A 72,089-nucleotide genomic window follows, 5' to 3' on the forward strand; every position below is an offset into this window, starting at 1 on the left:
GGATACTGGTCTGTAGTTGTTGATATCGGAGGGATCGAGTGTAGGTTTTTTCAGAAGGGGTGCAACTCTCGCTCTTTGAAGACGGAAGGGACGTAGCCAGCGGTCAGGGATGAGTTGATGAGCGAGGTGAGGTAAGGGAGAAGGTCTCCGGAAATGGTCTGGAGAAGAGAGGAGGGGATAGGGTCAAGCGGGCAGGTTGTTGGGCGGCCGGCCTTCACAAGAAGCGAGATTTCATCTGGAGAGAGAGGGGAGAAAGAGGTCAGAGCACAGGGTAGGGCAGTGTGAGCAGAACCAGCGGTGTCGTTTGACTTAGCAAACGAGGATCGGATGTCGTCGACCTTCTTTTCAAAATGGTTAACGAAGTCATCTGCAGAGAGGGAGGAGGGGGGAGGGGGAGGAGGATTCAGGAGGGAGGAGAAGGTGGCAAAGAGCTTCCTAGGGTTAGAGGCAGATGCTTGGAATTTAGAGTGGTAGAAAGTGGCTTTAGCAGCAGAGACAGAGGAGGAAAATGTAGAGAGGAGGGAGTGAAAGGATGCCAGGTCCGCAGGGAGGTGAGTTTTCCTCCATTTCCGCTCGGCTGCCCGGAGCCCTGTTCTGTGAGCTCGCAATGAGTCGTCGAGCCACGAAGCGGGAGGGGAGGACCGAGCCGGCCTGGAGGATAGGGGACATAGAGAGTCAAAGGATGCAGAAAGGGAAGAGAGGAGGGTTGAGGAGGCAGAGTCGGGAGATAGGTTGGAGAAGGTATGAGCAGAGGGAAGAGATGATAGGATGGAAGAGGAGAGAGTAGCGGAGGAGAGAGTAGCGGGGGAGAGAGAGCGAAGTTTGGGACGGCGCGATACCATCCGAGTAGGGGCAGTGTGGGAAGTGTTGGATGAGAGCGAGAGGGAAAAGGATACAAGGTAGTGGTCGGAGACTTGGAGGGGAGTTGCAATGAGGTTAGTGGAAGAACAGCATCTAGTAAAGATGAGGTCGAGCGTATTGCCTGCCTTGTGAGTAGGGGGGAAGGTGAGAGGGTGAGGTCAAAAGAGGAGAGGAGTGGAAAGAAGGAGGCAGAGAGGAATGAGTCAAAGGTAGACGTGGGGAGGTTAAAGTCGTTGACGAATTGACGAATACGCTGATTCGGTGAGCGAGTTCATTAGAAGGTGCGTTGAAGATGTCGTTCCCATAGCAACGATTAAAACATTCCCAAACCAGAAACAGTGGATTGATGGCTGCATTCGCGTGAAACTGAAAGCGCGAACAACTGCTTTTAATCAGGGCAAGGTGACCGGAAACATGACCGAATACAAACAGTGTAGCTATTCCCTCCGCAAGGCAATCAAACAAGCTAAGCCTCAGTATAGAGACAAAGTAGAATCTCAATTCAACGGCTCAGACACAAGAGGTATGTGGCAGGGTCTACAGTCAATCACGGATTACAAAAAGAAAACCAGCCCCGTCACGGACCAGGATGTCTTGCTCCCAGGCAGACTAAATAACTTTTTGCCCGCTTTGAGGACAATACAGTGCCAAAGACACGGCCTGCAATGAAAACATGCGGACTCTCCTTCACTGCAGCCGACATGAGGAAAACATTTAAACGTGTTAACCCTCGCAAGGCTGCAGGCCCAGACGGCATTCCCATCCGCGCCCCCAGAGCATGCGCAGGCCAGCTGGCTGGTGTGTTTACGGACATATTCAATCAATCCCTACCCCAGTCTGTTGTTCCCACATGCTTCAAGAGGGCCACCATTGTTCCTGTTCCCAAGAAAGCTAAGGTAACTGAGCTAAACGACTACCGCCCCGTAGCACTCACTTCCGTCATCATGAAGTGCTTTGAGAGACTAGTCAAGGACCATATCACCTCCACCCTACCTGACACCCTAGACCCACTCCAATTTGCTTACTGCCCAAATAGGTCCACAGACGACGATGAAATCTCAACCACACTGCACACTGCCCTAACCCATCTGGACAAGAGGAATACCTATGTGAGAATGCTGTTCATCGACTACAGCTCGGCATTTAACACCATAGTACCCTCCAAGCTCGTCATCAAGCTCGAGACCCTGGGTCTCGACCCCGCCCTGTGCAACTGGGTACTGGACTTCCTGACAGGCCGCCCCCAGGTGGTGAGGGTAGGCAACAACATCTCCACCCCGCTGATCCTCAACACTGGGGCCCCACAAGGGTGCGTTCTGAGCCCTCTCCTGTACTCCCTGTTCACCCACGACTGCGTGGCCACGCACGACTCCAACTCAATCATCAAGTTTGCGGACGACACTACAGTGGTAGGCTTGATATACCAACAACGTCGAGTCGGCCTACAGGGAGGAGGTGAGGGCCCTCGGAGTGTGGTGTCAGGAAAATAACCTCACACTCAACGTCAACAAAACTAAGGAGATGATTGTGGACTTCAGGAAACAGCAGAGGGAACACCCCCCTATCCACATCGATGGAACAGTAGTCGAGAGGGTAGTAAGTTTTAAGTTCCTCGGCGTACACATCACAGACAAACTGAATTGGTCCACCCACACAGACAGCATCGTGAAGAAGGTGCAGCAGCGCCTCTTCAACCTCAGGAGGTTGAAGAAATTTGGCTTGTCACCAAAAGCACTCACAAACTTCTACAGATGCACAATCGAGAGCATCCTGGCGGGCTGTATCACCGCCTGGTACGGCAACTGCTCCGCCCACAACCGTAAGGCTCTCCAGAGGGTAGTGAGGTCTGCACAACGCATCACCGGGGGCAAACTAACTGCCCTCCAGGACACCTACACCACCCGATGTCACAGGAAGGCCATAAAGATCATCAAGGACAACAACCACCCGAACCACTGCCTGTTCACCCCGCTATCATCCGGAAGGCGAGGTCAGTACAGGTGCATCAAAGCTGGGACCGAGAGACTGAAAAACAGCTTCTATCTCAAGGCCATCAGACTGTTAAACAGCCACCACTAACATTGAGTGGCTGCTGCCAACACACTGACTCAACTCCAGCCACTTTAATAATGGGAATTGATGGGAAATGATGTAAAATATATCACTAGCCACTATAAACAATGCTACCTAATATAATGTTGACATACCCTACATTATTGATCTCATATGTATACATATATACTGTACTCTACATCATCTACTGCATCTTTATCTAATACATGTATCACTAGCCACTTTAACTATGCCACTTTGTTTACATACTCATCTCATATGTACAGTGCCTTGCGAAAGTATTCGGCCCCCTTGAACTTTGCGACCTTTTGCCACATTTCAGGCTTCAAACATAAAGATATAAAACTGTATTTTTTTGTGAAGAATCAACAACAAGTGGGACACAATCATGAAGTGGAACGACATTTATTGGATATTTCAAACTTTTTTAACAAATCAAAAACTGAAAAATTGGGCGTGCAAAATTATTCAGCCCCCTTAAGTTAATACTTTGTAGCGCCACCTTTTGCTGCGATTACAGCTGTAAGTCGCTTGGGGTATGTCTCTATCAGTTTTGCACATTGAGAGACTGAAATGTTTTCCCATTCCTCCTTGCAAAACAGCTCGAGCTCAGTGAGGTTGGATGGAGAGCATTTGTGAACAGCAGTTTTCAGTTCTTTCCACAGATTCTCAATTGGATTCAGGTCTGGACTTTGACTTGGCCATTCTAACACCTGGATATGTTTTTTTTAACCATTCCATTTAACCATTCCAGAGAGCATCAGCTGCATGGTCTCCAAATACTGGGACAGAGGGGCGCTGTTTGGCTCGATCGAATGCTTTATCAGAGAATGATGCATCTTTCTGTCGGTCGGCAACTCGGTCAAATTAATTATAAATATTTTATTTGGACGGGCAAGGAGGTACGGTAGGGCAGGCAGGCCCCCTGATGCCATCCGTAACACCGTCCCTGGTCATCTTCCAGAGCAGTTATTCATTGGCCTACATATGTTTTCCAGCATATAAACTCAATTAGGCTCTGGGGAACCAAGCTAGAGATGGTATCCTTTAAGAAAGTTGGCATGATGCAAATTTAATTCATGACCAAGTGACCTCAACTTGCATTTTGAATAAGAAACAGACATGTTTCAGAGTAGAAGTCTGTTGCCTATGCAAAAATGTGTTTGATATGCACAATGTCTCACTGATTAAATTAAGACAAACATTTTTGTCATTATCATTTTGGGATCTCAGTGCAGGAAAAAACTAAATGGACGAGAGGCTCATTTAAAAAATACCCAGAATTTCATTGATTTAATTAAGTTATGCGTCTTGTGAACACATTTTTACTACATAAATCAAATAATTATATTACCCAACTGCGTGCTTATTAAAATTTGGACTTATTTTCCCTCCTTCCGTACACTGCCTCCTATTCATGTAATCCAACTGTCGTGAAAAGATCATCGGTTCCATGTACAGATTTCAAGCATGACTGGATTCCACGTGCAGTTAGGCTAAAAAAACAACAACAACAGTCATTTGTCATAATTACAACCTCATCCTCCCTGAGGATCAGGTGTCTTCTAATGGTGGAGTGAGAATGTCAGAGGGCCCATCCTCAACATAAGGATGATTTCACTTCAGGATAAAAAGGAAAGAGAGAGAGTAGGTAGAGAACAGGGGGAGGGGATGTCTGAAGAAGAATAGGGATACCTAAGGAATGGAAGCTGAGAGAGAGGTCACCATAGGTTCACATATTAACACTCAATAACATATAAAGGGATGAGAAAGAGAGAGAGAGAGAGAGAGAGAGAGAGAGAGAGAGAGAGGAGAGAGAGAGAGAGAGAGAGAGAAAGAGAGTGAGAGCAGGCAACACACTCCTTTGGCCTAATCACGTCACTCAGCCTGACGTGTCATAACTAGATTTATCTGTGATGGTGTGTGTACAAAATGCCTACAGAAAACCCATTGCAAGTACAGCTTAGGCAGACCATCAAAGCATATTCATATTTCAATATTGCTTCTGTCTATTTTTAGGCATTGTATTAAAGTTCCATTAATTAATCATCTGAAAATCTTCCCTCTGCCAACTATGCTCGACCACATCTCGTTTTCATTCCATTTTTTCTGAAAAATAACATGTTGAAGTTATAAGCCTGCCTCTTCCTTCTGAGAGGGGATGCTGCCCGCAATGCATTCTGGGATATCACATCCTTTAACGTTATCAGAGTTGGTCCTGTCAATCAGGAGAGACAATGGTTACAGTGAGGAGGACAAGTCTGCAGACAGAGGCCCATTCATATAGTGGTGAAAATCAACTCTGCAGTCATACAGAGGAGACAGGAGAGAGGCCAGGGCTCAGGTCTACCGCTCCACTGCAAGACAAGACCTGAGAGCATTTTCTGGATGTCCGATATTGGCCTTTACACCCATTATTTATCAGTATATCAGATACAAGAGCTGGGCTCATCCCATCTCACAAGCCTGTTTGAAGTGCACTTTGGAAACGGCTGCATGATGAAGCAAAACTGAAACTTTTCCTCTAGAACTCTGGTATTTGTCATGTGGAAATACAGTGAGCAAAATCTGAACACAAATATAGCTGGGATTAAAACCCTGGATAGCAGAAATGATAAACACTGTACTGTATCTATTTGTGACATTGTCTTTAAAGGGGAATGGAAACACTTTAGGAAGTACATGTAAATCTCTCTCCAGCCAGTGATGCAACCACACCAACATGGCGATTTACAGTTCTAGTTTTCTGGCGTTGTAAATCCTAGTGTTTCCATTCCCCGTTTAAAGAGCCATTGAAGTGACTTTCACTGTACCTTCTGTTTGATTTTTCACAGCTTTCTAATACATTTAAACCCAACTAAATCTCCTTCAGCCCAGAGGGGTGTGTTACTGTGTGCATGTCGAGTCTAAGTGTTTTGTCCACACATCAGAGCAGAGCTGTAGAGACAAGGCCCTGGGCAAGGGAAGCTACTGACAACACCCTTGGCCTCCTCTGTTAGCACCTCAGACAGGGTAGCATGTTTGGACTAAATGCAACCATCTGTATCCTAAACAGGGTTGGGGAGTAACTGATTACATGTAATCTTATTACAAAAAAACAACCTGTAATCAGTTACAGATACTTTAAAAAAAACTAGATTAATCTTTTACTTTTAGATTTGTGTGTATTGTTGTGAATTGTTAGATATTCCTGCATTGTCGGAGCTAGGAACACAAGCATTTTGCTACACCTGCAATAACATCAGCTAAATATGTGTATGTAACCAATAACATTAGATTTGATTACTTATTGGAATACTTTTAAATTCAGGAAGAATGTTACCGATAAAGTATCTAATATCTTGACACCTCCTGATTCAGTATGTCTGACATGCCATCAACAATCTACAGAATCTCATTAAAATAACATTAGATTAATTATTTTAGGAAACCGTTATCAACAATCTAATCTGTATATAGAGATTCCAGATATTTATGTCTGTGAAATAAAGGATATATCCTTCAGACACCCTAGAAAAGTTGCTGGTACAAATACCTGAGCTGACAAGGTGAAAACTGACGATGTGCCCTTGAGCAAGGCACTTAACCCTCATTTTCTCCAGGGGCATCGTACTACTATGGCTGACCCTGTAAAACAACATATGTTTCACTGCACCTATCTGGTGTATGTGACAATGAAACATAATTTATTTTATCTATGCAAACAAGTCACCCTCTCTGTGAATGATAGGAGCCACCTGTCCTGTGACCCGGGTCAGAGGCAGAGTCATTCCATCCCATGGTCCCTACAAGGGGACCTTAGTCTGTGGCCAACACCTGACACCCTGTTCATGGCCATCAAATGACATCTCCTAAAACGTAGGGGAGATGGACAGAGACAGAAATACGACGTGAGACAGGACATCTCCTAAAACACAGGGGAGATGGACAGAGACAGAAATACGACGTGAGACAGGACATCTCCTAAAACACAGGGGAGATGGACAGAGACAGAAAGATGACGTGAGACAGGACATCTCCTAAAACACAGGGGAGATGGACAGAGACAGAAAGATGACGTGAGACAGGACATCTCCTAAAACACAGGGGAGATGGACAGAGACAGAAAAAACACAGGGGAGATGACAGTGAGACAGAGACATCTCCTAAAACACAGGGGAGATGGACAGAGACAGAAATACGACGTGGGGAGATGGACAGAGACAGAAAGATGACGTGAGACAGGACATCTCCTAAAACACAGGGGAGATGGACAGAGACAGAAAGATGACGTGAGACAGGACATCTCCTAAAACACAGGGGAGATGGACAGAGACAGAAAGATGACGTGAGACAGGACATCTCCTAAAACCTGGGAGAGATAGAGACAGAAAGATGATGTGAGACAGAGTTACTGTTTCAGTCACAATGCTTGTTGCTGGTTATCAACATAAAAATTATAATTAATAATAAATACGTCATAATAACAGACAATACATTTTATTGAATTAATTGAAAATTTCCCAAACTGCACAGGGACAAGAGGCTGAGAACAACTAGCGAGAGTATCGCCATCTCTGACGTGAGACCAATAAGCAATCTCTGACTGTTCATAATTGGATATCTCAGCTCAGTCAACCTGAAAGACTAAATACAGGTCTTCAAGTAACTGCTCTGACAGGTTTCAGCTTACGTTCTGTGGAGGCTTGACAGCACGTTGAGGAGTTTCCCTCTGTAGCGTCTTAGTTATTGCACCTGGACATTCCCGGACTCTCAACTGTCCTTTAGACTTAGAACGTAAATCATAGACCACAGACGCCGAGATGCGATAGTCCGTCTTTCCATCGTGACATAGCTTCGTGGCTCTGAGGCCAGCCCAGAACACACCCCTTACCACAATTTCCAACCAACTGTGGCTCCAGTACGCGCCCTCTATTAATTTGAATGTGTTGACAGTTGGAGAAATAGCTTGAGCTGCGCCCTCAAACTCAAAAAGTATGAATGCCAATCGTCCGATATTTTCGAACACGGCTGTGTGTACACATACACATTTGGTACTCTCATAGACGGTTAACAGACTCCTATGGGTTAACAGCTTCTCTGTACAATACACATTGAGAGAGTAAACAGGCCAGGAGTCTCTTTAAGATTAATTAAAGGGTTGGCTTTGAGGGGATATTATGAGGAAGACAAGAAAAGGTTGGCCGCCTCAAGATATGATCTATCCATCAACACATTTCTTCAAAAAAGATGCAGGCCACATTTGGAACCTCATTCATACCATATAAAAATTTGACTGCCAAGACCATCTGAATACAGCAGTCAGCTGATAGCAACTAATCTTTTCTCGTTTTTCAGTTTACCACCTTTCTTTTCAATCATCAACTCCTCCTCCTGTTTTGCACCTCTTCCCCTTTAGAAGGTTGAAAAGGTTTGGCATGGGTCCTCAAATCCTCAAAAAGTCCTACAGCTGCACCACTGAGAGCATCTTGACTGGCTGCATTACTGCTTGGTATGGCAACAGCACCGCCTTCGATCGCATGGCGCTACAGAGGATGGTGCGGACAGCCCAGTACATCAATGGGGCAGAGCTTCCTGCCATCCAGGACCTCTATACCAGGAGGTGTCAGAGGAAAGCCTGGAAGACTCCAGCCACCCAAGCCATAGACTGTTCTCTCTGATTTCATACCGCAAGCGGTACCAGTACATCTAGCTAAATAGATAACAAAATGGCTACACAGACGATCTGAGTTGTATTTTATTTTGCATTGTCTCTATGCACACTCACAGGACTCTACACACTCTCACACACACACACTCACAGGACTCTACACACTCTCACACACACACTCACAGGACTCTACACACTCTCACACACACACTCACAGGACTCTACACACACACACACTCACAGGACTCTACACACTCTCACACACACACTCACAGGACTCTACACACTCTCACACACACACTCACAGGACTCTACACACTCTCACACACACACTCACAGGACTCTACACACACACACACACGACTCTACACACACACACACACACACACACACACACGACTCTACACACACACACACACACACACTGACGCTACTCTCTATCATATATATCATGATGCCTAGTCACCTTACACCTATACATATCTACCTCTATCGCTCCAGTATCTCTGCACATTGTGAATATGGTAAATGCTCTTCTCATTTCTATTTCTCATGTGTTTCTGCTCTACTTATAAGGGCACAAGGCGAGACCCAGATGCAGACACGGGAGGCAGATGTTTGAGTCTTTCATATTATATCCAAAAGGGGTAGGCAAGAGAATGGTCGTGGTCAGGCAAAAAGTCAAAATCAGTTCAAAGTCCAGGAAGTACAGAGTGGCAGACAGGCTCGAGGTCTGGGCAGGCAGAGTGGGCAGGCAGGTGGGTACAGAGTCCAGAAAACAGGCAAGGGTCAAAACCAGGTGGCCTCGTAAAAGAGAACGGAAAAGGCAGGCACACTGGAAAACCACACTGGTTGACTTGGAACGTACAAGACCTACTGGCACAGAGGGACAGGAAACACAGGGATATATACACCAGGCATAACAAGCGACACCTGGAGGGGGTGGAGATAATAACAGGAGGTGACATTGATCAGGGTGTGATTACTTGATTTTATAGTACTACTGATATTGATTACTGCATTGTTGGGTTTAGAGTTGGCAAAAAAGGCCTTTCACTGTACTTGTGCACGTGGCATTAAAACTTTAAACTTGTTTCAACCTCTATCTTAGTCTTTAAAAGTCACCCTTATTAAGAGAGAGAGAGAGAGAGAGAGAGAGAGAGAGAGAGAGAGAGAGAGAAAGACTGATGTATGGCTGAGTTGCTACTGTCTCTCTTTTCAACACCTAAAGCCACAGCCACCTACTCAGCTCTGACTAGATCCCCAGTAGCATAACCAGTCTTTGTGTAAACAGGAGGAGTGAGATCCCAGCAGGGTCTCTGGCATCATACAGGAGGAGTGAGATCCCAGCAGAGTCTCTGGCATCATACAGGACGAGTGAGATCCCAGTAGGGTTTGTGACATCATACTGGAGGAGTGAGATACCAGTAGGGTTTCTGGCATCATACAGGATGAGTGAGATCCTAGCAGGGTCTCTGGCATCATAGGGCCTCTCCTTCTGGGACAGAGTGATGGGATGTGGAAAGCAGGTCACAGGGCTGGTCTGAGGAGCCTTGAGTTCTGTGTTTTCACTACACTAAAGGCAAGGGCCTGACCTGCCATTAAAACTCCAGACGTGAAGGGGTGTCTGTAGGGTGGGCTGGAGGGCCGGGACTCTCTCTGCAGGATCCTCTAAGCCCTGGGCCTCAAGTCTGAAAGGGCATAATGACTAACCCAGACAACATGTGTTGACACCTGGCAGGGGATGAGGCTGGTGACACATGATGAGAAGACCTGTAGAACCAAATCAAAAATGCTGATGTTGAGAGCCAAATCATTGACAAAATGGTGGCTCCAATTCTTGCCATAAGTATGTATACACAGTGCCTCCGGAAAGTATTCAGACACCTTGACTTTTTCCACATTTTGTTACGTTACAGCCTTCTTCTAAAATCAACTTATTTACATAAGTATTCAGACCCTTTGCTATGAGAGTCGAACTTGAGCTCAGGTGTATCCTGTTTCCATTGATCATCCTTGGAGATGTTTCTACAACTTGATTGGAGTCCACCTGTGCTAAATTCAACTGATTGGACATTAGTTGGAAAGGCACACACCTGTCTATATATGGTCCCACAGTTGACAGTGCAGGTCAGAGAAAAAACCAAGCCATGAGGTCGAAGGAATTGTTTGTAGAACTCAGAGACAGGATTGTGTCGAGGCACAGATCTGGGGAAAGGTACCAAAACATTTCTGCAGCATTGAAAGTCCCCAAGAACACTGTGGCCTCCATCATTCTTAAATGGAAGAAGTTTGGAACCACCAAGACTCTTCCTAGAGCTGGCCGACCGGCCAAACTGAGCAATCGGGGGAGAAGGGCCTTGGTCAAGGTGGTGACCAAGAACCCGATGGTCAGTCTGACAGAGCTCTAGAGCGCCTCTGGGGAGATGGGATAACCTTCCAGAAGGACAACTATCTCTGCAGCACTCCACCAATCAGGCCTTTTTGGTAGAGTGGCCAGACGGAAGCCACTCCTCAATAAAAGGCACATGATCGCCCTCTTGGAGTTTGCCAAAAGGCACCTAGAGACTCTAAGACCATGAGAAACAAGATTCTCTGATGAAACCAAGATTGAACTCTTTGGCATAAATGCCATGCGTCACGTCTGAAGGAAACCTGGCACCATCCCTACGGTGAAGTATGGTGGTGGCAGCATCATGCTGTGGGGATGTTTTTTAGCAGCAGGGACTGGGAGACTAGTCAGGATCGAGGCAAAAATGAAAGGAGTAAAGTACAGGGAGATCCTTGATGAAAACCTGCTCCAGAGGGCTCAGGACAGACTGGGGACGAAGGTTCACCTTCCAACAGGACAATGACCCTAAGCACACAGCCAAGACAATGCAGTAGTGGCTTCAGAACAAGCCTCTGAATGTCCTTGATTGGCCCAGCCAGAGCCTGGACGTGAATCCGATAGAACATCTCTGGAGAGACCTGAAAATAGCTGTGCAGCGATGCTCCCCATCCAACCTGACAGATCTTGAGAGGATCTGCAGAGAAGAATGGGAGGAACTCCCCAAATACAGGTGTGCCAAGCTTGTAGCGTCATACACAAGAAGACTTGAGGCTCTAATTGCTGCCAAAGGTGCTTCAACAAAGTACTGAGTAAAGGGTCTGAATACTTATGTAAATGTAATATTTCCATTTGAATATTTTTATAAATTAGCAAACATTTCTAAAAACCTGTTTTTCTTTGTCATTATGGGGTATAGTGTGTAGATGAGGAAAAACATACAATTTAATCTATTCTAGAATAAGGCTGTAACGTAACAAAATATGGAGAAAGTGAAGGGATCTGAATACTTTCCGAAGGTACTGAATAAAAAATATAGGATAAAGTCAAGGAGTCTCTAATCTCTTTTACACTGACACAAAATATAAACACAACAAGCCTCCCGGGTGGCGCAGTGGTTAAGGGCGCTGTACTGCAGCGCCAGCTGTGCCATCAGAGACTCTGGGTTCGCGCCCGTACGGAAGTTGTAGCGATGAGACACGATAGTAGCTACAAAAAAATTGGATACCATGAAATTTGGGAGAAAAAGGTGTGAAATTCAACAACAACAAAAAAGAAAAAAAATATAAACACAACAAAGATATTACTGAGTTACAGTTCATATAAGGAAATACATTCATTATACCCTCATCTATGGATTTCACATGATTGGGAATACAGCTATGCACCTGTTGGTCACATGCTTTAAAATGACATCGATTAAAATGCAATTGTGTTCATAGTCTGTAGTTTATGCCTGCCCATACCATAACCCCACCGCCACCACTCTGTTCACAACGTTGACATCAGCAAACCACTCGCCCACATGACACCATACACGTGGTCTGCAGTTGTGAGGCCGGTTGGACATACTGCCAAATTTTACTGCCAGATTTATGGTAGAGAAATGAACATGAAATTCTCTGGCAACAGCTCTAGTTGACATTCCTGCAGTCAGCATGCCAATTGCATACTCCTTCAAAACTCGAGACATATGTGGCATTGTGTTATGTGACGAAACTGCACATTTTAGAGTGACCTTTTATTGTCCCCAGCACAAGGTGTACCTGTGTAATGATCATGCTGTTTAATCAGCTTCTTGATATGCCACACCTGTCAGGTGGATGGATTATCTTGGCTAAGGAGAAATGGTCACTAACAGTGGTGTAAACAAATTTGTGAACACAATTTGATAGACATTTCAGCTCATGAAACGTGGGACCAACACTATATGTTGCGTTTATATTTTTGTTCATTTTACATTTATAACCTGAGACATTTCTAAGACTGAAGAGACTGAACTTTTAACCTCATCCACACACCCTGATCAAATACTTATGAGGGAGAATTGTTCCAAAAAAAGGAGCCCTGACCCTCACTGCACCATGGCTATGAATAATACATTCTGGGTATGGAATATTAAAATACTACTGGCCCAGTTTAACTTTATACGAGTCTGCTTTGGTAAGAATCTCTCTGGGGTCTGGCTAGGCCTGTAAGAGTTTGTCTGGGGTCAGGCCACGCCTTTCGTAAGAGTCTGTGTGGTCTGGCCACGCTTTTGTAAGAGTCTGTGTGGTCTGGCCAGGCCTTTCGTAAGAGTCTATCTGGGGTCAGGCCATTTGGAAGAGTCTCTCTGGGGTCAGGCCTTTTGTAAGAGTCTCTCTGGGGTCTGGCCTTTGCTCCTCACCTTAACCCTGTATCAAGGGGCTAAGATCTCCATATCAAGGGGCTAAGATCCCTGTAGCAGAACAAAGTGCTGGGATCTCTCCCTCTGAAACCCTGTCAGCCAATTAGCACAGTGAACTCTGCCCTCAAATCGGAATGCTAATCCCTGATTGGCCGTCACCGTGTAAACATACAGTAGCAGGACAAATAATTATGTTAAGTAACCTAAACCTGCCAATACTGTCACTAAGACTAAGATCAGGCCAACTAGGGGCCTGGGGATCAAACAAACATATTGTCCACAGAGGGTAAATGATCAGATTTGCTATTAAACATGAAAAAGAGGTAAGTGATATCTCCTTTTAGAGTCCTACCCTCCAACACCAGAGGGAGAGTATCCTGCTAAGAGAGGACTTGGGGGGGGGGGGGGGGGATCAAGAGGTGAGTGGATTGATGTGTATACCACTGGGAAACAAAGCACAGCAGGATGTCTTGACCGTGCTTAGTTGATTATTGGCATCTTGGCTCAACCATTTCATTATAGTAGCATTATGGGATAAGCTTAACTGTAGTTATAAATGTGGTTTGGTTTCCTAAATAATTGCCCAGACCACTTCAAATGGGCCTTCAATCATTACGGCGCCAACAAAGAGAAACACTATTGATAGAAGTCATATAACCCAATACCAAACAAATGCTTTTACATTTTCAATCCATCAATTTGTTTTTTTAATAACTTAAAAGTATAATCTAAAAAGGTCAAATAGTGTGTGGTGTGAAATGGACATGTTTTTTTTTTTCTTCCATAGGCCACTCCCCTTGAGGCACCCTCAGAGTGGGGTCCCGGCCAGGGATCAGCCACTTGCTCAAGGGCAGATTGACAGCTGTTTCACCTAGTCGGCTCAGGGATTCAAACTAGCAACCTTTCGGTTACCGACCCAATTTAAAAAAAAAATGTTTTACCTTCATTTAACTAGGCAAGTCAGTTAAGAACAAATTCTTATTTTCAATGACGGCCTAGGAACAAATGTGTCCATGGTTAACTGCCTGTTCAGGGGCAGAATGACAGATTTGTACCTTGTCAGCTCGGGGGTTTGAACTTGCAACCTTCTGGTTACTCATCCAACGCTCTAACCACTAGGCTACCCTGCCTCCCCACTTAACATCTCTCTGTCAATAGCATTCACTTAAGATGTATTCCAGTACCTCAGAATGGCTTGATCAAGCGATTTGTTTTAAATCGGAGCAAGCAATACATTTAGGCAACCTCCTATAACCGCTGACAGTAAATGACTGAGTCACGAAGCAGCCACCGGGGACCAGTTTGAGGGGGGTTGTATGGGCGGGGGGAGGTAGCAGGAGAGTGCCAGTGGGTCATTGTTAGACTGATGACTCCGTGAGGGCGGAAAGTGACAGGCTCTACGCCTAATAAAGCCAGAACAAAGAGAGCAGCGGCCAGAGCACACACACACACAATCAACGGCTGTCCAATGGGGCGTCTTCTGTGAAGCCAAAACGCCCGGACAGTGACACACACACACACACACACACACACACACACACACACACACACACTTTCACTGGTCTCGGACAACAGAAACCCATCCCCCACATATCACACCACACATTCTCTCTCACTGACTGTTTACCTGTATCATTCTTAGATCAATAGTTATGTAAACCAATGGTTTGTTATGTAAACGTTTGGCTTGAAGAAGAAACATCAGACGAGGGTAAAAATGAGAAGGTAGCCCGAGGGCCAAATTTTAGGAAGTGAATGTCTTGTTTTGACTTTCCCTTCAACACCCTCCTTCATGGTACACGCAAGGCCAGGGTGCAGGTGGTGCCCCTACTGGCTATACTCTCACTGGATATGGATGTTATAGGAGCTGTGATGTGAGACGGGCCGATCCATCACAACCAACCATGCTAATCAATCAGCAACAACTTCGCTGCCGAGCTGAGCGCCACTCCTGAGAAAAGAAAGCAGAAGAGCTTCTGATAACGTCCCTCCAGTTCCCATTAACGCTATCACAACAAATACAGATCGCCTCTCCGAAATATGGGGTCATTGTACCATATGAACCTTACACCCAGCTAGCACTTAGTGTTCTGAGAACCATATGTTTCTTAGAGTGTGGTTGTCCTATGGTTATTTTGCATACAACCTTCACACAACTTCCTGGGAATTGTGCAAGGATAGTTTCTTGGCTTTGGACCATTCTCAGCACATTTAAGAAATTGACAATAAAAAATCTTAATACTTCATTACTTTAACAGAATGTTTGCTAAAAGTTCAAACATGGTTACATTTCATTAAAATGTTGGTAATGTTCTAGGAATGTTCTCCAATTGGTTTGACTGAGGAACGGCCTCAAAGAGTTCAGAGAACGTTAAGAAACAAAAATGTTCTGTTGGAATTTCATTACTTCAGCACAACGTTTCTTACAGGTGTCCTCATGGTTCTATTTAAAGTCAAGTTCTCAAATTTTTTTGAGGATGTTAAAGGGATACCTCAGGATTTTGACAATGAAGCTCAATATCTACTTCCCCAGCCAGATTAACTTGTGGAAACCATTTTAATGTTTCTATGTCCAGTATGAATGAAGTTAGAGGTAGTTTTGCGAGCCAAAGCTAACTAGCTTTAACTGGAAGTCTATGATAACTGCTAGCATGTTACTAGTTATTATAGACTTCCAGTCATTGCACAAATACTTGTTAGCTAAAGCTAGTTAGCAATTTCCTTCAAACTGCATGCAGATACATATAAACGGGTATCCACAAGTTCACCTGCCTCTGGGGAAATTGATAAAGGGCCTCATTGGCAAAATCCCGAAGTATCCCTTTAAGTGTGTTCAGGTGTTTTTGGCCGCACTCACTAATTATCCACAAATGATCTTAATGAGTGCGTATTTCCTTTGAAAGGGGGTCTGTTTGAATAGATTAAAATGAACAGCTTTGTATCAGTTAAGAAAACATGGCGTGCTAGCTCCATCCTGGTGTCACAGTGGACTCATTCCATAGATAGAGAACAGAAGATTGTTGGTTTGAATCTCACTGACGCTCTGCCACAATAAAAAATAAATGTGTTTGCATGATTAATGCCCAAACAAATGAATTTACATTTGTGCTTGGAGTTCAAAACAGCTACGGTAAGCTACAAGTATTTATAAAAAGTGTTATTGAAACATGTTCTCAGAACGTTATTTAATTACCTTCGAAACAACCTATAATTTACTTTCTCAGAACGTTAATAAAACTGCCAAGGAAAACTTTCTCAGAACCTCCGAGCAACTTAAAAATGTGCGCTCCGACCAGACACGCCACTACGGGTTTCTTCATGGTACTGAAACCAAAGACAGATTTAATGCCTCGCTCAATTGTGTATAGAGCCATGTCTTTGCGGAAACCAGAGGTTTCTCAGTTTAGCTTTAAAAAAACAGATCAAAAACATATTTTATCACCTCTCCTCTTTTTTTAAAGCTCTAATTGAATTGAACTGTACTGTATATATATGAATAGTGTATAAATCATATTTTTGTTGTCTCGGTGTCTTTTCAATATACAGTGCATTCGGAATGTATTCAGACCCCTTGACTTTTTCCACCTTTTGGTTACCTTATTCTAAAATTGATTACATTTGATTTTTTCCTCATCAATCTACACACAATGCCCCATAAAGACAAAACAGGTTTTTAGACATTTTTACAATTTTATACAAAATAAAAACTAAATATCACATTTACATAAGTATTCAGACCCTTTAATCAGTATTTTGTTCAGTGGTGGGCTGTCAGGGCCAGCAAGGCCTTCCCTGCTGGCCTAAACATCATCAGAATATAATTTTTAAAAATATATATTTTCCCACAAATATGTATTAAATTATTCCCCAGAGTAAGAGTTACACTCTTCATTTCATAGCTTTCCTCTTGGTTGCACTGCTTCCAGCCCCAGGTTGAGATTTGGAGGGCTGGTCTTTATGTTAGATATTTTATCCAATCATATTCAGCCATCATATGTTGCCAGGGTTCTAAAATCTGCCCTCAGGCCTTCAGAATCAACAGTGCGGGCGCTTGTAGCTTAAAGTCAATGGAAATTAAAATTTTGTGTCAACCAGGGCTGGTCATTGCTATGCAGACGACACACAATTAATCTTCTCCTTTCCCCCTTCTGATGACCAGGTGGCGAATCGCATCTCTGCATGTCTGGCAGACATATCAGTGTGGATGACGGATCACCACCTCAAGCTGAACCTCGGCAAGACGGAGCTGCTCTTCCTCCCGGGGAAGGACTGCCCGTTCCATGATCTCGCCATCACGGTTGACAACTCCATTGTGTCCTCCTCCCAGAGCGCTAAGAACCTTGGCGTGATCCTGGACAACACCCTGTCGTTCTCAACCAACATCATGGCGGTGGCCCGTTCCTGTAGGTTCATGCTCTACAACATCCGCAGAGTACGACCCTGCCTCACACAGGAAGCGGCGCAGGTCCTAATCCAGGCACTTGTCATCTCCCGTCTGGATTACTGCAACTCGCTGTTGGCTGGGCTCCCTGCCTGTGCCATTAAACCCCTACAACTCATCCAGAACGCCGCAGCCCGTCTGGTGTTCAACCTTCCCAAGTTCTCTCACGTCACCCCGCTCCTCCGCTCTCTCCACTGGCTTCCAGTTGAAGCTCGCATCCGCTACAAGACCATGGTGCTTGCCTACGGAGCTGTGAGGGGAACGGCACCGCAGTACCTCCAGGCTCTGATCAGGCCCTACACCCAAACAAGGGCACTGCGTTCATCCACCTCTGGCCTGCTCGCCTCCCTACCACTGAGGAAGTACAGTTCCCGCTCAGCCCAGTCAAAACTGTTCGCTGCTCTGGCCCCCCAATGGTGGAACAAACTCCCTCACGACGCCAGGACAGCGGAGTCAATCACCACCTTCCGGAGACACCTGAAACCCCACCTCTTCAAGGAATACCTAGGATAGGATAAGTAATCCTTCTCACCCCCCCTTAAATGATTTAGATGCACTATTGTAAAGTGGCTGTTCCACTGGATGTCAGAAGGTGAATTCACCAATTTGTAAGTCGCTCTGGATAAGAGCGTCTGCTAAATGACTTAAATGTAATGTGAATGTAACCAATCAGCTTTAGAGTTGGCTATTGTACGCCTGCTGGCTGGCTCCAGTGTTACACAGGAGCCAGCTAGCAGGCGTAGTGCCTGCACGTCTTTTGATTGGATTACCAACTAGGAAACTAGGAAACTGAAATTGATCAACGATTGATCAACAAAATAATTTGCGTACTACTAAACTGTTTTTTCAACCCACAATGGCGGAAGGAGAAGATATCGATTTGGTCGAGGATATAATTATAACGCCATTTTCAAGACAAACTTTTCAAGAAAAGTTAGACATTGTCAGGAGAGGTAGACGCCGACGCTACAAAGCCGACGCTACAAAGACAGGCTCCGAGAAGCACTGCAAACTGTACTGCTGGGAATGCCTATTATTTGCAAGTGATCGATTTGGTGTTTGGAGCCACACTGGCTTTGTAAACCTGAGTTGTCTAACCAAGGCAGCAACGAGACACCAAAGTACGGCTGGGCACTTACAAACAATGGTGCTTTTGAAAACTTTTGGGGACACCCGAGTGGATCTACAGCTCAACGAACAAGCACGCAGGGCAACGAAGCTGCACAATGAAAAGGTATTGTACTCTTCCCCTGCAATTCTCTGACTAAAAATGTCAATTTCAAGGTGACGCAACGCCTGGTTATACTGTGTTTCTGTCTAAATGTATAGTGTCTAGAGCCATGGCATCATAATGATGGTAATAAGAGGTGGATTAATTCGGGTGGGACTGTGTAGGACTTCACTGAAGGCCCAGGCCCCAGAACCACGGCACGCTACTGATTTTGTTGAAGCACCTTTGGCAGTGATAAAGGCCTTGAGTCTTCTTGGGTATGACGCTACAAGCTTGGCACACCTGCATTTGGGAAGATTCTCCCATTCTTCTCTGCAGATCCTCTCAAGCTCTGTCAGGTTGGATGGGGATTGTCGCTGCAGAGTTTTTTTCAGGTCTCTCCAGAGATGTTCAATCAGGTTCATGTCCGAGCTCTGCCTGGGCCACTCAAGGACATTCAAAGACTTGTCCCGAAGCCACTCCTGCGTTGTCTTGGCTGTGTGCTTAGGGTCGTTGTCCTGTTGGAAGGTGAACCTTCGCCCCACAGTCTGAGGTCCTGAGCGCTCTGGAGTAGGTTTTTTATCAAGGATCTCTCTGTAGTTTTCTCTGTTAATCTTTCCCTCAATCCTGATTAGTGTCCCAGTGCCTGCTGCTGAAAAATATCCCCACAGCATGATGCGGCCACCACCGTACTTCACCATAAGGATGGTGCCAGGTTTCCTCCAGACATGAGGCTTGGCATTCAGGTCAAAGAGTAAAATCTTGGTTTCATCATTTACATTTACATTTAAGTCATTTAGCAGACGCTCTTATCCAGAGCGACTTACAAATTGGTCATCAGACCAGAGAATCTTGTTTCTCATGGTCTGAGAGTCTTTAGGTGCCTTTTGGCAAACTCCAAGCGAGCTGTCATGTGCCTTGTTCTGCCCATGAGCAAGGCAGTTAACCCATTGTTCCGCGGGTGCCAAAGACGTGGATGTTGACTAAGGCAGCCACCCGCACCTCTCTGATTCAGAGGTTGGGTTAAATGCAGAAGACACATTTCAGTTGAATACATTCAGTTGGACAAAGGACTAGGTATCCCCCTTTCCCTTTTATTGAGGAGTGGCTACCATCTGGCCACTCTACCATGAAGGCCCTTCTCCCCTGATTGCTCAGTTTGGCCGGGCGGCCAGCTCTAGGAAGAGTCTTGGTGGTTCCAAACTTCTTCCATTTAAGAATGATGGAGGCCACAGTGTCTTTGGGGACCTTCAATGCTGCAGAAATGTTTTGGTACCCTTCCCCAGATCTGTGCCACGACACAATCCTGTCTCGGAGCTCTACGGAAAATCCCTTCAACCTCACGGCTTTGTTTTTGCTCTGACATGCACTGTCAACTGTAGGACCTTATATAGACAGATGTGTGCCTTTCCAACTAATGTCCAATCAATTGAATTTACCACAGGTGGACTTCAATCAAGTTGTAGAAACATCTCAAGGATGATCAATGGAAACAGGATGTACCTGACCTCAATTTCGAGTTTCATAGCAAAGGGTCTGAATACTTATGTAAATAAGGTATTTCTGCTTCTATTTTTAATATATTTGCCCAAAATTCTAAAAAACAGTTTTCGCTTTGTCATTATGGGGTATTGGGTGTAGATTAAAATGTATTTAATCAATTTTAGAATAAGGCTGTAACATAACAAAATGTGGAAAAAGTCAAGGGGTCTGAATACTTTCAGAATGCACTGTATGTGTATATATATATTTCACATTTTATTTAGAATTTAAAGTAATAACTTGTTGTTCTTGTCTATAACTGTTCTGTACTTTGTCATGCATTTGTATGTAGTTTGTAGAGTGCAGAAGCTAATGGGGATCCTAATAAACTAAAGTTAACAGGCAAAATGTTCACTTCCGTTCTCAGAACGTTTAAAATACGTTCAGTTTTACCGGTCAGGAAACTTATGGCTTCATTCCCAGAACCAATCGGGAAACCAAGACTTCCAAGGAACCAAATGTGCATAAGGTGGAGATTGAGCAAATACACACTGCCCTTTTACGATTCCTCACAAAACAAATAAGTTTAGTTTGAAAATGATCTTTTAGCTTAGCCATTTCAATGTATCCAGGCAGTCACGGTCATCAAGCTCTGAGAAAACAAGGAACAACCTATATTTTATAGAAGTTCATAGGAAAAGTTATTACTTTGTCATAAATAATGCAACATTCCGTGGTTTCTTGACATATTCATTAGATATCAATAAAACATGATAAGAAGGTTAATTCCTTAGGTCAACCTTTATGTTGCTGACAGAGGAAGTCATAATATCCCTTATCTCTCACAACTTTATGGCAATGATCATTTTTGGATATAACTGACCAGACATTGCATGTTTTTATGTATAATTAAATGTCACATTCCATCTTAGTGCTTGTTTGTCAGATTTCCAGTTCTAAGATCAGATGTGATAAAACCTCTTCAGAACATGACGCAGAAACAGGGCCAGTACAAAGCCTGGTGTTGCGTGTCAGCCTCACATGCTAGGATCCATATAAGGGTTATGATGCGGACCATATGATCAAAGACATGGGTCTTCTGCAATGTTACTTCTGTAATGTTAGCCTCTAGATTTAAAGAGAGAATACCTCTGGTAAATGTAGTCTCTAGATTTAAAGAGATAATACCTGGTAAATGTAGTCTGGTAAATGTAGTCTCTAGATTTAAAGAGATAATACATCTGGTAAATGTAGTCTCTAGATTTAAAGAGATAAAACATCTGGTAAATGTAGTCCCTTGATTTAAAGAGATAATACCTCTGGTAAATGTAGTCTCTAGATTTAAAGAGATAATACCTCTGGTAAATGTAGTCTCTAGATTTAAAGAGATAATACCTCTGGTAAATGTAGTCTCGAGATTTAAAGATGATCTAATCTGGTAAATGTAACACTGTAATTTCAGGTATGTTATTGTGTAAAGCAACAAATACAGAATTTTACATTTTAACTAAATCACATTCTTTGCATTTTATTTTAGTTATGTTATATAAAGTTATGTTATACAAAAATACAAGCAACAATATTTCGTAACATTCATGTGCAAAATGTATCTTATTTGTGACATACTGTGTATCAAGTATTCATAAATTGACTTTGACAGAGCTAAGTTCCAGATTCCATGTCTTTCATTGATCGTTTCCCCAAATTCTCCCTAATCCAAAGGGAATGGGGCATGCTGTTCCTGCCTGTGTTCAGTCAGTTCATTTCCTCTTCCTGGTCCATGTGGAATCCCAAACACTGAACACCTGATTAGCATTGCCAGGACCACCATCAGTGGTCATTGGTAAACCAAGCATCAGTCATTATGACACTGCTGTAGTCCTTTGTCATTGATCGATCCATGTGACATCTTTATCACAGATTACCATTAGACTTGTAAAAACACACATCCTCCATGTGGTCCTGTCCAGTCTCGTCCCCTCTATAGGGACCTGGTCTGAGGGACATGTTGGTCTGGTCCAGTCTGGTCCCCTCTATAGAGACCTGGTCTGAGGGACATGTTGGTCTGGTCCCCTCTATAGAGACCTGGTCTGAGGGACATGTTGGTCTGGTCCAGTCTGGTCCCCTCTATAGAGACCTGGTCTGAGGGACATGTTGGTCTGGTCCAGTCTGGTCCCCTCTATAGAGACCTGGTCTGAGGGACATGTTGGTCTGGTCCAGTCTGGTCCACTCTATAGGGACCTGGTCTGAGGGACATGTTGGTCTGGTCCAGTCTGGTCCCCTCTATAGGGACCTGGTCTTAGGGACATGTTGGTCTGGTCCAGTCTGGTCCACTCTATAGGGACCTGGTCTGAGGGACATGTTGGTCTGGTCCAGTCTGGTCCCCTCTATAGGGACCTGGTCTGAGGGACATGTAGGTCTGGTCCAGTCTGGTCCCCTCTATAGGGACCTGGTCTGAGGGACAGTAGTTTCACAGTAGGACCAGCCTGGTCAGCCCCAGGCCCAGAGTGGGCAGTAACGTCAGCCAGCAGCAGCTCCATGTCGTCCTAACAGGAGTCTGGGATGGGGCTGAGCTGTAGGCCTGCTGCCTCATGGCAAACACAGCAATGGTGTGGTTGGTAGGGACCTCCACGTTGCAGATCATACCCTCACAGCATGACACACACTCCTACAGGAGGAGAACAAGGACAGGGAGAGGAGAGAAGAGAGAGTGTGGAGGAGTGTGTGACAACAAATTCAAAACACAAGGGCAGCAATAATGGCAAATACTTTTTAGATGATTCTACAAATGAGACTGAATGGATAAGGGTTAGTGATTTATTGTGTGTGTGGAGGGGTTTAGGTGATTTACTGTGTGTGTGGAGGGGTTTAGGTGATTTACTGTGTGTGTGGAGGGGTTTAGGTGATTTACTGTGTGTGTGGAGGGGTTTAGGTGAATTACTGTGTGTGTGGAGGGGTTTAGGTGATTTACTGTGTGTGTGGAGGGGTTTAGGTGATTTACTGTGTGTGTGGAGGGGTTTAGGTGAATTAGTGTGTGTGTGGAGGGGCTTTACTGTGTGTGTGGAGGGGTTTAGGTGATTTACTGTGTGTGTGGAGGGGTTTAGGTGATTTACTGTGTGTGTGTAATAGTATAGCTTCCGTCCCTCTCCTCGCCCCTACCTGGGCTTGAACCAGGAACCCTCTGCACACATCAACAACAAACCTCACACGAAGCATCGTTACCCATCGCTCCACAAAAGCCGGGGCCCTTGCAGAGCAAGGGGAATAACTACTTCAAGGTCTCAGAGTGAGTGACATCACCGATTGAAACGGCAGGGTAGCCTAGTGGTTAGAGCGTTGGACTAGTAACCGGAAGGTGGCAAGTTCAAACCCCTGAGCTGACAAGGTACAAATCTGTCATTCTGCCCCTGAACAGGCAGTTAACCCACTGTTCCTAGGCCGTCATTGAAAATAAGAATTTGTTCTTAACTGACTTACCTAGTTAAATAAAGGTAAAATTAAAAAAAATGCTATTAGCTTGCACCACCGTTAACTAGCTAGCCATCTCACACCGGTTACATGTGGAGGGGTTTAGGTGTATGGACTTACAGTGTGACCCGTGTCCCTGTGGTGTCTACAGCCAGACGCATGACACTCCTCACGAGCAGCACACTTCTTGGTCACAAACTTGGTCTTGCCGTGACTGGTGAAATGGTGCACTGTCATGCAGAACTGGCTATCTGAGAAAAGGATGACCAATAAATATACATTACTCAACTGGTTTCGCTGGTTTTGTCATGCATTGGCTATAACTGCATAATCATAAGCTATTATAATAGTGTAACAGCAATGACAACAATGGTCATTTTAAGTACTGGTTAGCCCCATGAGTAATGCCAATGAGAAACAATAAGGACATGCATAATATCTGACAGTATCATTGTGTAACAACAGAGGGAACTCACTCGGTGGACACCACTTGTCCTCAGCCCAGCGGTTGCAGGTGTAGTTGTCCACAGCTCTCTCACAGGTGAAGCACTTGAAGCTCTTAGGGAACGGAGTGGCTGTAAAGAGATGTTTTCACTCAAATTCCTCCTGTTCAAACTTCTCTTTAGATGGATATAAATGTTACTTCAGGAAGTTGACGTCATTGTTGAAGAAATTACATCATTTCAACCAGTAAGCAGAAACGCACCTTCCACAGGAGGTTTGACATTGTAGAAGTTGATGCGATGAGATTTAACCTGGTCACACATTGCCACCATTGCCAGGAGATGGAGAGCGGTGGTCAATGACATCTTCACAGTCCCTCTAGCAGTAACCTTCAACACAGACACAGAATCAGGATGGCTCTATAGTCAGGGATTCTAGTTAGTCATATTTGTGAAGCATTGGATGTGATCTAGAACCAGGAGGGGCGGAAATAGAGACGAAGAGAGTAAGGGGTGACTAGAAGGAGTAGTTCATATCGAGACAAACATTAATAAAGAACAGTTGACCCTCTCTGGGACATTGAGAAGGTGGATTACCACGGTATTGAATAAGTCAATGTTGAGGAGTCAAGCCTCTGAGCTGAAGGGTAGGACTCCAGAGAGCTATTGAATGGCTCTGTTCTTTATCAGGTCTCGGGCCCTCCAGCCTCTGAACCTTGACCTCTGGTCAGGTAACCTGGGTTACAGGTGAGTGGTGCGGGGTAATCAGAGAGATCCGGAGAAACGTCTCAGGGAACACATTGGCTCACTGGGATCCGCAGAGTCCGTAGAGGGGATAAAAAGACGATTCCCTCCCTGTATAGCTGATATTTGAGCAGGCAATGGAGAGTAGTCTACAGGCCCTCATAGGGACCTCTGGGGCCACTTATGAGAGGAGCCAAGAGCAATCGACAGCTGCTCTTTTGGGACCTTTGATGAACAGAGCAAGCAGGCTGAATCTTGGCTGAACATGTTGTTATATGTTGTTAATATCACATTATTATTATCAAATTTGTAATCAATTATCATTAATGTAATGGTAGTTGTAAGTAGCAAAGGCAGGCAAAACAGAAGAGTGGAGAGGCCAAAACACAAAGCAGTTTTAGCTGAACCGAGCCTTGTGTCGCGTTAAATACTAGCAGCAGATTATTGGGATTCTGCTAACATTAAAATGACAAATTAGAGGCATTTGAACATAGAGAAAGTCTAGCAGAACATTATTGGGATTCTGATAACATTATGTTGAAATGCCTCCAATTTGTCATCTTAGATCAAAGAGACAAGTCTTTTAGAGACAGACGTGTCTGCAGGGAGTTGGTCGCAGGATGAACCCCAAGGCACATGATTCAAATATCCAATAAGTTGATTAAATCAACCAAAGGAATTGATTGTCTCAAGTCACCATATTTAGGCTCTCTCTCATCCCCAACTGTCCTCAGTCCCAGACTAGAAATTCACTCTCAAAGGAGAAATGCTGAGTCAGAGTTGAGAAAACACACCTTTTGGCATTCCCAAATCACAAGCGGTTGAGTCATTACTCTGAAATGATTACTTAATAACTATAACATTATGGAACTATATTGCAATGCCTTTAGAGTTCGAAAATGCTGACAGTCCGTCATGTATTATTTGTCAAGTAACGATGCCAATGAAAAACAAGATAAAACAAAGCACTATTTTCCCAGAGGCGATAATCATTGAGTTTTCAGACGACACCCATTTCCTCCTCCTTCCTGGTGGTGCAATAGAGGCTGGTGTTGATTCAATCACTTCCTGTGTCTGGGCCGACACCTCAATAACAAATAGACCCAAGTCACCCCAAAAACTATTACCATTTTATAACCATTCTACAACACAGACAGTTTCTTTCAGTTTAGCATAGAGCAGAGTTTCTTAATTACGGTATGGGTCGCGACCCACCTGTCAATGGTTCGTCGCGACGTAAATGTATAAATATTTCATTTCTGCAGTTTTGTTGAAGATCACTGCGCGACCCACACGCTGCAGCGCTGTCGTTCAAGCCACTGACTTGTTATTCCCACTCGCCATCACTCACCGCGGTCATGAAATGGACCCATGATAGCCATAAATTCTGACTGAGCTCAATCGTCATGAGACGCAAATACAGTGATGACTTTTTGTCTCTCTCATACAAACTTTGAGAAATAACGAGGAGTGCCCACAATGTGTGTTGTGTGGGGAAGTGCTTAGTAATGAGTCTCTCAAAACGAACAAATTAATAAAACGACACGTCCTGACTAAACATCCAGGCACAACATGACGGTAAACCCAGGGTGATATTTCAGGACAGGGCAGAATGCTTCAGGAAACAGCTTCGTTTGTGGAAAAGTAAGTCAACTAGCAAGGCATTGTTGTCATTTTATAACAGGTGATGATAAACAAAAATAAGGGAGCACTATATCTCATCGTAGTAGATGTGAATTTATCTTTCAAACAATCCCCTAGCCTTGTAACGTTACACAGCTAACGTTAGCCAAAGCAAGCCAACTAGCTACTGATAATGCAACCATAAGAAACAGTACAGATGAATATTAAAAAATGATCAGGCCTACTGTACATCTTACTGTAGATATTATCATTGAAAACAAGTCTAGGTTGGAACTGTTGCTGTTACAAGTATTCATATTTATTCTGAACTGGAATAAACTGATTGAAGCAAGATGCTTTTTGAGACAAACACTCACATTTCTGGGTTGTTCATCTGAAGCAGGAAGCGGCCTCCTGCCTGACTGAGAAAGCAGTAGATGTTCTGGTCCAGTTTGGCACCATCTACCTACGCAAGTCAGGGTTCTGAAGTACAGAAACAGTGTCATTGCTGAGCATGACCTCAGTGTTGCACTGTCTAAAGCAGAGCCCAGAATAGCCATGCTTGTTGAAAACTTCAGCCAGACACACCTCTCATTAGGACTGTGTGTATGTGTGTGTTTTCTGGTCTACATCTGTGTGATGTGATCATTCAGTTTATTCCAGTTCAGAATTATTATTATTATTATTATTTAACATCAACAGTTTCAACCTAGACAGGTATATAAGAGTGTTTTTAATGGAGAAAAATAAACATGAAAATATATTTATGGGCTTTTCATTGTTATTTGTTTTTGTCTATATTGATTATTATTTATTTTTTAAGAGATAAAGGCAATGAAATGTTTCCGATATTTACGTATAGTTGCATATTTTCCTAAGCTTGGGTCCCAGGAAAACACAGGATTTCTATTTTGGGTCCCAGGATGAAAAAGTTTAAGAACCCCTGGCATAGAGACACAGATTCAACTCCACTGACAAGTCTTAGGATTTTTATTTTACAGCCAATTTTGTAACGATTATCTAATTAAAGTAGCATTGATTGCCCAACTAAGCACACAGACTGATTAGAGAAGTAGTAAGTGTAATCCTTCCTTAAAAAAAACAGTTCACTACGCCCCACGCCAGGCGGTGAAGACAGTTCACTACGCCAGGCGGTGAAGACAGTTCACTACGCCCGACGCCAGGCGGTGAAGACAGTTCACTACGCCAGGCGGTGAAGACAGTTCACTACGCCCTACGCCAGGCGGTGAAGACAGTTCACTACGCCCTACGCCAGGCGGTGAAGACAGTTCACTACGCCCTACGCCAGGCGGTGAAGACAGTTCACTACGCCAGGCGGTGAAGACAGTTCACTACGCCCTACGCCAGGCGGTGAAGACAGTTCACTACGCCCTACTCAAGGCGGTGAAGACAGTTCACTACGCCAGGCGGTGAAGACAGTTCACTACGCCAGGCGGTGAAGACAGTTCACTACGCCCTACGCCAGGCGGTGAAGACAGTTCACTACGCCCTACGCCAGGCGGTGAAGACAGTTCACTACGCCAGGCAGTGAAGACAGTTCACTACGCCAGGCGGTGAAGACAGTTCACTACGCCAGGCGGTGAAGACAGTTCACTACGCCAGGCGGTGAAGACAGTTCACTACGCCAGGCGGTGAAGACAGTTCACTACGCCAGGCAGTGAAGACAGTTCACTACGCCAGGCAGTGAAGACAGTTCACTACGCCAGGCGGTGAAGACAGTTCACTACGCCAGGCGGTGAAGACAGTTCACTACGCCAGGCGGTGAAGACAGTTCACTACGCCAGGCGGTGAAGACAGGCAGTGAAGACAGGCGGTGAAGACAGTTCACTACGCCCTACGCCAGACGGTGAAGACAGTTCACTACGCCCTACGCCAGGCGGTGAAGACAGTTCACTACGCCCTACACCAGGAGGTGAAGACAGTTCACTACGCCAGGAGGTGAAGACAGTTCACTACGCCAGGAGGTGAAGACAGTTCACTACGCCAGGAGGTGAAGACAGTTCACTACGCCAGGCAGTGAAGACAGTTCACTACGCCAGGCGGTGAATATAGCCAAAATGACATGCTAATTAAAACATGAACTGTAGCCTTACCTTAGGTTCAAATTAAGTGAAACCTTATCCACGTGTATGTATCCACAGAGAAAAAGTAAGAGCCTTGTTTAACTGATCTTTCCGGTCAGGTTGAGTGTGACAAGATAGACTCCTGGTTTACTAGAAGCACTAGGATGTCATTTAATTCCCTGCCACCCCTACTTAAATCAGAGTCCCAAGAGGTCAGCGACCCTCAACTTCCTGACACTGCAGCAATGTGATTGGATGACAGGTTGGGGGAACTATGGGAACAGTCACTATCTATCAGGAGTGTGTCAGCTACTCTGCCTGCCAGCCCACCTCATTACCAATCACACCACACACACACACACACACACACACACACACACACACACACACACACACACACACACAGAGAGAGAGAGAGGGCAATTTATTTATTTTTTGTCCAACAAGCAGCTAAAGGCAGCCCATTTAAAACATGTGCCTGGGAGAGAGATGAGTCATATATCATGACAAGTCATTTTCTCCTTCACAAAGCTAAGCCAGGTGGAATCATGGGAAGAGTTGACAGGTTAGTGCATCGATGTACCTGTTACTGAATCACAATCTCTAGTATTGAACAGATAAGTCTGTTGCGGCCTCCTGTGACCTATCAGTTCAGTACTGATGCTCTGTCTCCGAACATCTTAGCATACTGGTAAGTCATTCATCTGCTACACACTCTCTATTATGAAACACTTGAGTGGAAACAGTATAATTGATAAGACCGTTTGTGCTCTTTGGAAATGACTAGGTTCTCTCTGGTTTCAGTACAAACTACAAAACATCACCTTCCTTGAACCCTATTCCCCTCCTCCTCTATTCCCTTATTCCTCTCCTCCTTTAGGAAATCAGCAGGTATTTCCCCTGAAGGTCACTGGGATCAGTGTAGGAGTCTAGTTCCCATGATAAGGAAGGAAAGGAGTCTGAAATGGGAACAATCCACTTCCAAGCGCACTCTCTGCAGGGGTCCAGACATTTTTAAGAGGGGTTTTAATCACTTCCAGAGTTCTGAGTTCCGGAGAAGATCAGCTATTTTTGGAAAACACATTCCATTGGAGCGGTGCACCTGACTGGCTTACTCAGTTCACCAACCAGCACCTGGCTCTGATAACACAGTACATGTGGGGAGAGAGGAGAACGCAGCACAGCAGCCTCTTTCCCCCCAGATTTTATTTTAAGCCCCTCGGCTTTGATTCACTGAGTCAGGTTGCAAATTGCCCCTGTGCATGCAAACTGCTAAGGATTTTCATTCTCCGTGTGGGTTACCATGAGAAGCTCATATTGTATTTAAGGCAGTTGGCTTTCTGGTGAATTCCTCAGTATAGGCCATGGTCATACTAAACTCTTTGCAGTGTGTTGACTGTTGACCCAGGAGATATGCATGGAATAACTTTTTAATCAATTATTTAGTATTGATTTTTTTTTTAACATCTGTGTCCATATTGTCCATGAGTTTCTAGTAGATAGACAATATGGTTCAAGAAAAAAAATAGCCGATTTAATGAAAAAAGCATCTAAATCAACAACAGCATTATTTTAAATGACCTCTGCAACTCGTCCAGCTATTGACTTCTTTCACAACTGCCACCAAAACACTGACAACAAATACATACTGACATAGTAGTAAAAAAAATAAACGTGTGTTAAATGCTTCCCGTTTTTTTAAAGTTCAGTTTTTGCGTACTTTAAATATGGTGCCTGGTTTACTTTAAAAATGGAACAATAGATGTGGGTAACCGTCCCATAAGGCTGAATATAAAACACTGGAGGAGTCCAGCCCAGACCACACAGTGTTACACTTACGTAGCTGACTCACAGTGATACTATGGCAAACGTTGAACAGAGATGATAAATACCTGGTATCATTCTGTGAGAAACTAAGAATGCAAACTAAACTGTCCACCTGAAAGTCATGGTGTGGTTTATCCTGAGGGCAACGGCATTTTCACTTTAGTTAAGACTTACTATAAACTAGGTGGTTCGAGCCCTGAATGCTGATTGATATACCATGACTGTCAGACAATCAGGACTTATACCACGGGTATGACAAACCATTTATATTTACTGCTCTAATGACGTTGGTAACCAATTTATAATAGCAATAAGGCACCTCGGGTGTTTGTGGGATATGGCCAATATACCAAGGTTAAGGGCTGTATCCAAGCCCTCTGCATAATGACAGCCCTTAGCCGTGGTATATTAGCCATATACCACACCTCATGCCTTATTGCTTAAATAGACCAGTACGACTGGATTTTAATAAGATATGCAGATATTTTCACAATACACATGACTCAAGACTCAATTAAATAATACTGTTTTGACTTCTAAGAATAAAGAGTCCGCTTTGATTGATTTTGATGAAGAGAACCTCCCCTGACAGTTTTTTTCCCCTTCTTGTCAAGACCAGTACGCAGGGGATCTAGTTTCAGCCGGTTAATTTACGCCCGCTACGTTAGGTTAACAGTGTAATGACTGTTTATGGTGGCTGTCTCAATTAAAGAGAGGTTTGTGGAGCGGTGACTGTCTACTCAGACCAGCTACATCAAGGAAAAAACAAGTACAGAGACTGCCGAGACAAAATATTCAGGCAGCTTTACACTGAAATGTTTCAGCCATTTTCTGTATAGCATTACACCCTACCAGTTTGGAAAGCCCTGGGCCAATCCAAATTACACATTTACAGCTTTGTTTTTGTTAACCGTATGTAACAGTATAACTTTAGACCGTCCCCTCGCCCATACCCGGGCGCAAACCAGGGACCCTCTGCACACATCAACAACAGTCACCCACGAAGCATTGTTACCCATCGCTCCACAAAAGCCGCGGCCCTTGCAGAGCAAAGGGGAACTACTACTCCAAGGTCTCAGAGCAAGTGACGTCACCGATTGGAACGCTATTTAGCGCGCACCGCTAACTAAGCTAGCCGCTTCACATCTGTTACACGTACAGAGGTAGAGAGTTGGGGAATCGCGTCATGACAGGGACTGTATGTAGGTGGACACACCAGTCACTAGTGTCAGCATGGCTTGACAGCGTGGCAATGCTCAGTGACGCCTCGAGGGTTGTGTGTTCCTCAATGGGCACCGAATACAATGTGCGTCCCTATTTTTAGCTGCAGCTGATTGTGGGGGAGGAAAATGGGAGAAAGGCATGAGTCATGGATTCAGAGGTGTTGTAGAACAGGATGTTGGTAACAAGCTGCTGATTCAGGGACAGTTCTGCCTTTTTTTGAACACAACCTATACAATAACTATATTTTCTTATACCCTTTTCAGTTCTGGGACAGTTCTGCCTTTTTTTGAACACAACCTATACAATAGCTATATTTTCTTATACCCTTTTCAGTTGTGACCTTACCCACTGTCTGAGAGACAACGAAATGGGGAGGGGGGTGGGGGGAGTTCCGGCTGCATCAGGTCTGCAGAAAGAGAGACAGCTTCCATCGGCACCTTCCTGACCTGGCACAAAAAAAACATCACGTCTACAGAGAGAAGCCATCACCTCTACAGAGAGAAACTATCACCTCTATAGAGAGAAACCATCACGTCTACAGAGAGAAACCATCACGTCTACAGAGAGAAACCATCACGTCTACAGAGAGAAACCATCACATCTACAGAGAGAAACCATCACGTCTACAGAGAGAAACCATCACGTCTACAGAGAGAAACCATCACGTCTACAGAGATAAACCATCACGTCTAGAGAGAGAAACCATCACGTCCAGAGAGAGAAACCATCACGTCCAGAGAGAGAAACCATCGCTGAGAAGTGCTGCCGACAAGAATGTGTTGGCTTTTAGAATCCCCTATTAGTAAGTAGAGAGAGGGGCTCAGGTTACTGTGTGTGTGTGAATGTATGTGTGTGTGTGTGTGTGGAGAGCAGCAGACTCGTTGAGCATGTCGCAAAGACTCAAAGAGATGCACATTTTCCCTCCCTGTATCATTTCCCTGGAAGGCATTCCAATAATGCCAATAGTTATAAAAGTTGACCTATAGGATACAATCCCAAACAAATAAAAACATGTTACAGAATGCCCAGAAGGACAACCCGAGATGAGAAGCAGAGTGAGGAACATCAACGTAAGGAGCATGCCAACCTAGAAATAACAGAATTACCTGAGATATCCTGATACAATCTTCAGTCAGTGTTTCTCTCAGGCTTCAGTCTTCTTTTACATAAAAAAAAAAGAGAAAGACTCAAAGAGATGCACAGTTTCCCTCACTGTCTGCTCTAAACAAGTTCCTGTCTCTGTTCTCGCATTCCAACACTGTCTGCTCTAAACAAGTTCCTGACTCTGTTCTCGGACACAATCCCAAACAAATCTGCTCTAAACAAGTTCCAGAATGCCCAGAAGGACAACCCGAGATGAGAAACAAGTTCCTGTCATCTGTTCTCGGAGCATGCCCGACACTGTCTGAAAAACAGAATTCCTGTCTCTGATATCCTGGTACAACTGTCTTCAAACAAGTTCCTGTCTCTGTTTCTCTCTCCCGACACGGGCTCTAAACAAGTTCCTGTCTCTGTTCTTTTCTCCCGACACTGTCCATAAAGTCTGTCTGCTCTAAACAAGTTCCTGAAGTTCTCGAGACACTGTCTGCTCTAAACAAGTTCCTGTCTCTGTTCTCGTCTTCTCCCGACACTGTCTGCTCTAAACAAGTTCCTGTCTCTGTTCTCGTCTTCTCCCGACACTGACGCTTCACTGTGGATCATCCTCCATTACAGGAAGTGACTGAGGGACAGGTCACTGCTCTTTCACAAACCCCTCAGGCCTAAGCGCCTATAAAACCCAAGGGTCCTTTACTTCAGCCTTTACTGCTCTTTTGTGTGTGGGTCATTCTCCCTCTTGTTTGACAATACCAGGCGGTCAGAGCACAGGCAGGCACAGGGGTTGTAAAGCACTCAGGCTCTGTAGACAACCCTCTGATCAACACCAGGGTCTTAGTGATGGCCATTGTGAGCTACAGGGCCAGAGGTCTCACCTACTGTGGATGGCCTAGCAAGTCTAGACTAGAGGTTGACCTCCCTTCGGTAGGCCTATATCCTGGGCTGAACGCTTTTAATAATGACTATTTGAGGAACAACTTGCAGAGGGATTGTCTACATTTTAAAGCAAGTCAGGAAATTGCATTAAAAATACCTTAGCATTATGGAAATCACTGTAGATGCTGTTCTAACAGAACAGCTGTATTTTCTTCATTTGCTATGTGGTCTCTAAAGTTTAGCCATCAGATTAGTCGGCAATATGCAGGTTAAACTATGTTGGTTCACATGACTGGGCTCCCGAGTGGCGCAGCGGTCTAAGGCACTGCATCTCAGTGCTAGAGCTGTCACTACAGACCCTGGTTTGATTCCGGGCTGTATCACGACGTGATTGGGAATCCCATAGGATGGTGCACAATTGTGTTTTGGCCGGGGGTTGGCCATCATTGTAAATAACCATTTGTTCTCAACGGACTTGCCTGGTTTAATAAAGGTTAAAAAATAGCTGGTCTCATTTAGGGAATATCCTGAAGACAGAGGATCACTGCAAACAAAGCCAGTAAAGTGTGAAAAAGGACTTAAGAGAATAGCTAGGAGTAATACAATCCTCTAGCTTCAAAGGCTGCTCAGAAATCTATGGTATGTCTGTGGTCGGTCAGTCAAAAACGCTGTTGGGAAGAATGTGAACTTTCATCTTTCTTTTTTAAACTTTTTCTCTCTAAAATCAGATTATGTCAGTCAAGATCTCATCTATAGCTCTTTCTGAAGGCTTTGAAATGCTAATAAAACAAACACAGAGCCTAAACTAATCCAGGTGGATGGAGTTTACTGCGTTTTTACTGCCTGATAATGGCCATATAAAAGCTACCCTAAGTGTTCTGCGCGAGATTCTTTCCAACACAACTTTAACACAACCATCCGATTAGAGTCAACCATTAGCTAGGAGGTACAGTATTTATTTAGCCATTTTACAGCATGATGTTCATCAGTTTTGACACATAGTCGGACATTTCTCAACTTTGCCTTTGACTATGAAGGCTGATACTAAAACTGTGTGTTATATACATCGCATGTTATATTTAAGCAATAAGGTACGAGGGGGTGTGGTATATGGCCAATATACCATGGTTAAGGGTTGTTCTTATTCACGACGCAACGCAGAGTGCCTGGACACAGCCCTTAGCCGTGGTATAATGGCCATATACCACAAACCACTGAGGTGCCTTATTGCTATTATAAACTGGTTACTAACTTAATTAGAGCTGTAAAAAGAAATGTTTTGTCATGCCCATGGTATACGGTCTGATATACCACGGCTGTCAACCAATCAGCATTCAGGGCTTGAACCACCCAGTTTATAACTAAGCAATAAGACACGAGGGGGTGTGGCATATTTTTTCTCTGACTGAGAATACGTGGACAACTACAAATACTTAGGTGTCTGGTTAGACTGTAAACTCTCCTTCCAGACCCATATCAAACATCTCCAATCCAAAGTTAAATCTAGAATTGGCTTCCTATTTCGCAACAAAGCATCCTTCACTCATGCTGCCAAACATACCCTTGTAAAACTGACCATCCTACCAATCCTCGACTTCGGCGATGTCATTTACAAAATAGCCTCCAATACCCTACAAAACAAATTGGATGCAGTCTATCACAGTGCAATCCGTTTTGTCACCAAAGCCCCATATACGACCCACCATAGCGACCTGTACGCTCTTGTTGGCTGGCCCCCGCTTCATACTCGTCGCCAAACCCACTGGCTCCATGTCATCTACAAGACCCTGCTCGGTAAAGTCCCCCCTTATCTCAGCTCGCTGGTCACCATAGCATCTCCCACCTGTAGCACACGCTCCAGCAGGTATATCTCTCTAGTAACCCCCAAAACCAATTCTTTCTTTGGCCGCCTCTCCTTCCAGTTCTCTGCTGCCAATGACTGGAACGAACTACAAAAATCTCTGAAACCACTTATCTCCCTCACTAGCTTTAAGCACCAACTGTCAGAGCAGCTCACAGATTACTGCACCTGTACATAGCCCACCTATAATTTAGCCCAAACAACTACCTCTTTCCCTACTGTATTTATTTATTTTGCTCCTTTGCACCCCATTATTTTTATTTCTACTTTAAACATTCTTCCACTGCAAATCTACCATTCCAGTGTTTTACTTGCTATATTGTATTTACTTTGCCACCATGGCCTTTTTTGCCTTTACCTCCCTTATCTCACCTCATTTGCTCACATCGTATATAGACTTATTTATACTGTGTGTTTGTTTTACTACATGTGTAACTCTGTCGTTGTATGTGTCGAACTGCTTTGCTTTATCTTGGCCAGGTCGCAATTGTAAATGAAAACTTGTTCTCAACTTGCCTACCTGGTTAAATAAAGGTGAAATAAGAAAGAAATATTTATCCATTATTTTACCAGGTAAGTTGACTGAGAACACGTTCCCATTTGCAGCAACGACCTGGGGAATAGTTACAGGGGAGAGGGGGATTGTTACGAATCCCTTTTGGCCCGACAGTCTTGGGGGGGATGGTAATGAGACCCGTAACATAACTCATGCAAATTATTATTGTGACGAAGTAAAAGTGTGAACGAAATAACCACGACAACAGAAATCTACCGTCAAACTCTAGGTTTATTTATAAACACACGGTAATGGGGGGAGCAGGAAAAGGGGCTGAGCTGGACCCAAGGAAAGAAACAATAAGTATTCAAAAACACCCCTAAGCTAGACTAGACTACTTTAACAACAGCTAACTAACTAACCAAAAATACAGTGGGTGGTCCGCCCAGTTCTAACTAGTGGGTTTAACAAAGTTCACCTACGGGTAGTGTATGCCCATGGACGACTTGTCTTGCTTTCCCCCTTTTCCCACCAGCAATCAAACACAAACACCATAACCAAAAACAATACTCACAGGTGATGACAAAGTGCTATGAGGTGCTTAAACAAAAGAGAGGTTAAGACACAAAGCGAGAGTGAAACACAGAGACCTACAGACATGGCATTTACAGAGAGATTGAGCTGAGCTCTAGAACAAACAAATGATGGGGTATTTAAACCATGGGGAAGGAACTGTGATAGGTCAGGAAATAGGAGGAGGTGTGTCTTCTGATTGATGATTGATTGTTGACTGATTGGGGAGTGATGATTTTCACCTGAGAGGGGAGAAGGAGAGAAAAGAAACACACACACACACACAGGATAACTGTATCCGTAACAGGGATGAATGAGCCAAATGTAAACTGGGGATTATTAGGTGACTGGGATGGTTTGAGGGGTAGATTGTGAATTTAGCCAGGACACTGGGGTTAACACCCCTACTCTTACGATAAGTGCCGTGGGATCTTTAATGACCTCAGAGAGTCAGGACACCCGTTTAACATCCCATCCAAAAGACAGCACCCTACACAGGGCAGTGTCCCCTATCACTGCCATGGGGCATTGGGATACTTATTTTTTTAGACCAGTGGAAAGAGTGCCTCCTACTGGCCCTCCAACACCACTTCCAACAGCATCTGGTCTCCCATCCAGGAACTGCCCAGGACCAACCCTGCTTAGCTTCAGAAGCAAGCCAGTAGTGGTATGCAGGGGGGTATGCTGCTGGCCAATATACCACGGCCAAGTGCTGTTCTTATGCATGACAACTCAGAGTGCCTGGATACAGCCCTTAGCGATGGTATACTGGCCATATACCACACCCCCCTGAGGTGACTTATTGCTGTTATAAACTGGTTACCAATGTAATTAGTAAAAGGTACTTGTTGTCATACCCGTGGTATATGGTCTAATATACCACGGCTTTCAGCCAATCAGCATTCAGGGCTCGAACCACTCGGTTTATAGTCGGTAGTTTCCTGTCCTACATGGTGCACTACATTGTTTTACAATGACAACAAAAACATGGCGGGAGATGAAAAGACTGGGGGAATCACCTTGGTACTAAATTTGTGCGAGTCCATTCATTTAACCTAGAAAATGGCTTATTGGCGTGCCAGAGACAGCCCTCTCATTAACCACAGCCCCAGGGGAAACAGGTCGACGGTACAGTCTCAAACCAACACTTAAAGCTACCTTGCCTTCCCCCTGGCCATTTCAGGTGGGTATACAGTGATACAGTGGAGGACGTGAGGTGATATATTGAGATAATAAATTGGCGAGGGTAATGTGTGGTTGTTATCTGACCTCGTCCTTTAATGCCTCAGTGAGAGGCGAGGGGCGGAGCAGAGCAAAGGGGAGGATCCTGATGGTTTGCCCCGTGGATATAGGTTTGTTTTCCTGCATGCTGAATCTTGGGTCATGCTGGTTCTGAAGGACGTTCCAGAAACAGAGCGGGAAAGAAAACACCCTGCTTCTGTTAAGTGATTCATTCCGGTTGCATCATGTTAAAGATGATGTCACGTTCTAGACAAGAGCCAAACATGGCAGCTTCTAGTTCTGCTGTCGACAGTGCAGAAACTCCATCTTATGTGGAATATATTGGCAATGGAATAATTTGTGTAGCTCTCAAAGACATTCTAAATGGGGATATTGAAGACAGAAATGCAACATTGTTGCATTTGAATAAATTGTCTTGCATTAGCCTAATAAACGTCTAGCAGTCTCATTCAATGGGCAAAGATTAGGAAATGGTTTGAAGACGCATAAAACGAATCTGACGATGACCGAGGGTGAATTTAATTCACTTATCCCTCAAAGTGAAGTGAGAAGATAGATACTTTTCAGGAGGAGGAACAAGGCATCCATATAAACAGGTTCATCTGTTTCAGATGCCTGACCATGCTTCAGATGCCTGGCCATGCTTCAGATGCCTGACCATGCTTCAGATGCCTGACCATGCTTCAGATGCCTGACCATGCTTCAGATGCCTGACCATGCTTCAGATGCCTGGCCATTCTTCAGATGCCTGACCATGCTTCAGATGCCTGGCCATGCTTCAGATGCCTGACCATGCTTCAGATGCCTGGCCATGCTTCAGATGCCTGACCATGCTTCAGATGCCTGACCATGCTTCAGATGCCTGGCCATTCTTCAGATGCCTGACCATGCTTCAGATGCCTGACCATGCTTCAGATGCCTGACCATGCTTCAGATGCCTGACCATGCTTCAGATGCCTGACCATGCTTCAGATGCCTGACAATGCTTCAGATGCCTGACAATGCTAACAGAATGACGGTTTGTGCTGTTTGTGCCGTCATTCTGTCGCCAAACTTTGCATGTCGACTGTTCTTCAAGGTTCTTCAGTGGAAATTGTTAAAAGTAGTCCTTGCGCATAGAGTTTAACTTTGCAATCATTGATTTTTGTTAGACATTTAAAGTGAGTCTCAGCATCACTGTGGAATTACCCATCTAACATTTCATTCTTTTCTCTGAAATAGTCAGTCAACTTTTCCTTGTGCATCGTTTTCAACTGGAGAAATGTCTAAAGTAACAGCCAATCCAACATGCTTTAGGATTACCTGAGTAATGTGTATCCCAGCCGAGCTGATGGTCAAACAGTAGCCTACACAGCCCAGAGTTTACCCAAATCCAGGAAACACACCACTAATCTGCACACTCCGAATCCTGGAAACACACCACTAATCTGCACACTCCGAATCCTGGAAACACACCACTAATCTGCACACTCCAAACCCAGGAAACACACCACTAAACTGCATACTAAGAAAAACAAACTTTTGTCCAGTAGCCAAATTAAAGCTTGTCAAATAGAGTTTATAGAGCTTGTTTAAGAAGGGACATTTACTGAAATGATTCAGCATTGTAGACTCTTACAGTACCCTGATGTCTAGATTAAATACAACTTTAAACATTTGTGCCATTTGCTCCACGACATCAAGGCATCACGACACCATCATCACCTTTACTCTCCTTCTCAAGACAGCGCTTCCTCCAGAGAACTGTCCTTTGTCATTATATACAGGTGTGAGAGAGACTAGACCGGGTCATTACACAGGGGCGAGAGACCAGGGTCAGTTTAATTGACCGTCTGATTCTGCCCCTCTGCATCCCCTTACAGCTTCTTAACCCCCCCCCCGCCGCTCCTACCCCACTCCTCAGGTTCCAGCCCGTTAGGTCCAGGAGAAGGGAGATACTCCAACACAAGGACTGTCTTTGTATCACCCCACTCTGCCAGGAAATTGAAAACGCTTTGCCGTTGAGCCCGCAGAGTGGAGAGGACATGGTCCTCGAAAATCACCTGAGCCATCTCAGGTATCGTTGTGATGTCCACTGATATCCAAGATGGTGTAGCAGTCAGACGTCTTTGTCCTGGTCTTGTATATATCTTTTGTATGTTTTTTCTTCGCATGTCTTTTTAAAATATTTTTCCTAAACCGCAACTTCAATATGCTCTCCTGCAACCCGCCTCACCCAATGTGGTACGGATCTGCTATTTTCTAAAGTATTTTTCTTTACTTTCGAACCGGATTCCCTCAACAGAAGCTAGCCAGCTAACTAGCTACTAGTCAGCTAACCACTGCTAGCGGTCATCAGCTAACCTCTAGCTCGGAAATCTCTCGCCAGTTTGCATAACGCGATTCGAACCAGAGCATACCGGACTTATTTTCTCTCCATACCCCCGGATTCCTACTGCAAGCTCTGAACCTTTTCACCTGGATCAGTGCAGCTAGCTAGCTGCAATCCGAGTTGCTACTCCTGGCTAACATCTCTGTCCTGAAGCAAGCACCAATTAGCCTGGAGCTAGCCCATGCTAGGCCCATCTCCCGGCGAGCTGAAGAGGTCCATCTGCCACTCCTTTGGGCTACAATACCTATTTTGGCCCCCTTTTACTTCACAAAGCTCTGCTAATAAATCACGATCCATCATAATCTGACCGAGGGTTATTTTTGCAAAAGGCCCCTCCGTCGCGACATCCCCTGAATGCCCATCTGCTAGCCTGCTAGCTGCAGCCCGCTAGCTATCTAGAGTATATCGGACTGTTCGCTGAACAGGTCCATTGGCCAACTTCTTGGGCCACTATACCTATTTTGCCAATTGGACTAGGCAACTTTACTACACAGAACCCTACTAATCCATCACGGCTGGTCTGCCGACAGAACCACACGAGGAGGCTCTGCACGAGGAGGCTACAACAGACTTCTTCCATCGCGATGTACCTTTAAGGCCCTTCTGCTAGCTTGCCAGCCCCGGCCCGCTAGCTGTCTGAATCGTTGTGTCTCCAGCAAGCTTAACTACTCACTGGACCCCTATGATCACTCGGCTATGCATGCTTCTCCCTAATGTCAATATGCCTTGTCCATTGCTGTTCTGGTTAGTGATTATTGTCTTATTTCACTGTAGAGCCTCTAGCCCTGCTCAATATGCCTTAGCTAACCCTTCAGTCCCCCCCCTCACACATGCGGTGACATCACCTGGTTTAAATTATGTTTCTAGAGACAATATCTCTCTCATCGTCACTCTATGCCTAGGTTTACCTCCATTGTATTCACAACCTACCATACCTTGGTCTGTACATTATGGCTTGTATCTATTCTATCTTGCCCAGAAACCTGTTCCTTTTACCCTCTGATCCGAATGTACTAGACGACCAGTTCTTATAGCCTTTAGCCGTACCCTTATCCTACTCCTCCTCGGTTCCTCTGGTGACGCAGAGGTTAATCCAGGCCCAGCAGTGCCTAGCTCCACTCCCATTCCCCAGGCGCTCTCATTTCTTGACTTCTGTAACCGTAAAAGCCTTGGTTTCATCCAATGACCATACCGCTCATTATTATGGACATGGACCATACTGCTCATTATTATGGACATGGACCATACTGCTCATTATTATGGACACGGACCATACCGCTCATTATTATGGACACGGACCATACTGCTCACTTATTATGGACACGGACCATACTGCTCATTATTATGGACATGGACCATACTGCTCATTATTATGGACACGGACCATACCGCTCACTTATTATGGACACGGACCATACCGCTCACTTATTATGGACACGGACCATACTGCTCACTTATTGACACGGACCATACCGCTCACTTATTATGGACACGGACCATACTGCTCACTTATTATGGACACGGACCATACTGCTCACTTACTGACACGGACCATACAGCTCATTATTAAGGACACGGACCATACTGCTCATTATTAAGGACACGGACCATACTGCTCACTTATTGACACGGACCATACAGCTCATTATTATGGACACGGACCATACTGCTCACTTATTGACACGGACCATTCCGCTCACTTATTATGGACACGGACCATACTGCTCACTTATTGACACGGACCATACCGCTCACTTATTATTGACACGGACCATACCGCTCACTTATTATGGACACGGACCATACTGCTCACTTATTGACACGGACCATACCGCTCACTTATTATGGACACATACCGCTCACTTATTATGGACACGGACCATACTGCTCACTTATTGACACGGACCATACTGCTCACTTATTGACACGGACCATACTGCTCACTTATTATGGACACGGACCATACTGCTCACTTATTATGGACACGGATCATACTGCTCATTATTATGGACACGGATCATACTGCTCATTATTATGGACACGGATCATACTGCTCACTTATTATGGACACGGATCATACTGCTCACTTATTATGGACACGGACCATACTGCTCACTTATTATGGACACGGACCATACATACCTCTAGGAGAGGTAGGCTACTTAACTTGCAGTGAACTCTGAGAGTGTGTGAATAATGCAACAAAGACGTGCTTTAATTACAATAGATAGGCCTAGGCTAACGCATACAAATAAAAAGGCAACCGTTTCTCAATCGTCAGGACAACGAAAATATTTTCATCGCAAAGTCTGATCTGACCACCTGCTCCCAACCACAGCATGAAAGATGCCGACCGCGCCGCAATGGTCTCGGTCGGGACCCGCGGTTCCCACGGGAAAGCAGCCTTATAGACCCATGTAACCTTTTCAGTCACCCCCAAAATTGAAGCGAGAGACAACGCCAGCTATAGCTGCCTCCTTGTCAGGCTTCTCAAACTGGGCAGACAGGGGTCCTGGGATGGACAGCTCGCACAGCTTCCTCACAAGGGTCAAGCATGACCTCGTTGAAGAGAAGATGCAGGAGCCGGTCTACGTAGCCTATAATGTTTTTGAAAAGGAACATTTTTGTTAAATGGGTATTGAATTCATTGTATTTATTTACTGTTCTGAGTTATGATGCTATTAATTTGTTGATGTAGTGACCTATTCATTCTACAATGTTTTTTTCTTGAGGGTTTTGAAGTACTCAATTTGAAATATGCATTACTTGGTTGTGGACTTTATTGTGAAACTTTTCAATGTTTGCATTTTTGTGTGCCCAAAATGCTCAATTGATTTGAAATGAATAACTATGACTTAGAGTATGTTGGTTCTGTCTTTGCTTCAGATACCCCCATCTTTGCCTTGGGAAAGCTGATTTTATATCACAGCATTCCTACTGCAGTGGTTGCCTTGGGAAAGCTGATTTCGTATCACAGCACTATGGTCAGCGCTTGCGAGATCCACTGATCAGCTGTCAGTGATGGTATGGCATCGGGCTTCAGGATTAGCTTCCTGCTTCCTGGCAAGATCAGTCGAATGTTCTGCCCAACTTGGCTCTAAATGTGCACTGCACACGCGTGCCATGATCGTAATTTTCAGTGCAGCTTGTCCACCCAAAATGAAAAGCAGCCATTGCCGTCGGATGTCTTCATTCTTCGGGAAAATAGTATAATGTTAAATTAAGACTATGGCATCCAATCACGACACAGTGTGCTTTTTCCGGCATTCCGGTAAGTAGCTTGCTAACTAAAAGTCACAACCCAGATGAAAAGGGGTTAGTTACCAGTATCGTTCTGCCACGTTCTGCATGAGCCATCTTACAGTTTGTAAACAAAGCCATATGATGAGCACATGTGATGAAGGTTTTAAGGCGTTACATATTTAATTTAGATAAGATTATAAGACGCTACCATTGGTGTATAACATTTCTGCCTTAACGTAACGTTGAATAAAGCCAGACGTAATGCCTGCCTCCTGAATCCAAGTGTTTGACATGCTGAGGGGGTAACTTTATGTCCAACTTTGTTAATGTACCAACTACAGTCATTTTTCATACTTGGGTCAACCTACTATGAAGTGATTTCATGCAAATATCATCCAATTTGGATGAAAAATGGGATTTTCATTGTTCGGAAAAGTCCGTTTTAGAGCACTGGCGGTAACAGGCCAACGTTTAATTTTAAGTGTCAGTAGATCAACTTAAGTACTTCTGTAAAACTGACCAGTGACACCAAAATATTGACTCACCCAGTCACACCAAAATATAAACTTTTCATGTGCATTGACTCACTCAGCACCATCAGTTTCGAAGAGGAACTTCAGTTGGGTGGAGTCTTTCTCTCTGGTTTAATAGGCTGTATAATTGGACCGTTCAAACCTTCAGTGACACAGAAGAGCAGGCTATTGGGCCATTGCCCCAGTCAGTCTGCCTCTACCTTCATCGACCTTGCTCCTCCGAGATCTAATCTGTAGAGATGATGAGAGATTGGATTCTATCCCGGAATACCCTTGTCCGATTAAGATTAAATGAAACTTCTTCACCTGTCCCACCTGGGCCCAGAGCCAAGGTAATTGAATAGAGATGTCTGGACGTTTTATCCAGCTAGGTTGAGGATTGCAATCCCTTCTCTCCTGGTTTCTCCTATGTCACCTGAGTGCAAAGCCGGTAATGGTGATGGGGCTGCAACCTGGGCATTTTATTGGGCAGTGCCATGGCGGAGATTCAATCAGACAACGCCCTGCGTAGGTCTCTCCTGGGTCAGAGTTGTTGGAGCTACACTTAACTCAACAGTCCAATGATTAACCATTTGCTTAGGCATTCATCTTTTGCCAGGACAAAACAGTTTTTGGTCACAGGTGCCAACATTAAGATCAACACATTTGGGACAGGATTGGAAATTAAGATTTGGGTGTTCTGTTTATGGCCATGAGGTCTTTCCACAACACGTGTGATTCACCATCTTGGAGACTAACCAGAGAGAGCCCACTCCCATTCTGAAAGGCAGATCCATGACAGAGTTTAGTAAATATTCACAAGTCAGTAGTGCAACAAAATTAAATAAAGCTTTGCCACTTTCTTATTCAATACTCTTGCTTTCAGACAAATCTCTCCCACCTCTCTTTCTGCTTTACCCTATTTTGCTTAAAATGTTGATTAAAGATAACCTCATGAGTTCCTACACGTTTTCCTCAGGTAGGACACAATGGGAAATGTGTCAACAGTCGTAAGCCACTCTTATCAGTCATTGTAACAACCTGTTTGTCTTTGAGCCATAAATTCACCCCTGGACAGGGACCATCACCTCCCGTCATCCACTCCCTTTTGTCAACAATGACACATCTATGGGGATTATTTCTTTTGACATCATGGGTTGGAAAACTACCAGTCAAAAGAGAATAATGTGGAAATGTTGTATGCATTTAACTCGACTGGGGATTTCTCAAGACCCCACAGGGAGGCAGATTTCCTGAGGTAACTATGTTTAAGTATGGGGGGGGGGAGCCTGAGTAGGGGAAGTCCATCAATCTCTCTCCACACACAATGACATCCTGTCCTCAGCCTGTCAATGACATAAACCGGTTGGTAGGCGGCATGACAATGGCATGACACTTGTGACGGTTGTGCACTGCAGCCTCAGGGATGAGCCGTTTTGCATGGCTTCATTAAGACCCTACACCTCAAAGCCCTGATGTGAACAAGATATGGGTTCTTCCTGACCCTGTATAATTATCATACGACATAATCATGTAATGTTATGTTCTCATTTCGCTCCTGATGGAGTTGCTTTGAATTTTCACTAAGGTTACCTCCTTTTGTCTTTATATAACTAGGCAAGTCGGTTAAGAACAAACTCTTATTTTCATTGATGGCCTAGGAACAGTGGGTTAACTGCCTGTTCAGGGGCAGAATGACAGATTTTTACCTTGTCAGCTCAGGGATTCGATCTTGCAACCTTTCGGTTACTAGTCCAATGCTCTAACCGCTACGCTGTTTATCTAAACGCCTTCTGAACAAAACTGTTTCCAACTGGTCATCCAACTTGATTCTCTTTGACAAGATTCCATTGAGACTTAAAGTGAAGAAAATGCTCAAACTACTGTAAGTGAGCAGCTATTTTAAATCGAATCAAATTTGATTTGTCACATACACATGGTTAGCAGATGTTAATGCGAGTGTAGCGAAATGCTTGTGCTTCTAGTTCCGACAATGCAGTAATAACCAACAAGTAATCTAACTAACAATTCCACAACTACTGTCTTATACACACAAGTGTAAGGGGATAAAGAATATGTACATAAAGATATATGAATGAGTGATGGTACAGAGCAGCATAGGCAAGATACAGTAGATGGTATCGAGTACAGTATATACATATGAGATGAGTATGTAAACAAAGTGGCATGGTTAAAGTGGCTAGTGATACATGTATTACATAAAGATGCAGTAGATGATATAGAGTACGGTATATACGTATACATATGAGATGAATAATGTAGGGTATGTAAACATTATTAGGTAGCATTGTTTAAAGTGGCTAGTGATATATTTACATCATTTCCCATCAATTCCCATTCCCAAGTGGCGGGAGTTGAGTCAGTGTCAGTGTGTTGGCAGCAGCCACTCAATGTTAGTGGTGGCTGTTTAACAGTCTGATGGCCTTGAGATAGAAGCTGTTTTTCAGTCTCTTGGTCCCAGCTTTGATGCACCTGTACTGACCTCGCCTTCTGGATGATAGCGGGGTGAACAGGCAGTGGCTCGGGTGGGTGTTGTCCTTGATGATCTTTATGGCCTTCCTGTAACATCGGGTGGTGTAGGTGTCCTGGAGGGCAGGTAGTTTGCCCCCGGTGATGCGTTGTGCAGACCTCACTACACTCTGGAGAGCCTTACGGTTGTGGGCGGAGCAGTTGCCGTACCAGGCAGTGATACAGCCCGCCAGGATGCTCTCGATTGTGCATCTGTAGAAGTTTGTGAGTGCTTTTGGTGACAAGCCAAATTTCTTCAGCCTCCTGAGGTTGAAGAGGCGCTGCTGCGCCTTCTTCACGATGCTGTCTGTGTGGGTGGACCAATTCAGTTTGTCTGTGATGTGTATGCCGAGGAACTTAAAACTTACTACCCTCTCCACTACTATCCCGCCGATGTGGATAGGGGGGTGTTCCCTCTGCTGTTTCCTGAAGTCCACAATCATCTCCTTAGTTTTGTTGACGTTAAGTGTGAGGTTATTGTCCTGACACCACACTCCGAGGGCCCTCACCTCCTCCCTGTAGGTCGTCTCGTCGTTGTTGGTAATCAAGCCTACCACTGTTGTGTCGTCCGCAAACTTGATGATTGAGTTGGAGGCATTTGTGGCCACGCAGTCGTGGGTGAACAGGGAGTACAGGAGAGGGCTCAGAACGCACCCTTGTGGGGCCCCAGTGTTGAGGATCAGCGGGGTGAAGATGTTGTTGCCTACCCTCACCACCTGGGGGCGGCCCGTCAGGAAGTCCAGTACCCAGTTGCACAGGGCGGTGTCGAGACCCAGAGTCTCGAGCTTGGAGGGTACTATGGTGTTAAATGCCGAGCTGTAGTCGATGAACAGTATTCTCACATAGGTATTCCTCTTGTCCAGATGGGTTAGGGCAGTGTGCAGTGTGGTTGAGATTGCATCGTCTGTGGACCTATTTGGGCGGTAAGCTAACTGGAGTGGGTCTAGGGTGTCAGGTAGGGTGGAGGTGATATGGTCCTTGACTAGTCTCTCAAAGCACTTCATGATGACGGAAGTGAGTGCTACGGGGCGGTAGTCGTTTAGCTCAGTTACCTTAGCTTTCTTGGGAACAGGAACAATGGTGGCCCTCTTGAAGCATGTGGGAACAGCAGACTGGGATAGGGATTGATTGAATGTGTCCGTAAACACACCAGCCAGCTGGTCTGCGCATGCTCTGAGGGCGCAGCTGGGGATGCCGTCTGGGCCTGCAGCCTTGCGAGGGTTAACACGTTTAAATGTTTTCCTCACATTGGCTGCAGTGAAGGAGAGTCCGCATGTTTTGGTTGCGGGCCGTGTCAGTGGCACTGTATTGTCCTCAAAGCGGGCAAAAAAGTTATTTAGTCTGCCTGGGAGCAAGACATCCTGGTCCGTGACGGGGCTGGTTTTCTTTTTGTAATCCGTGATTGACTGTAGACCCTGCCACATACCTCTTGTGTCTGAGCCGTTGAATTGAGATTCTACTTTGTCTCTATACTGAGGCTTAGCTTGTTTGATTGCCTTGCGGAGGGAATAGCTACACTGTTTGTATTCGGTCATGTTTCCGGGCACCTTGCCCTGATTAAAATCAGTGGTTCGCGCTTTCAGTTTCACACGAATGCTGCCATCAATCCACGGTTTCTGGTTTGGGAATGTATTAATCGCTGCTATGGGAACGACATCTTCAACGCACGTTCTAATGAACTCGCACACCGAATCAGCGTATTCGTCAATGTTGTTGTCTGACGCAATACGAAACATATCCCAGTCCACGTGATGGAAGCAGTCTTGGAGTGTGGAATCAGATTGGTCGGACCAGCGTTGGACAGACCTCAGCGTGGGAGCTTCTTGTTTTAGTTTCTGTCTGTAGGCAGGGATCAACAAAATGGAGTCGTGAACAGCTTTTCCGATTAGATTTTTATATAATAGTTTATATAATTTGTAGCTTTCTTTTATTATTAATGCATGTATCTTTGCATAGTCACTTTACCCCTACCTACGTGTACAAATTACCCTGACTAACCTGTACCCCTGCACATTGACTCAGTACCGGTAAGTAAGCATTTCACTGCAAGGTCTACACCTGTTGTATTCGGCGCATGTGACAAATAACATTTGATTTGATTTATTACAGTAGGTTTGTTTGGAGGGGGTTTCAACAATTTTTTCCCTCTCCACCTTTGCCATCTCTCTGGTCATCTTACCCCACACCACCCTCCATCACTCTTTCACTCCGTCTATACATCTCTTCATCTGTCTCCTTCCCTCTCTCCATAGGGAAAACCCGGACAGTGAACAAGCCTTGGATCCACATTGTAGTTACGGTTGATAACAGTAACTTCAATGTTACTGTTATGTAATTTAGTTAATTCTGTTGTTCGTTACATCCAGACAGTCTCTTGAAAAACACAATGCCTTCTCCAAAGAAGATACTTTTTAAACAAAAAAAACATGTATACATTTTTAATACATTTCGGTATCTTTAGTATCTTGATTTGAAGAGCTTCCACTTATTTACTGCTTTGCTGAAACAACAAAAAAACATGTTCAACATCTACTGTACTTGTCAAGATTCAGATTAGGCCTACTCAGAAGGTGGTGGTATATTATATTAGATCACCAATGCTTAATTATGACATGTGTTCTTATCAGATAAACTTTTGAGTCGTAAAATTTTTAAAAAAAAATCATATTCTGTTATCTGATCTTTCCATAGCATTAGCATTAGCAGTAGCCTGTCTTCACAGATTGGTTATAGTTATTTATCCTGCTACAAGTCACTGTCCTAATCCCTCGCCTACATGTATATATCTGTCTCATATTACTCCAGTATTCCTGCATTGTACACAAAATGTCTTGTGTTTTCTTTTATTATGTATTCTTTTTATTAGATAGCCTGGCGGGTAGGAGTGTTAGGCCAGTAACTGAAAGGTTTCTGGATCCCCAAGCAGACAAGGACAACATCTGCCATTCTACCCCTGAGCAAGGCAGTTAACCCCCAACAACAACTGCTCCCCAGGCCCCAATGACGAGGATGTTGATTAAGACAGCCACCTGCATCTCTCTGATTCGGGGGTTATGGGTTAAATGCAGAAGACACATTTCAGTTGACTGCCTTCAATTAAAACAACTTACTAGGTATCCCCCTTTCCCTATTTTGATATTGATTACTGCACTGTTGGGTAGAGCTTGCAAGTTAAGCGTTTCACCGTACTTGTGCATGTGACAATAAAACGTGAAACTGAAACGTCTCCTTTACTATAAACTAATAACCCAGACGTCTGATGCCGACACTCCGTTTTTAAAAAACTTTAAAATGTATGTTAAACAAAAACCAATGATTACCATGTTAAACAAACTATACAACTCTATGCACAGGGACTCATTTGAACCATTTCCACATATTTACAATGCAGATGCAAAGTTTTGGTAACAGAATGACGAGAAACAGCACAAACTGTCATTCTGTTACCACACTTTTCAGCTTCTCTGTTCTTCAAGTAAATGGGGGGCGGTATTGGGGATGCCAACACCTTTCCCCCCTACTCTTCCCACACACACATAACATCAGACTAGTCTGGGAGTAGTCGGTTTTCAGCTTGTTTTAGTTGTGTGGCAGCAGTTGGTGTGTATGGGACCAAGCGGAGAAGCCTAGCAGCTGTCTGGAAAAGTGCACCAATGGTACCCTCTAATCTAGTGAGTGCAGATGCTTCAGCAGGCCTTGGTTAGATTTAGTTTCATATCAGATATCTTTAATGACCGAACACAAACACAAATATCGGTAGCGTATGATTTTAGAGCTATATACTATATCAGCTGTACATTTACATGAGTGACAGCTATATGTTGAGTGAGAGCAATACTCAAGACCTTACACTTATAGAAACTGTCAAAAGGCAATATATTTCTGTTGGCTGTGCCTTTCTGCTTCCTGAAAGCTGTGTGGCCATGGCTTGGCCATGTGTGACAGATTGAGACAGGGGTCAGCGGATCCCTGGGCAGGCAGGACACACAGAGAGAGGCCATGTGCCACTGCAACTGTCATTACTGAACATGAACTGAGAGAGGGAGGGGTCTGGGTATCTGGTTGGGTGGTTTCCAGACCACTAGAAAAAAACTAAACTGATACAAATTGTAGGCTGTACTAAAAACACAATATGCTATACTAAATGCTATACTAAATGCTATACTAAATGCATTATTCTGTCTCATACTTGCTGAATAATCAAGTTTTGTGTTGTGGTTTGGATCACATTTATGGGCAGTGAGTGACACTAAATAAATATTTCCATCTCTCCGTTCTGCCAGTAGTCCATAGCTGAGAGTACAGACAACACAGATGTCCGTAGTTTCTCCTATGGCTCAAGAATTGTAAACTATTGGGCATGAGTGTTTCTCACACTATTTCAATGGGCCAAATACAATGGCCTTTGTTCCATGGTTAAACATGTCTCCAACAGCTGTCTGCTGGGTGGATAACAGTTCACGACTATGGACTACAATGAATGTAGTCGTTGATAAGATTTGCGCAGAGCAGGAACGTTCAATATTTGACATGGTCGACACCGCTGCTTCTGGTTGCTCACAATTGAACACTTCTGTAAACATTTCCATATCCGACGATGGTTTTTACAGTTTTCTGTAATACTGACAATAGTGCCTATATATAAACTGTAGCCTGTTCTCTATCAATCACTTATTGCACTTCCTCCCACGTGAGCCAATGCAACACCGTGTAACCGCGCAATTGACTTACTTTTGGCAGTGTCTGTTCTGGATTCAGTTGAAAACGGAGAGGTGTCTTTATCGTCGCCTACAGCTTCGGTGGATGAACCATGTTGACTCTACCCGGTGGTTGGCAGCGCGGCGGGTGCAGTGGGACCGGGTAAGAGGCGGGAGAGCCAACCGGAGGGCGGAGCTGAAGGGCAGGTGAAGTTTTTGTCCGCCTCTCGAGGATAAGTGGATGTGGAAGCTTGCGTGGGCTCATGTCATGACTCAACACTCCCCCGCACATGTTTGAATATGAAAATGACACCATTACCCAATAAAAAAATACATATTGATGAAAATAATATTCGTTTTTTTATTCTGCCTGAAACAAAGGTTTCAGTCTAAGTCCAATATTATTATGTAGGCCTATGTAAATAAGTAGCATTGGGCTATTGTTTGCTAACAATATACTTGTTCAGTGTCATCTTTAAAAAAAACAACAACATCTTGACATCTGATATTTGAGTTTTACACCATGCAGTCATCACCTGCACAAGTTTGACCAAAAAGAACAGTTGTGGTAGCCAATAGGTACAGGATAGATACATATGGTGATGGGCATCTATCGATTGCATGTGATGAGAAAACAAACTGCTATATACAGTTGAAGTCGGAAGTTTACATACACCTTAGCCAGATACATTTAAACTCCGTTTTTCCTGACATGTAATCCTAGTAAAAAAAATCCCTGTTTTAGGTCAGTTAGGATCAACACTTTATTTTAAGAATGTGAAATGTCAGAATAATAGTAGATAATTATTTATTTCAGATTTGATTTCTTTCATCACATTCCCAGTGGGTCAGATGTTTACAAACACTCATTTAGTATTTGGTAGCATAGCCTTTAAATTGTTTAACTTGGGTCAAACGTTTCAGGTTGCCTTCCACACGCTTCCCACATTAAGTTGGGTGAATTTTGGCCCATTCCTCCTGACAGAGCTTGTGAAACTGAGTCAGGTTTGTAGGCCTCCTTGCTCGCAAATGCTTTTTCAGTTCTGCCCACACATGTTCTATAGGATTGAGGTCAGGGCTTTGTGATGGCAACTCTAATACATTGACTTTGTTGTCCTTAAGCCATTTTGCCACAACTTTGGAAGTATGCTTGGGGTCATTGTCCATTGGGAAGACCCATTTGCGACCAAGATTTAACTTCCTGACTGATGTCTTGAGATGTTGCTTCAATATATCCACATAATTTTCCTGCCTCATGATGCCATCTATTTTGTGAAGTGCATCAGTCCCTCCTGCAGCAAAGCACCCCCACAACATGATGCTGCCACCCCCATGCTTCACAGTTGGGATGGTATTCTTCAGCTTTGCAAACCTCCCCCTTTTCCTCCAAACATAACGATGGCCATTATGGCCAAACAGTTCTATTTTTGATTCATCAGACCAGCGGACATTTCTCCAAAAACTCTTTGTCCCCATGTGCAATTGCAAACCGGAGTCTGGCTTTTTAATGCTGGTTTTGGAGCAGTGGCTTCTTCCTTGCTGAGCGGCCTTTCAGGTTATATCGATATAGGACTCGTTTTACTGTGGATATAGATACTTTTGTATCTGTTTCCTCCAGCGTGAGTGTGACACCAAAGTACATTAATCTCTAGGAGACAGAACACGTCTCCTTCCTGAGCAGTATGACGGCTGCTTGGTCCCATGGTGTTTATACTTGTGTACTATTGTTTGTACAGCTGAACGTGGTACACTCGCGTTTGGAAATTGCTCCCAAGGATGAACCAGACTTGTGGAGGTCTAGCAAAGGTCTAGCAAAGAGGCACTGTGTTTGAAAGTAGGCCTTGAAATACATCCACAGGTACATCTCCAATTGACTCAAATGATGTCAATTGGCCTATCAGAAGCTTCTAAAGCCATGATATAATTTTCTAGAATTTTCCAAGCTGTTCAAAAGCACAGTCAACTTAGTGCATGTAAACTTCTGACCCAATCGAATTGTGATACAGTAAGTTATAAGTGAAATAAGTGAAATAGTTTGTTAACAATTGTTGAAAAAATTACTTGTCATGCACAAAGTAGATGTCCTAACCGACTTGCCAAAACAATAGTTTGTTAAAAAGAGATTTGTGGAGTGGTTGAAAAACAAGTTTTAATGACTCCAACCTAAGTGTATGTAAACTTCCGACTTCAACTGTATAGCTTCTCTTTAACCGTGGAAACCCGTCTGATCAACATTTCCCCCTGTCTCAGTCACGAAACACTTGCAGTGCATTGTTGCCTCAGAAACACTTGCTTTACAAACCTATCAATCATACAAAGAGTTAGGCCTTCGAACAGTGCCCAAAGACACTTGGAGGGAGAGAGAGGGAGAGGGAGAGGGAGAGAGAGAGAGAGAGAGAGAGAGAGAGAGAGGGAGAGAGAGGGAGAGAGAGAGTGAGGGAGAGGGAGAGAGAGAGAGAGGATGACTGGAGAGGGAGAGAGAGAGAGAGAGGGAGAGAGGGAGTGGGAGAGAGAGAGAGAGAGAGAGAGGGAGAGGGAGAGGGAGAGAGATGACTGGGAGAGGGAGGGGGAGAGGAGAGAGAGAGAGAGAGAGAGAGAGAGAGAGAGAGAGAGAGAGAGACAGCGAGAGAGGCGATCAGATAAATTAAATTAAAAACAGGAAATGACATTTAGGTCAGTATTTTGACAGAAGACAGCAGTCATCATTCAGTCGTCATGATAATTAATACCTTAAGGACAGGTCAATCATATTTATAAGACATCAAACCAGGAACATAAATAAATTTATGACTTTCACCAGGAAGCAAGTATGAAGGGTGAAAGAATGCCATCTACCCTGTTTAAAGACACCGTAATAGAACACATTTCACAACAGCATAATGTTGAATGAAAGAAGCATCGATATCAACAAAGCATGGATATCAACAAAGCATGGATATCAACAAAGCATGGATTTCAACAAAGCATGGATATCAACAAAGCATGGATTTCAACAAAGCATGGATATCAACAAAGCATGGATATCAACAAAGCATGGATATCAACAAAGCATGGATATCAGCAAAGCATGGATATCAGCAAAGCATGGATATCAACAAAGCATGGATATCAACAAAGCATGGATATCAACAAAGCATGGATATCAACAAAGTGTCACGCCTTGGTCTTAGTATTTTGTGTTTTAGTTAATTAGTTGGTCAGGCCAGGGTGTGACATGGGTTTATGTTGTTGTATTTCGTAGTGGGGTTTTTTAGTTATTGGGATTGTGGCTGATTAGGGGTGTGTGTTGCATAGGTTTGGCTGCCTGAGGCGGTTCTCAATCAGAGTCAGGTGATTCTCGTTGTCTCTGATTGGGAACCGTATTTAGGTAGCCTGGGTTTCACTTTGTATTTCGTGGGTGATTGTTCCTGTCTCTGTGTTAGTGTTCACCAGACAGGCTGTATAGGTTTTTCACGTTCCGTTTGTTGTTTTTTTGTTATTTCATGTATCGTCATTTTGTTCTATTAAAAACATGAGTAACCAACATGCTGCATTTCGGTCCGACTCTCTTTCGACAAACGAAGAACGCCGTTACAGAATCACCCACCACACACGGACCGAGCAGCGTGTCAACAGGCAGGAGCAGCCCAAAGAGGAGCTGCGTATTAAGGATTTCTGGACATGGGAGGAAATCCTTGACGGGAGAGGACCCTGGGCTAAACCAGGGGAGTGTAGCCGCCCAAAGGTGCAGCAGGAGAAGAGGAAACAGGAGCAGCCCAAAGAGGAGTACAGTATGGACTATACGACGTGGGAAGAAATAGACAGGTGGGCGGCCGACCCAGAGAGAGTGCCGGAGCCCGCCTGGGATTCGCTGGAGCAGTGCGAAGAGGGCTATAGGAGAATGGAGTCGAAAAGAAAGACACGGCAGCGCAGAGCGAAGCCTCAGAAATTGCTTGGGGGGAGGGCTCTGAAGGGAAGTGGCTGAGTCAGGAGACAGACCTGAGCCAACTCTCCCTGTTTATCGTGAAGAGCCAAGGAGGAGACCAGAACCGGTGTTGGAGGTGAGCGAAGCAGAGACTGTGAAGGAGTTAATGGGGAAATTGGAGGAGAAAATAATGAGGGAGTTGCTAGTTTGGTGCTTTAGGTACAATATTCGTCCGACGGAGCGTGTCGGGGATTTAATGGCACCTGGGTCAGCGCTCCATACTAGTCCTGAGGTGCGTGTTAGTCGGCTGGTGAAAAATGTGCCAGCCTCACGCACTAGGCCTCCTGTGTACCTACCTAGCCTTGCACGTCCTGTGCCAGTCCTGCTCTCAGGCTCTCCAGTACACCTTCACGGTCCAGTCCATCCTGTGCCACCTTCACACACCAGTCCTCCGATGGTAGCTCCCCGCACCAGGCTTCCTGTGCGTGTCCTCTATCCAGTACCACCTCCACACCCCAGCCCTCCGGTAGCAGCTCCCCGCACTAGGCTTCCTGTGCGTGTCCTCGGCCCAATACCACCAGTGCCAGCACCACGCATCAGGCCTTCAGTGCGCCTCGCCTGTTCAGCGCAGCCAGCGCTTTCTCCCTCTCCTGCGCTGTCGGAGTCTCCCGCCTGTTCAGCGTTTCTAGAGCCTTCCTCCTCTACAGCGCTGCCGGAGCCTCCTGCCTGTATGGAGCAGCTAGAGCTGCCAGTCTGCATGGAGCAGCTAGAGCTGCCAGTCTGCCTGGAGCAGCCAGAGCTGCCAGTCTGCATGGAGCAGCCAGAGTTGCCAGTCTGCATGGAGCAGCTAGAGCTGCCAGTCTGCATGGGGCAGCCAGAGCTGTCAGTCTGCATGGAGCAGCTAGAGCTGCCAGTCTGCATGGAGCTGCCAGTCTGCATGGAGCAGCCAGAGTTTCCAGTCTGCATGGAGCAGCTAGATCTGCCAGTCTGCATGGGGCAGCCAGAGCTGTCAGTCTCCTTGGAGCAGCCAGAGTTGCCAGTCTGCATGGAGTTGCCAGTCTGCATGGAGTTGCCAGTCTGCAAGGAGCTGCCAGTCTGCAAGAAGCTGCCAGTCGGCAAGGAGCTGCCAAAGCTGTTAGTCTGCATGGAACAGTCAGAGCTGTCAGTCTGCAAGAAGCCGCCAGAGCTGTCAATCTGCATGGAGCAGCCAGAGCCGCCAGTCAGCAAGGAGCAGCCAGAGCCGCCAGTAGGCATGGAGCAGCCAGAGTCGTCAGTCAGCATGAAGCAGCCAGAGCCGTCAGTCTGCCAGACTCTTCCAGATCTGCCAGTCAGCCAGACTCTTCCAGATCTGCCAGTCAGCCAGACTCTTCCAGATCTGCCAGTCAGCCAGACTCTTCCAGATCTGCCAGTCAGCCAGACTCTTCCAGATCTGCCAGTCAGCCAGACTCTTCCAGATCTGCTATTCAGCCAGACTCTTCCAGATCTGCCAGTCAACCAGACTCTTCCAGATCTGCCAGTCATCCAGACTCTTCCAGATCCGCCAGTCAGCCAGGATCCGCCAGTCAGCCAGGATCTGCCAGATCTGCTAGTCAGCCAGGATCCGCCAGTCAGCCAGGTTCTGCCAGATCTGCTAGTCAGCAAGGATCCGCCAGTCAGCCAGGATCCGCCAGTCAGCCAGGATCCGCCAGTCAGCCAGGATCTGCCAGATCTGATAGTCAGCCAGGATCCGCCAGTCAACCAGGATCTGCTGGATTCAACTGCCTGGCTGGGCTTCCTCTCAGTACTGGGCTGCCCCTCAGTCCCGAGCTGCCCCTCAGTCCCGAGCTGCCCCTCAGTCCCGGGCTGCCCCTCAGTCCCGAGCTGCTCCTCAGTCCCGAGCTGCCTCAGTCCCGAGCTGCCACTCAGTCACGAGCTGCTCCTCAGTTCAGTGGGGTTCTGGGTGAGGACTATTCGGCCATGGTCGGCGGCGAGGGTGGATCATCCCAGGACGCGAAGGGGAGGAACTATGACATTTATGGAGTGGGGTCCACGTCCCAAACCGGAACCGCCACCATGGACAGACGCCCACCCGGACCCTCCCTATGGTTTTGAGGTGCGTTCGGGAGTCCGCACCTTAGGGGGGGGGGTTCTGTCACGCCTTGGTCTTAGTATTTTGTGTTTTAGTTAATTAGTTGGTCAGGCCAGGGTGTGACATGGGTTTATTGTTTGTTGTAATTCTTAGTGGGGTTTTTTAGTTATTGGGATTGTGGCTGATTAGGGGTGTGTGTTGCATAGGTTTGGCTGCCTGAGGCGGTTCTCAATCAGAGTCAGGTGATTCTCGTTGTCTCTGATTGGGAACCGTATTTAGGTAGCCTGGGTTTCACTTTGTATTTCGTGGGTGATTGTTCCTGTCTCTGTGTTAGTGTTCACCAGACAGGCTGTATAGGTTTTTCACGTTCCGTTTGTTGTTTTTTTTGTTATTTCATGTATCGTCATTTTGTTCTATTAAAAACATGAGTAACCAACATGCTGCATTTCGGTCCGACTCTCTTTCGACAAACGAAGAACGCCGTTACACAAAGCATGGATATCAACAAAGCATGGATATCAACAAAGCATGGATATCAACAAAGCATGGATATCAACAAAGCATGGATATCAACAAAGCATGGATATCAGCAAAGCATGGATATCAACAAAGCATGGATATCAGCAAAGCATGGATATCAACAAAGCATGGATATCAACAAAGCATGGATATCAACAATGCATGGATATCAGCAAAGCATGGATATCAGCAAAGGATGGATATCAGCAAAGGATGGATATCAGCAAAGGATGGATATCAGCAAAGCATGGATATCAACAAAGCATGGATATCAACAAAGCATGGATATCAGCAAAGCATGGATATCAGCAAAGCATGGATATCAACAAAGCATGGATATCAGCAAAGCATGGATATCAACAAAGCATGGATATCAACAAAGCATGGATATCAACAAAGCATTGATATCAACAAAGCACTTCATTTGGTAAATTAGACAGAGCCTATATCTACATCAACATTTGTCTGACTATCACTTAGCACTGTGAATACAAGTGGATCACAAGTGGACAAGTGACGTGACGGAAATAGACCAGTGAAAACAATGACAACCATTTATCATTTCTAAACCATTCTGATTGCGTTACTTCTTTCGAGAGGAGAGCGTAAATCCAAAAAGACCAAACATGAAATCCCTAATAAACCCTAGAACTCAAATACTCCAGTTCAGACAACCCATACACTGCAAGATGTGCTGATTGGATGATCAGCATCATGGCAGAACCAACCAATCACAGGTCTCATCATCTCATCAACTTCGGAATTCCACAGGTATTCAATAATCTTTTTGCTCCATGTTCCTATACCTTCATTTACAAAAGGTCAGTTATTCACAATGCACTCTGCTTTAAATAACAGCCTGGTATGCGAAACAATCTAGTCTAAAACACCAAAAGGAAACCCAGCAAAGGAAGGAATAGAATGACCATCTTTTAGTTCTAATTCCTCACATTTGAATATTTTCCTAAGCTGTACGTACCCTCAGATTTGGCTTCGTATCACCTCATTCCCGTATTTCGACTCGGGTTTGCATGTGACACATATTAAAAGATTCAACTCCCCCTGAAACCTAAGAAGAAATTCAAGGTTCTCTCTCAACAAACTATGCACCAATGCAGTTTTAGACTGTTGCTCCTGTAGCTTGACAATGATTAAACACATATTGGATACATAATTGGAATTCTAAAAGTTCACAATTAAATAGTTGTTCTGTATCTCACCCATGTGCTTCTCAAAAACATATGAGAAACATACTGTATATATAGAGTAGATTAGTCATCTCTGATCACAAACTCTTCATGTTACTTCACTGGTGTGTGATATTGTCAAAGCACATTTTCAAATGACTAACATCAATGTTGCATAAATAAAATGTATAAAATAAATAGCTGATATCAAAGTTGTGTAAATAATGAAATCAACAAAATTCACTATGAAATAAAGTGCTACTTTCAAAACACTAACATCTACTATTGAAAGTGATCCAGACAGCCATCAGTAACCCTATGTGAGTTCTAAAACACACTACAATCCTAACAGTGTCTTTTAATCTTTAACAACGTCTGTGGCCATTCTAGTGTTTTTGAGGGTATTGGTGTCAGGCAGAAACCCCTAAATAACCATATTCAATGTGACCCTCCAAACCATTTCTTCTCATAATTTCTCTTATAGGAAAACCAGTCTGTTTCACAAGATACAACACTGAACGAGCATCCGAGAGACAGCATCCTCAACAACATACAGTAAAGGAGCTCATTACACAATTTCACTCAGAGAGAGAGAGAGGGAGAGAAAGAGAGAAAGAGAGAGCACCAGACACAGAGGTAGAGTAAGAGCGATTCAAGGAGGAGATAGTGATGAAAAGAACTTGTTCGGCATTAAGGAGCCTCTCTTTCCTCTTGGCCATGAGGAGAGGAGACCTTAATAAGGATATCTGGCGTACAGAGTGTTTGTTTGGGAATGAGGAGTCTGAAGTCCCAGTAAAGGCAGAGTGGTGAGAGAAGGACAGGAGGATTGTTCCCAGTGGTTAGAAAATCAGATCCATAGAGAGTATCCAAGACAGTCTCAGTGTGGGTTCAGGTCCAGAACAGAGAGGAGATGTGTACATCCAACAGGAAAAACCAGCTACCACCTGCTGCTATTAAGAAAGAAAGAGAGGCAGACTTAGGGAGACTCAGAAATATATTGTTTATGGGTCTATTGACTAATATTTCACTGTAAGTGTGAGTTAATAGCATAAGATTGGTGATGCACAGATTATGAAAGGGACAAAACACAGTTCTGATTTTATAGACATGTGCTGCCCCCTTTTGGACAAATACTGAACTTCACATTTGAGATTTAGAGGCTAAAGTGCCTCTGAACATTTTCCTGGGGACCCTAAGGGCTCCGAGACACCAAAATCTCTTTCACTCCTTGAGCTCCTCCAAGACCCTCTGCTTGTGGTCCATCTCATCTCTCAGATGGGACAGCTGCTTCTGATGGACCTCTCTATGGTTCTCCATCTGTTCCTCTAGGGTCTTCTATAGGGTGCAGAAGGGAACACAGGGTCAAGTTGAATTGATTTACCTTTCACAGGAATTTGAAGAATGGGGGGAAAAAAGAAAGGGGGATAAAGGGGGAGGGATGGGAGGATGAGAGAGATAGAGAGATCTTTACCTTCATCTCTATTGCATCCTGCAGTTTGGTCAGGTGCTCCTTCTGTTTATCCATCACATGCACCTCCTTCATTTTGTCTGTGGAGACAAAGCAAGTGACATTGTTTCAAGTGACGTAATGATTGATGACAGGCTTGTTTGTGTTTGGGGGTCTCTGCGTTTCTCAGCCTGTGTGTGTGGAGCCTGAACCTCCCTCCACGAGGGAGTCCTAGGTCTCCTCTAACGGTCTCTTCTTCTGCTCTACGTTCTGCATGGAGTCTGTCAGAGACATGATCTTAGCCTGGCGCTGCATAGAGAACCCCATCAGGCAGAGACACGGTTAACAGCTGAGGAAAAGAATGCTGACACTGTCTCACTTTCCAACCAAGCTACATGAACACAATAGTCTACTGAATAAAGGAAAATATTCCATACTCTTTTTTTCAAGATATTGAAATGGATGTTAAATCCACTTCCTGGTTATCTGGGCAATGAGTAACTGACAGGAGGCCAGCTCCTTCTCATTGGCCTGCATCCTGCGGGAGGTGTCGGCCAGCTCTCCAGCTGCGGTTCACCAGAGACTTGACCTCTGACTTCATCTTACTGATGTAGAGACGAGCCATGGTGAACTCCTCCTCGATGACCTCATTCATCAGAGAGCAGAGAGATCAGGACTGAGTGTGTGTGTGTGTGTGTGTGTGTATGTATGTGCGTGTGTATGATTACCTGTTACAAACAGTTTATGTCTGTCTAAATAACAGTGTGTATATGTGTGTATGATTCTAATTGCGTTGTTTAATTGTGTGTCCTTACAGCCTTGAGGTCACTGGTGCCGATGATGCCTCCCATCTCACTGAGGTCTCGGAGCAGCAGACTGAGGATCTCTCTCTTTGTCGTATGTCCTCCTCACTGCGCCCTCCTCACCTGTCCAAAGCGACTTCCAAACCTTACTGTACATCCAGCTTCTGGCTTCCTTACAGGAAGGTGAGATGAGTAAATAACACACACACACGCGCACACACACACGCGCGAATAGATACAGGTGAATTCATACAGGCGAACACATACAGGTGAACACATAGAGACAAACACATACAGGTGAACACATACAGACAAACACATACAGGTGAATATGTACAAGCGAACACATACAGGTGAACACATACAGACAAACACATACAGGTGAACACATACAGACAAACATACAGACAAACACATACAGGTGAATATGTACAAGCGAACACATACAGGTGAACACATACAGACGAACACATACAGACGAACACATATAGGTGAACACATACAGGTGAATATGTACAAGCGAACATATACAGGTGAACACATACAGGTGAACACATACAGATGAACACATACAGACGAACACATACAGGTGAACATATACAGGTGAACATATACAGACGAACACATACAGACGAACACATACAGGTGAATGTGTACAAGCGAACACATACAGGTGAACACATACAGGTGAACACATACAGGTGAACGTATACAGGTGAATGTACACATACAGGTGAACGTATACAGGTGAACACATACAGGTGAATACATACAGGTGAATGTATACAGGTGAATACATACAGGTGAATACATACAGGTGAATACATACAGGTGAACACATACAGGTGAACACATACAGGTCAACACATACAGGTGAACACATACAGGTGAACACATACAGGTGAACACATACAGGTGAACACATACAGGTGAATATGTACAAGCGAACACATACAGGTGAACACACACAGGTGAACACACACAGGTGAACACATACAGGTGAACACATACAGGTGAACACATACAGGTGAACACATACAGGTGAACACATACAGGTGAATGTGTACAAGCGAACACATACAGGTGAATACATACAGGTGAATGTGTACAGGTGAACACATACAGGTGAACACATACAGGTGAACACATACAGGTGAACACATACAGGTGAACACATACAGGTGAATGTGTACAAGCGAACACATACAGGTGAACACATACAGGTGAACACATACAGGTGAACACATACAGGTGAATGTGTACAAGCGAACACATACAGGTGAACACATACAGGTGAACACATACAGGTGAACACATACAGGTGAACACATACAGGTGAACACATACAGGTGAATACATACAGGTGAACACATACAGGTGAACACATACAGGTGAATGTATACAGGTGAACACATACAGGTGAACACATACAGGTGAACACATACAGGTGAACACACACAGGTGAATACATACAGGTGAATGTATACAGGTGAACACATACAGGTGAACACATACAGGCGAACACACACAGGTGAATACATACAGGTGAATGTATACAGGTGAACACATACAGGTGAACACATACAGGTGAATGTATACAGGTGAACACATACAGGTGAATACATACAGGTGAATGTATACAGGTGAATGTATACAGGTGAATACATACAGGTGAATACATACAGGTGAATGTATACAGGTGAATACATACAGGTAAATGTATACAGGTGAACACATACAGGTGAACACATACAGGTGAACACATACAGGTGAACACATACAGGTGAACACATACAGGTGAACACATACAGGTGAATGTATACAGGTGAACACATACAGGTGAACACATACAGGTGAACACATACAGGTGAACACATACAGGTGAACACATACAGGTGAATGTGTACAAGCGAACACATACAGGTGAACACATACAGGTGAATACATACAGGTGAACACATACAGGTGAACAGACACATACAGGTGAACACATAAGGTGAACAAACAGGTGAATGTGTACCAGCAATGGTGAACACATACAGGTGAACACATACAGGTGAACACATACAGGTGAATGTACCACAGGTGAATAGCACATACAGGTGCAATGTGTACAGAACACATACAGGTGAACACATTGAACACATACAAACACATACAGGTGAACAAACAGGTGAATGTGTACAAGCACACATACAGGTGAACACATACAGGTGAACACATACAGGTGAACACATACAGGTTCTGTCAGCAGTTACATACAGGTGAACACATGGTGAACACATACAGGTGAACACATACAGGTGAACTATTGAACACATACAGGTGAACACATACAGGTGAACACATGGAAATGTTCTCAAACCCCGAGCTGACAAGGTTCAAATCACTGTTCCTAGGCAGTCATTGGAAATAAGAATGTGTTCTTAACTGACTTGCCTGGTTAAATAAAGGTAAAATTAAAAAAAAAAAAAATACAGGTGAACATGTATCAAGGTACATCAGGTGAATGTAAAAACATGTAAGGACTGGTAATACATACAGGTGAATACATGTACAGACACATTCTGCTTAAATAAAACAAACACTATTCTCCCAGCAATGTGCTTAGACTCCCCAACATAACACTAGAATACCAGCATCTTATAGCCTCTGGCACAAGAACGGGTTTTAGAAATCCACATCTCGAAAAGAAAGCACTTTACAGGAGGACAAGATGCAGAATAGCTGAAAAGCTATTGTTTCTCTCAGCAGTTAGATCGTGCCCTGCTCCAGCTTTCAATACCTTGACTATTGGCCAACTGAGAGTAATAGATGTGTTACCATGGAAATGTTCTCATTCAAATCACTTTCTATACCTGCTGCTTATCAGGTAATCACTGCATTAAAAACCATTAAGGAAAGGTAAATCACTGCATTAAAAACCATTAAGGAAAGGTAAATCACTGCATTAAAAACCATTAAGGAAAGGTAAATCACTGCTTTAAAAACCATTAAGGAAAGGTAAATCACTGCTTTAAAAACCATTAAGGAAAGGTAAATCACTGCATTAAAAACCATTAAGGAAAGGTAAATCACTGCTTTAAAACCACCATTAAGGAAAGGTAAATCACTGCATTAAAAACCATTAAGGAAAGGTAAATCACTGCATTAAAAACCATTAAGGAAAGGTAAATCACTGCTTTAAAAACCATTAAGGAAAGGTAAATCACTGCTTTAAAAACCATTAAGGAAAGGTAAATCACTGCTTTAAAAACCATTAAGGAAAGGTAAATCACTGCTTTAAAAACCATTAAGGAAAGGTCATTAAAGAATGATAATCACTGCTTTAAAAAACAGCCCCCACAATCTTTTTATCATCAATTTCTCTCAGCCAATCATCAGTCATTTGGGAAAGGTTATGCACTGCTTTTTAAAATCATTAAGGAAAGAACACTTGTATCTGATATCACTCACAGAGTAGGCAGCTTACTGAGTGACTAATTCTACTACTACATTATGTTCATAGCTTTCACTTTGCCAGAAGAAACAAAGCTCTCTACCAGATGTATATCTAATGCAGATACATTCTGACCACTAGATGGCAATAAACACAAACTAAAAGGTTTTGCGCTCTAAAAACATGGACGTGCATTTGGAAAGTTTTCAGACCCCTTGACTTTTTCCACATTTTGTTAAGTTACAACCTTATTCTAAAATGTATTAAATATATTTTCCCCCCTCATCAATCTACACAAAATACCCCATAATGACAAAGGAAAACTGGTTTTTAGTTTTTTTGCAAATTTATTAAATGAAACTACTGAAATATCACATTTTCATAAGTATTCAGACCCTTTACTCAGTACTTTGTTGAAGCACCTTTGGCAGCGATTACAGCCTAGAGTCTTCTTGGGTATGACACTACAAGCTTGTCACACCTGTATTTGGGGAGTTTCTCCCATTCTTCTCTGCATATCCTCTCAAGCTCAGTCAGGTTGGATGAGGAGTGTCGCTGCACAGCTATTTTCAGGTCTCTCCAGAGATGTTCGATCGGGTTCAAGTCCGGGCTCTGGCTGGGCCACTCAAGGACATTCAGAGACTTGTCCAGAAGCGACTCCTGCATTGTTTTGGCTGTATGCTTAGGGTTGTTGTCCTGTTGGAAGGTGAACCTTCGCCCCAGTCTGAGAACCTGCTCCAGAGCGCACAGGACTTCATCTCTCTGTACTTTGCTCCGTTCACCTTTCCCTCGATCCTGACGAGCCTCCCTGTCCATGCCACTGAAAAACATCCCTACAGCATGATGCTTCCACCACCATGCTTCACCGTAGGGATGGTCCCAGGTTTCCTCCAGAAGTGACGCTTGGCATTCAGGCCAAATACTTCAATCTTGTTTTCATCAGAGCAGAGAATCTTGTTTCTCATGGTCTGAGAGTCCTTCAGGTGCCTTTTGGCAAACTTCAAGAGGGCTGTCATGTGCCATTTACTGAGGAGTGGCTTCCGTCTGGCCACTCTACCATAAAGGCCTTATTGGTAGAGTGCTGCAGAGATGGTTGTTCTGCTGGAAGATTCTCCCATCTTCACAGATGAACTCTGGAGCTCTGTCAGAGTGACCATCGGGTTCTTGGTCACCTCCCTTGGTCATCTCCCCCGATTGCTCAGTTTGGCTGGTCGGCCAGCTCTAGGAAGAGTCTTGGTGGTTTGAAACTTCTTCCATTTAAGAATGATGGAGGCCACGGTATTCTTGGGGACTTTCAATGCTGCAGACATTTTTTGGTTCCCTTCCCCAGATCTGTGCCTCGACACAATCCTGTCTGAGAGTTCTACAGACAATTCCTTCGACCTCATGGCTTGGTTTTTGCTGTGACATGCACTGTCAACTGTGGGACAGCTGTGTGCCTTTCCAAATAATTTCCAATCAATTGAATTTACCACAGGTGGACTCCAAACAAGTTGTAGAAACATCTCAAGGATGATCAATGGAAACAGGATGCACCTGAGCTCAATTTCGAGTCTCATATTAAAGGGTCTGAATACTTATGTATTTTTTATTTCCGAAAACCTGTTTTCGACTTTGTCATTATGGTGTATTGTGTGTAGATTAATGATGATTATTTAGAATGAGGCTGTAAAGTAACAAAATGTGGAAGAAATTCAAGGGGTCTTTCCGAATGCACTGTAGGCCTTTGCTCAATGCCCTAATTAAATGTAATGAAAACCTTGAATCTCATCAAGTTATACCATCTAGATGAAGGAGATGTGTTGTATAGGGTTGGATAAGCCCACATCATCTAGATGAAGGAGATGTGTTGTATAGGGTTGGATAAGCCCACCTCATCTAGATGAAGGAGATGTGTTGTATAGGGTTGGATAAGCCCACCTCATCTAGATGAAGGAGATGTGTTGTATAGGGTTGGATAAGCCCACCTCATCTAGATGAAGGAGATGTGTTGTATAGGGTTGGATAAGCTCAGCTCATCTAGATGAAGGAGATGTGTTGTGTAGGGTTGGATAAGCCCACCTCATCTAGATGAAGGAGATGTGTTGTATAGGGTTGGATAAGCTCAGCTCATCTAGATGAAGGAGATGTGTTGTATAGGGTTGGATAAGCCCACCTCATCTAGATGAAGGAGATGTGTTGTGTAGGGTTGGATAAGCTCACCTCATCTAGATGAAGGAGATGTGTTGTATAGGGTTGGATAAGCTCACCTCATCTAGATGAAGGAGATGTGTTGTACAGGGTTGGATAAGCTCACCTCATCTAGATGAAGGAGATGTGTTGTATAGGGTTGGATAAGCCCACATCATCTAGATGAAGGAGATGTGTTGTATAGGGTTGATAAGCTCACCTCATCTAGATGAAGGAGATGTGTTGTATAGGGTTGGATAAGCTCACCTCATCTAGATGAAGGAGATGTGTTGTATAGGGTTGGATAAGCTCACCTCATCTAGATGAAGGAGATGTGTTGTATAGGGTTGGATAAGCCTGCCTCATCTAGATGAAGGAGATGTGTTGTATAGGGTTGGATAAGCTCACCTCATCTAGATGAAGGAGATGTGTTGTATAGGGTTGGATATGCTCACCTCATCTAGATGAAGGAGATGTGTTGTATAGGGTTGGATAAGCCCACATCATCGAGATGAAGGAGATGTGTTGTATAGGGTTGGATAAGCTCACCTCATCTAGATGAAGGAGATGTGTTGTATAGGGTTGGATAAGCCCACCTCATCTAGATGAAGGAGATGTGTTGTATAGGGTTGGATAAGCTCACCTCATCTAGATGAAGGAGATGTGTTGTATAGGGTTGGATAAGCCCACATCATCGAGATGAAGGAAATGTGTTGTATAGGGTTGGATAAGCTCACCTCATCTAGATGAAGGAGATGTGTTGTATAGGGTTGGATAAGCCCACCTCATCTAGATGAAGGAGATGTGTTGTATAGGGTTGGATAAGCTCACCTCATCTAGATGAAGGAGATGTGTTGTATAGGGTTGGATAAGCCCACCTCATCTAGATGAAGGAGATGTGTTGTATAGGGTTGGATAAGCTCACCTCATCTAGATGAAGGAGATGTGTTGTGTAGGGTTGGATAAGCCCACATCATCTAGATGAAGGAGATGTGTTGTGTAGGGTTGGATAAGCCCACCTCATCTAGATGAAGGAGATGTGTTGTGTAGGGTTGGATAAGCCCACCTCATCTAGATGAAGGAGATGTGTTGTATAGGGTTTGATAAGCCCACATCATCGAGATGAAGGAGATGTGTTGTATAGGGTTGGATAAGCTCACCTCATCTAGATGAAGGAGATGTGTTGTATAGGGTTGGATAAGCTCACCTCATCTAGATGAAGGAGATGTGTTGTATAGGGTTGGATAAGCCCACCTCATCTAGATGAAGGAGATGTGTTGTATAGGGTTGGATAAGCTCACCTCATCTAGATGAAGGAGATGTGTTGTGTATGGTTGGATAAGCTCACCTCATCTAGATGAAGGAGATGTGTTGTGTATGGTTGGATAAGCTCACCTCATTTAGATGAAGGAGATGTGTTGTATAGGGTTGGATAAGCTCACCTCATCTAGATTAAGAGATGTGATAGATAAGCCCACCTCATCTAGATGAAGGAGATGTGTTGTATAGGGTTGGATAAGCTCAGCTCATCTAGATGAAGGAGATGTGTTGTATAGGGTTGGATAAGCCCACCTCATCTAGATGAAGGAGATGTGTTATATAGGGTTGGATAAACCCACATCATCTAGATGAAGGAGATGTGTTGTATAGGGTTGGATAAGCCCACATCATCTAGATGAAGGAGATGTGTTGTATAGGGTTGGATAAGCCCACATCATCTAGATGAAGGAGATGTGTTGTGTAGGGTTGGATAAGCCCACATCATCTAGATGAAGGAGATGTGTTGTATAGGGTTGGATAAGCTCACCTCATCTAGATGAAGGAGATGTGTTGTATAGGGTTGGATAAGCCCACATCATCTAGATGAAGGAGATGTGTTGTATAGGGTTGGATAAGCCCACATCATCTAGATGAAGGAGATGTGTTGTATAGGGTTGGATAAGCCCACATCATCTAGATGAAGGAGATGTGTTGTATATGGTTGGATAAGCCCACATCATCTAGATGAAGGAGATGTGTTATATAGGGTTGGATAAACCCACATCATCTAGATGAAGGAGATGTGTTGTATAGGGTTGGATAAGCCCACATCATCTAGATGAAGGAGATGTGTTGTATAGGGTTGGATAAGCCCACATCATCTAGATGAAGGAGATGTGTTGTGTAGGGTTGGATGTCATCTAGATGAAGGAGATGTGTTGTATAGGGTTGATAAGCTCACCTCATCTAGATGAAGGAGATGTGTTGTATAGGGTTGGATAAGCCCACATCATCTAGATGAAGGAGATGTGTTGTATAGGGTTGGATAAGCTCACCTATCTAGATGAAGGAGATGTGTTGTATAGGGTTGGATTCACCTCATCTAGATGAAGGAGATGTGTTGTATAGGGTTGGATAAGCTCACCTCATCTAGATGAAGGAGATGTGTTGTATAGGGTTGGATAAGCCCACATCATCTAGATGAAGGAGATGTGTTGTATAGGGTTGATAAGCTCACCTCATCTAGATGAAGGAGAAGTGTTGTGTAGGGTTGGATAAGCTCACCTCATCTAGATGAAGGAGATGTGTTGTATAGGGTTGGATAAGCTCACCTCATCTAGATGAAGGAGATGTGTTGTATAGGGTTGGATAAGCTCACCTCATCTAGATGAAGGAGATGTGTTGTATAGGGTTGGATAAGCTCACCTCATCTAGATGAAGGAGATGTGTTGTATAGGGTTGGATAAGCCCACATCATCTAGATGAAGGAGATGTGTTGTATAGGGTTGGATAAGCCCACATCATCTAGATGAAGGAGATGTGTTGTATAGGGTTGGATAAGCTCACCTCATCTAGATGAAGGAGATGTGTTGTATAGGGTTGGATAAGCCAACCTCATCTAGATGAAGGAGATGTGTTGTATAGGGTTGGATAAGCTCACCTCATCTAGATGAAGGAGATGTGTTGTATAGGGTTGGATAAGCCCACATCATCTAGATGAAGGAGATGTGTTGTATAGGGTTGGATAAGCTCACCTCATCTAGATGAAGGAGATGTGTTGTATAGGGTTGGATAAGCCCACCTCATCTAGATGAAGGAGATGTGTTGTATAGGGTTGGATAAGCTCACCTCATCTAGATGAAGGAGATGTGTTGTATAGGGTTGGATAAGCCCACCTCATCTAGATGAAGGAGATGTGTTGTATAGGGTTGGATAAGCTCACCTCATCTAGATGAAGGAGATGTGTTGTGTAGGGTTGGATAAGCCCACATCATCTAGATGAAGGAGATGTGTTGTGTAGGGTTGGATAAGCCCACCTCATCTAGATGAAGGAGATGTGTTGTGTAGGGTTGGATAAGCCCACCTCATCTAGATGAAGGAGATGTGTTGTATAGGGTTTGATAAGCCCACATCATCTAGATGAAGGAGATGTGTTGTATAGGGTTGGATAAGCTCACCTCATCTAGATGAAGGAGATGTGTTGTATAGGGTTGGATAAGCTCACCTCATCTAGATGAAGGAGATGTGTTGTATAGGGTTGGATAAGCCCACCTCATCTAGATGAAGGAGATGTGTTGTATAGGGTTGGATAAGCTCACCTCATCTAGATGAAGGAGATGTGTTGTGTATGGTTGGATAAGCTCACCTCATCTAGATGAAGGAGATGTGTTGTGTATGGTTGGATAAGCTCACCTCATTTAGATGAAGGAGATGTGTTGTATAGGGTTGGATAAGCTCACCTCATCTAGATTAAGGAGATGTGTTGTATAGGGTTGGATAAGCCCACCTCATCTAGATGAAGGAGATGTGTTGTATAGGGTTGGATAAGCTCAGCTCATCTAGATGAAGGAGATGTGTTGTATAGGGTTGGATAAGCCCACCTCATCTAGATGAAGGAGATGTGTTATATAGGGTTGATAAACCCACATATCTAGATGAAGGATATGTGTTGTATAGGGTTGGATAAGCCCACATCATCTAGATGAAGGAGATGTGTTGTATAGGGTTGATAAGCCCACATCATCTAGATGAAGGAGATGTGTTGTGTAGGGTTGATAAGCCCACATCATCTAGATGAAGGAGATGTGTTGTATAGGGTTGGATAAGCTCACCTCATCTAGATGAAGGAGATGTGTTGTATAGGGTTGGATAAGCCCACATCATCTAGATGAAGGAGATGTGTTGTGTAGGGTTGGATAAGCCCACATCATCTAGATGAAGGAGATGTGTTGTATAGGGTTGGATAAGCTCACCTCATCTAGATGAAGGAGATGTGTTGTGTAGGGTTGGATAAGCCCACATCATCTAGATGAAGGAGATGTGTTGTATAGGGTTGGATAAGCTCACCTCATCTAGATGAAGGAGATGTGTTGTATAGGGTTGGGTAAGCCCACATCATCTAGATGAAGGAGATGTGTTGTATAGGGTTGGATAAGCCCACCTCATCTAGATGAAGGAGATGTGTTGTATAGGGTTGGATAAGCCCACATCATCTAGATGAAAGAGATGTGTTGTATAGGGTTGGATAAGCTCACCTCATCTAGATGAAGGAGATGTGTTGTATAGGGTTGGATAAGCCCACATCATCTAGATGAAGGAGATGTGTTGTATAGGGTTGGATAAGCTCACCTCATCTAGATGAAGGAGATGTGTTGTGTAGGGTTGGATAAGCCCACATCATCTAGATGAAGGAGATGTGTTGTATAGGGTTGGATAAGCTCACCTCATCTTGATCGATCATCTGCTCCTTGAACTTCTCTGCCCACTGGCTGTTGGTTGATCTCATCATCCTGAGATGGGAGCGAAGAAGAAAAATATGTTTCAATACAAAAATGTTGCATTCATGTTTGGATTTACCAAGATTCTGTAATCCACTTTTTGGAGGGGCAGCTAGCTAATGCAGGGCTGTGGCTGTTACTGTGAGAGGGATTTGTGTTTATACCAATATGTTCATTTTCCCAACAGTTAATTGGTTAGACTATTATGACCTAGGGCAAACAAACCTAATAATCCCTCATTAAGTTAATGGCTGGGTGATTAAAACAGATTTAATATAATTCCACAGAATTATGCATATATGCTATTGTATAGTATTTGCATACGATTAAATACATTAACTGTGGTTAATTATATCTATAAAACATCAGACACAGCCCCTTTCCAGTCATCCATGACCATGAACCTTGATCCCCCAGGGAATCATCCTGCTATATGTGCTCTTGGAATGATCGGAA

The 72,089-nt window shown here is 44.2% G+C and overlaps 1 protein-coding gene across 4 annotated transcripts; it reads right to left on the reverse strand.

Annotated features, from left to right (window-relative positions):
- Positions 1 to 21,650: 21,650 nt before the first annotated feature.
- On the reverse strand, positions 21,651 to 51,538 carry LOC135547649 (ly6/PLAUR domain-containing protein 6B-like). 4 transcript variants are annotated; one of them, XR_010456729.1, is made up of 7 exons: positions 51,375 to 51,538; positions 32,952 to 33,004; positions 24,607 to 24,733; positions 24,377 to 24,475; positions 24,021 to 24,151; positions 22,518 to 23,100; positions 21,651 to 22,475 (listed from the first exon to the last, which is right to left on the reverse strand). XR_010456729.1 is itself a non-coding variant. In XM_064976834.1 (6 exons), exons 3-6 carry the CDS (start codon positions 24,707 to 24,709, stop codon positions 22,903 to 22,905), a joined length of 531 nt encoding a protein of 176 aa, XP_064832906.1. In that variant the 5' UTR covers positions 24,710 to 24,733; positions 32,952 to 33,004; positions 51,375 to 51,538; the 3' UTR covers positions 21,656 to 22,902. The 4 variants fall into 4 exon arrangements, 3 of the variants coding, with proteins under 3 accessions (XP_064832906.1, XP_064832907.1, XP_064832908.1); XM_064976834.1 differs by having other exon boundaries at positions 21,656 to 23,100; XM_064976835.1 differs by lacking the exon at positions 32,952 to 33,004 and having other exon boundaries at positions 21,656 to 23,100.
- Positions 51,539 to 72,089: the final 20,551 nt, after the last annotated feature.

The sequence above is a fragment of the Oncorhynchus masou genome, chromosome 10 (assembly GCF_036934945.1).
Source record: "Oncorhynchus masou masou isolate Uvic2021 chromosome 10, UVic_Omas_1.1, whole genome shotgun sequence".
In the NCBI taxonomy this organism is placed as follows: Eukaryota; Metazoa; Chordata; class Actinopteri; order Salmoniformes; family Salmonidae; genus Oncorhynchus; species Oncorhynchus masou.

Excerpts from the sequence above, each read along its gene's own strand:
- LOC135547649 (XM_064976835.1), bottom strand. The coding sequence starts at position 24,709 with ATGTCATTGACCACCGCTCTCCATCTCCTGGCAATGGTGGCAATGTGT. Across the intron at positions 24,476-24,606 it reads TGTCAAACCTCCTGTGGAAG|CCACTCCGTTCCCTAAGAGC; the intron begins GTGCGTTTCTGC and ends ATCTCTTTACAG. Across the intron at positions 24,152-24,376 it reads GGACAAGTGGTGTCCACCGA|ATAGCCAGTTCTGCATGACA; the intron begins GTGAGTTCCCTC and ends TCCTTTTCTCAG.